Below are 72,089 nucleotides of genomic sequence, written 5' to 3' on the forward strand. Positions count from 1 at the left end.
CCTGTACTCAAATCCCCTTGCTATGAAGGCCAACATGCCATTTGCTTTCTTAACCGCCTGCTGCACCTGCATGCCAACCTTCAATGACTGATGTACCATGACACCCAGGTCTCTTTGCACCTCCCCTTTTCCTAATCTGTCACCATTCAGATAATAGTCTGTCTCTCTGTTTTTACCACCAAAGTGGATAACCTCACATTTATCCACATTATACTTCATCTGCCATGCATTTGCCCACTCACCTAACCTATCCAAGTCGCTCTGCAGCCTCACAGCATCCTCCTCGCAGCTCACACTGCCACCCAACTTAGTGTCATTCGAAGTGGGTTGAGGTGTTTCCAATGTGGAAAATAACAACAAGTAAAACATTGGACATTTTACGAAAATTATTTTCTTCATTTGGCCTCCCTGAAGAGATTGTTTCGGATAATGGACCACAATTTCATTCAGAAGAATTTGCACAATTCACGAGCAAAAATGGTGTGAAACATACCAAGGTTCCACCATACCATCCTGTTTCGAATGGTGCAGCAGAGCGCACTGTACAAATTGTAAAACGTGCCCTCATAAAACAAATGTTAGATCCAAATCCAAGGAAATGACAGTTGTCATTGGATCACAAATTGGCTAATTTAATGATTACATATCAAAATACTCCTCACACAACTACTGGTAGAACACCAGCAGAGTTGTTTCTCAAACGACAGCCACGAACCAGATTCTCGTTGTTAAAGCCAAATTTGGCACAGTCCGTAGAAGAGACACAATTAAGACAGAAAGAGAATCATGATAGAGGTAGAGTAAAAGAGAGAAGTGTGAAATTAAACCAGAAGGTGAGAGTGAAGAACCATCACCATAAATGGTTAAAGTGGTTACCAGGAAGAGTGGTGAAGATATGTGGTCCTCGCACATATTTGGTAAAGATGTTTGATAATGGACAGGTTAGGTTTGTTCATATTGATCATATTTTACCTACAGACATGGAAGGAGTTGAAGGTGGGAATGATTCAATTATTTCTGACTCATCAGATAGTTTTGATACACCAGTAGCAAATCCTAAATCCAATGTACTGGAAACAAATCCAGGAGAGAATCAGAATGAAAGTCTGAGTCCAAGTCAGGAAAACAAAGAGCCTGAAGTTAGAGTGAGTTCAAATGAAAATCAAGGCAATTCCGTGGAAGAAAACATTCCTCAGGATGAGCCTCGAATGAGTTTAGATTCGACACCATGTTTGGAAGGTTCTGTTCGAGAGCGAAGGTATCCTCTTCGAAACAGAAAACAAGTGGTAAAGTTAAATTTGTAAATATGGAAAAAAAATAAGTTTATATCCTGTGTTATGTATAAACATGAAAGTTATGTATGATGTTTGTGATAATAACTTCTTCATTAAGGAGGGAGAAGTGTATTGTCTGTAAACTTGTCATGTCTGTAAACTTGTAATGTTTGTAGCTCCACACTGTGGATGTGGATGTATTGTGTACTGCAACTGCAGAGTTAATAATAAACAGAACCAGGCAGATTTTCAGAGGTTTCTGAGAGAGCTGCCTGTCATGTAGGAAGCTGTGTGTGCTGTGTTCTGTGAAGATATCACACCTGTGAGTGAGTGGGGTCTCGTGCGGTAGCTGAGCAGTACTCGGGACAGGCGGGTTTGGAGTGAGCCTTCTGTCACTCATTTAAGGCTCTGTTGATTGTTTGTACTGCCCGCTCTGCCTGCCCATTGGAGGCTAGTTTAAACGGGGCCAAGGTGACATGTTTGATCCTATTGCGGGTCATGAATTCTTTAAATTCGACACTGGTGAAACATGGCCCGTTGTCACTGACCAGTATGTCAGGCAGGCCGTGGGTGGCAAACATGACCCTCAGGCTTTCAATGGTGGCGGTGCTTCCTAACATTATTTCACATTCAATCCATTTTGAAAAAGCATCCACCACCACCAGGAGCATTTTACCGAGAAACGGGCCCGCGTAGTCAACATGGATCCTCGACCATGGTCTGGAGGGTCAGGACCACAAACTTAGTGGTGCCTCTCTGGGCGCTTTGCTCAACTGAGCACACATGCTGCATTGCCATACACAGGACTTTAATTCAGAGTCGATACCGGGCCACCACACGTGGAATCTGGCTATCGCTTTCATCATTACTATACCCGGGTGTGTGCTGTGGAAATCGAGATGAATGTCTCTCTGCCCTTTTTGGGTAGCACTACGCGGTTACCCCACAACAGGCAGTCTGCCTGAATGGACAGCTGGTCCATTCGCCGCTGGAACGGCTTGATTAGCTCTTGCATTTCAACGGAGATGCTGGCCCAGCTCCCATGCAGCACACAGTTTTTTTACTAGGGACAGCAGAGGATCTTGACTGGTGCAAGTCCTAATCTGGCGGGCCATGACAGTTGATTTATCATTTTCAAACGCTTCCATGACCATCAACAAGTCTGCGGGCTGCGCCACCATCAACAAGTTTGCAGGCTGCGCCATTTCCACCCCCGTGGTGGGCAATGGTAGCCGACTGAGAGCATCCGCACAGTTCTCGGTGCCTGGCCTGTGGCGGATGGTATAGTTATACGCTGATAGCGTGAGTGCCCACCTTTGTATGCAGGCTGAGGCATTAGTATTTATCCCCTTGTTTTCAGCAAACAGGGATATGAGGGGCTTGTGATCGGTTTCCAGCTCAAATTTGAGGCCAAACAGGGACTGATGCATTTATCCCCTTGTTTTCAGCGAACAGGGATATGAGGGGCTTGTGATCGGTTTCCAGCTCAAATTTGAGGCCAAACAGGTACTGATGCATTTTTTTTACCCCGAACACACACGCTAATGCCTCTTTCTCAATCATGCTGTAGGCCCTCCCAGTCTTAGACAAGCTCCTGGAGGCATAGGCGACTTTGCAACTTCCCTGCAATGTTAGCTTGTTGTAATACACACCCGACTCCGTACGACAACGCATCACATGCTAGCACGAGTTTTTACATGGGTTATACAATACAAGCAGCTTGTTGGAGCATAAAATGTTTTTGGCTTTCTCAAAAGCAATTACTTGTTTTTTTTCCCCATACCCAGTTCTCATTTTACGCAATAACACATGTGGGGGCTCTAAGAGGGTGCTTAACCCCGGTAGGAAGTTACCAAAATAGTTGAGGAGTCCCAGGAATGACTGCAGCTCCGTGACATTCTGTGGCCTGGGCGCGTTCCTGATAGCCTCTGTCTTGGCGTCCGTGGGCCGAATGCTGTCCGCCACGATCTTTCTCCCCCAAAACTTCACTTCTGTTGCCATGAAGACACATTTCGACCTCTTCAGCCACAGCCCTACGTGATCCAGTCGCTGGAGGACCTCCTCCAGGTTTTGTAGGTGCTCGACGGTGTCCCAACCCGTGACCAATATGTCGTCCTGAAAACCATCGTGCGTGGTACCGACTTGAGTAGGCTCTCCATGTTTCTCTGGAAGATCCTGCGTCATGTAGGCCGAAGTCAGGTCGAGCTTGGTGAACGTCTTGCCTCCTGCCAGCGTCGCAAATAGGTCGTCTGCCTTAGGTAGCGGGTATTGGCCCTGTAACGAGAAATGATTAATAGTTACTTTATAATCGCTGCAAGTCCTGACCGTGTCATCACTTTTGAGTACTGGAACAATCCGGCTGGCCCACTCGCTGAATTCCACTGGGGAGATGTTGCCCTCGCATTGCAGCCTGTCCAGCTCGATTTCCACTCTCTCCCTCATCATGTGAGGTACCACTCGCGCCTTGTGGTGAATGGGTCATGCCTCTGGGACCAAGTGGATCCACACCTTCGCCCGAGAAAAGTTTTCAATGCCTCGCTCAAAAAGGGAAGGAAATTTGTTAAGAACCTGGGTACATGAGGCCTCATCGACATGTGATAGCACTCGGATGTCATACCAGTTCCAACGGATTTTGCCCAGCCAGCTCCTTCCAAGCAGTGTGGGGCCATCGCCCGGGACAATCCAGAGTGGCAGTTCGTGCACCGTGCCCTCGTAGGTGACCTTGACCATGGTGCTGCCCAGGACAGTGATGAGCTCTTTGGTATACGTTCTCAGTTTCGTGTGGATGGGGCTCAGGGCTGGTGTGAGTACTTTGTTGCACCACATTCTCTCAAACGCCTTTTTACTCATGATGGATTGGCTAGCACCAGTGTCCAGTTCCATGGCTACGGGTAAGCCATTCAATTTTACGTTTGGCATTTTTGGTGGACATTTCGTCAAAAATGTGAGCACCCCGTGTATTTCAGCATCTGCCTCCTCTCTCTGAGGCTCGAAATTGCTCGAAATACCATGGACCGATCTTCCTCTGTCACGTGGTAGTTAGCAGGTTTTGCAGAGCTTGCAGCTTGTCTGCAAGCTCGTTGGAGGTGCACCATTGTTCCACAGCTCTTGTACACATACCATTTGAAACAGCATGAATAGGCTGAATGGAAGCCTTCACAATGCCAACAAGGTGTGAATTGCCTTGCATTCATCCTTTGTTGCGGACTCTGAGTTATCTGGGTCACCTGAGGCCTGCTGGCAGTTGCAGACTCGTGGTTTCTGCCCTGTACACTTCTGCTCGCAAACGAAGTTCCAGTTAATTTATGAACATTGCTAGCACTTGTGTGCTGAGAGATTTGTTTGGTGTTATCACTGGTGGATATAAACGCCTGTGCTATCGCAATGGCCTTACTGAGGGTCGATGTCTCCACAGTCAAAAGTTTTCGTAGGATGGTCTCGTGGCCAATGCCCAGTACAAAAAAGTCTCTGAGCATTTGGTCCAGGTAGCCATCAAACTCACATTGTCCTGCAAGTCACCTTAGCTCGGCGACGTAGCTCACCACTTCCTGACCTTCAGATTGCTGGTACGTATAGAACCGATACCTCGCCATCAGCACGCTCTCCCTCGGGCTAAGATGCTCCCGAGCCAGTGTACACAGCTCCTCATACGACTTATCTGTGGGTTTCACCGGAGCCAGAAGATTCTTCATGAGGCTGTAGGTCGGTGCCCCGCAGACCGTGAGGAGGACCGCTCTCCTTTTTGCAGCACTTCCTTCTCTGTCCAGCTCGTTGGCTACAAAGTACTGGTCTAGCCATTCGACATAGGCTTCCCAGTCCTCGCCCTCCGAGAATTTCTTCAGGATGCCCAGTTTGTTGCATCTTTGCATTGTATTAGTGTACTTGTCGCCAGTTATTGTGTTCCTAACACAGGTGAGACTGCACTCAGGGAGCTTAAAGTAACAGTGACCTCAGTCTTTATTAAGATACTCCAGAGTGAGGAACAGGCCTTAGGGGCCGGCTTATATACAGTGCTCTCAATGGATGCTGGGATCCCTTGGGACTTCAGGGGATGCGCTCCCTGGTGGCGGAACGTGGGATTGCATGTTTTACAGATACACAACAGGTGGGATTCTCTGCCAGATTATTGGCCAGGTGCTGAAGATGAAAACTTACCCCATGGAGAAACTGGTCACATCATTCTCCGTCCAGCCTGCCCTCTATTTTTCATTGTTGTCTACCAATTTAATAATATTGTAAGTGATTTCCGCTTCTGGGTCATTTATGCAAATAAGAAAAAACATTATGATTGACTCCCCCCACCCCCGCCCCCCAATATCATGCTAGCAACACCCAGGGGATAAAAATGAACTTTGGAATTTTGGCTTCACCTGATATAATCAATGTGATATCTTGTGCTTCACAATAAATACATTATCCAACCCCCCCTTATGTGATCTCATGGAAGAGGTGAAAAAAAACAGATAAAAAAACAGGCCAATTAGGGAAAGAAAATTGGAAAATTCCTTTTGATCCCTTTTAGCCGATGTCCTGATCAATGTTATACAGTACGCTCCTCTTGTACGAGGTGATCTCTGCCCCAGCCAGAAACAGGTCCAGCTCTTGCTTGAACAAACTCAACAAATCAGTGTTCATCGCATAAGCTGGCAGCCTGTTTCACAGGTCCATTATTCTCTGGGAAAAGAGCCACCTTCTAACACCGAACCTACTGCTGCCTTTGCATAGCTTGAAATTGTGACCCTTGGTCCTCCCTAACCTATTTAGTTGAAACAAACTGTCTACAGAAGCAGAATCTCGTCTCTTCATCATCTTATCAATCTCACTGAAATTATCCCTAAGTCTATGCTTCTCAAGACCCAGCACTAAGCGTATTTTGGTAACTAAGATGCTTGAACCTTGGAATTAATCTTCTGGAACTCCTTTGCACCCTTTCCAAAGCCTCAATATCACCCAAGATGTGAGGAGAGCAAAACTGGATATAGTATTCTAACGGAAGTCTTGCACAACGACAAAATAGTATGCTTTGTTTTACAGTGAATTGTCCTGTAAATACACCCGGGCACTATATTCGCCCTAGCTACTGCTTCACGACATTGGGCATGAACCATTCGAGATCTATGCACTAGAACACCCTGATCTCTTTCTTTTTCCATCGACTTTAGTTCTTTACCCTGAAGGTTGTAAGTATATTCACCTTTCACCTTTCCTACATGCATAACACTACACTTTACTGAGTTAAACAGAATTTGTCAGTCACGATTCCAATCCCCAATTGCATCTAGATCAGCCTGTAATAGTCGAGCATCATCTACATTCCTGACTCTTGCACATATCTTAGTTTAATTTGCAAACTTGCAGCTCATTCTCCCAACATCTATATCCAGATCATTAATTAAACTAGTAAAGTGCAATGGTCCTAACACTGATCCCTCTGAGACACCACTGGTGACCGGTTTCCAATCAGATTCATATCCATCCACAACCACTTTCTGCTTAATTTAAGGATCTAGGCACTGTATTTTCAAAATAAATATTAAAAGCATTATTTGATAGATTACTGCGGAAAATAAATGCAGTATAAATATATGGTCCAAAGTAAACATTTCAGCTGTAATGAGCTATCTTTTACTGTCAGTACAGTGAGTACTCATGCTTATCCCTCTCTCTTCCCAGAAGAGATGGAAAAAAGTGCTGAAGACTGATACTGTTTAAAGAAAAAAACTGCAAATGGTGCATTAAGCCCCTTCCCTCCAGTGTACTTTTATAAAATGATGAAGATTAAAATTGGTTCTTAGATATGACTGCAACGGAAAATTTCTATCATCTTCGCTCTAAAAAAAAATGAACTTAAAAGATAACTCAGCCAATATCGCTTACAATCTGTTAAATATCATGTATTATCAGGATAGTTCTATCTGTAAACCAGAAGTAAAATAGGAGAGCACTATCTGCAGAGATCAAGACCGCAAAATTCGGCTCCGTAACTCCTGTTGTTTGGGCGCTATGAGAGCCATTCAGGTTCCAAAATGGAGTCTGCGGTGCATACATACACTTCTGGCACAGGCCGCGTCGGACACCATCTTGGGTAGGATGCAGCGTCGGCACAGGGAGCATCTGCCGGAAGAATGCAGAGTAGGCAGATCTTGATGTCAATCAGCTTGCAGCGCTGTTTTGATATCAGCACCGCCATTTTGGAGCGCAACGCTCCAGCTGACATCCTCTCAAGCTCACAAAGCTGAACACATTTTCAGCAGCAGGAAGGACTTTTTAAAGGGATCATCACCTACTTACAGGATAGTTGCTGATTGATTTCTACTGTGATTGTACAAGTGTTTGATGGGTTCTAGAATTCTTTAATGTTGCTGAAGGAGTGGTGTGCCAGGTGCTGAAGGACTTTGTTCTGACTTCAAGGATTCTGCACGAACCACTTGCTCCCAGACATGGGTGCTCTAATAGGCATTGTACTTGGCCTACAGTATGACAGGGAGAATAAGCAGAGGCGAGACAGACCAGGACAAGATGCTGGAAGAGGAAGGAGGAGGAGGGATGAAGATGGATTTTCAGCAGGATGCCATGGGGCTGAAATTGTCCCTTTTTATAGACGTTGGGTATCTTCTGCTTGTGCTGCAATAGAAGCTTCGAGATCAGCCAACAGACGCTGCATCCTGGTTGGGTCCACATGTGTGATAATGGAGTTGTCCACCATTTCCATGCTGTAAAGGATGGGCTCCAAGCTCCGCACAATGCCCTGTGCCAAGTTGGTGCTGGACTGCTCCATGTTCCAGGCCATTGACCGCAGGCTTTCTGACAGGTTTCCCAATGCACCAAGCATTTCATTGTGCAAACCCATCAGTCTTCTTCTGTAGGCTGCCCCATCAAAGTGCTCATCTGAGTCCTCCACAATAGAATTTGGGTGCAACCTTGAATTCTACGGAGTAGGCACCTGTGCTACCCTTATGCCCTGCCCTGGCTGCAGGCCACTCATGCCTGGTGTCTCTCCATGGGCAGATCCTGTGTCTAAGCTATCCTCTAAATTATACGGAGTGTCAGTATCTGAGCTGATGGCGGCGAGTGTGAAATCGAGTGATGGTGCTGTGTCTTCATCATCGCCGCCTTCTTCCTCTTCCACCTGTTGCTCTTCCACCGCTGCCTGCATCACCTCATATGTTCCAACATTATATTTCATCTACCAAATTTTTGCCCACTCACTTAGCCTGTCTATGTCCTTTTGCAGATTTTTTGTGTCCTCCTCACACATGCTTTTCCTCCCATCTATGTATCGTCAGTAAACTTGGCTACATTACAGTCAGTCCCTTCTTCCAAGTCGTTAATATAGATTGTAAATAGTTGTGGTCCCAGCACTGATCCCTGCGGCACCCCACTAGTTACTGGTTGCCAACTAGAAAATTAACCATTTATCCCGACTCTTTGTTCTCTGTTAGTTAGCCAATCCTCTATCCATGCTAATATATTACCCCTAACGCCATGAACTTTTATCTTGTGCAGTAACCTTTTATGTGGCATCTTGTCAAATGCCTTCTGGAAGTCCAAATCCACTGGTTCCCCTTTATCCACCCTGTTCGTTACATCCTCAAAGAATTCCAGCAAATTTGTCAAACATGACTTCCCCTTCATAAATCCATGCTGACTTTGCCTGACTGAATTTTCGTTTTCCAAATGTCCTGCTACTGCTTCTTTAATAATTGACTCCAACATTTTCCCAGCCACAGATGTTAGGCTAACTGGTCTATAGTTTCCTCCTTTTTGTCTGCCTCCTTTTTAAAATAAGGGCGTTACATTTGCAGTTTTCCAATCTTCTGGGACCTCCCCAGAATCCAGGGAATTTTGGTAAATTACAACCAATGCATCCACAATCCCTGCCGCTACTTCACTTAAGACCCTAGAATGCAAGCCATCAGGTCCAAAGGATTTATCTGCCTTTAGCCCCATTATCTTACTGAGTATCACCTCCTTAGTGATTGTGATTGTGTTAAGTTCCTCCCCCCTATAGCCCCTAGACTATCCACTGTCGGAATTTTGTTAGTGTCCTCTACCGTAAAGACTAATGCAAAATATTTGTTCAGAGTTTCTGCCATTTCCATGTTCCCTATCACTAATTCTCTGGTCTCGTACTCGAAGGGACCAACATTTACTCTAGCCACTCTTTCCCTTTTATATAGAAACTCTTGCTATCTATTTTTATATTTTGTACTAGTTTACTTTCATAGTCTATCTTCCCTTTCGTAATCATTTTTTTAGTTGTTCCTTGCTGGCTTTTAAAAGTGCTGTTTGATAGAAATTGTTGGTCGGTGAGTGATGGGGGTATGATGTAAAGAGCAGCGTGTGAGACTAGTGGTGCAGATTGTGGGATATGGCATTTGAAAATGAATTCACTGACCTTGACCACCTGTGAGAGGACATTGAACATCTTGCGGCACTGCATCCAGGTCCTCAGGGCTTGACTCCTGGCATTCGCCGCAACTGCTATTTGCTCCCACTGCCTTTGCAGAGTTGGTCTGGAGGGCCCCTTGATCCTCTGTGGAAAGAGGACCTCTCTCCTCCTGTTCACCTCCTCCTCCAAGGCCTCCAGTACAGCGTCAGAGAACCTTGGAGCACGCTATCTTCCCTGTTGTACCATAATTCCTGCTCAGATACTCTTCCACAACCAGTTCCAGCACCTGCTCCAACCAGAATGCATCTCCCCTTTAAGAAGTGTAGGCCAGCTTTAAGTGGTGCTCGCCTCGCACAAACCTGTGCCCCCTGCTGAGGTGTGCAGTCACTCAACAGCGCGTTTAACACTGGTTGCACACTGCAATCATTTAAGTTAGCAGGCAGCAAGAAGTTTGTTTGCTGTCTGAAACAGAAGGAACCTGTGTGGTTTAATTGTGCATCATGATCCCCAAGAGTTTCGGCACTTTAAAATGCTAAAACTAGGGAGCTTTCCATGCCATTGCTTATAGGGAGTCCACTATCTGCAATTTATAGCTGTTTACTGGACCTGTATATTTAAAACCACTGCTCAGGTTTTCCCTGCAGGGATGTATCCAACTAGTTCTTAAAGTCAACAAGAGGCTTACTATTGTTATTATAAATTTCTCCAGAATGGCAGCTGCTTAGCTACTCTCTGTGTTATCCAAACAACTTATCTTAATGATCGTAAAGTCAAAGGGATAGATCTTGACTTTGTGCGATAGTGTCAAATGGGCGATAGTAAATCAGCAGCCAATTCCTTATTTTTATTTCCATCAAAAATCAACGCGAGAGATGTAAAATAGGTTGTTGATTCGCTGTCATCCATTTGACACTACAACAACAACAACTTTCCTTTATATAGCGCCTTCAACATAGTAAAATGTCCTAAGGCTCTTCACATTTTGATACCAAGCCAGGTGACTTAAAACTTTGTCAAAGGAGGAGCGAGAGGTAGAGATGCAAAAAGGTTTGGGGAGGGAATTCCAGAGCTTAGAGCATGGACAGCTGAAGGTACGGCCACCAACGGTGGGGCAGTGAACATCGGGGATGCACAAGAGGCCGGAATAGGAGGAGCACAGAGATCCCGGAAGGTTGTAGGGCTGGAGGAGGTTACAGAGATAGGGAGGAGGCGAGGCCATGGAGGGATTTGAAAACAAGGATGAGAATGTTAAAATCAAGCTTGGGCTGGATTTTCGGCTCATTGACGCTTCTGTTTTCGCCCCCGGAGGGGCAGCAATGGCAGCGTTGAGCTCTTCTGGGTGGGCGGACAGCTTACAGCGCGCCGCCGGGGTTCTCTGAGCCAGTTTTGACGGGGCGCCGAGCATTACCACCTGGAAGAAGCGAGCCGGTGTGCAACACCTCTGGTTGCGACACAGGCTCCATTTTTGGCTCCCGCCCGACCCATAGCACTGCATAGAGCTCCGTACTGGGACCGTCTGTGATAGTGGGCGGTCCGAGCTGTCGCGACTGCAGGGAGGTAAATAACGGCGACCTCAGGTAAGTGCGATTGTTTTTTCTTTTATTTTTTTGCGATTTATGTTGTGGTGATGTATGTTATTTATTGGGAATGATTTTGGTGGGTTTATTTTAGTTTTTTTTTTCTCCCCAGGCCTCTCTTACAGCGCTCCGAGGCCGGCTGTTTAGCTCGTGATTTTCACATGCTCAGCTGGCCTAGCGCCCTAAGAGAAGTGTACAACGCCTCCCTTTGCACTCCGCCCCACACTCAGGGCCCAGCTGCCCAATTTTTCTGACTGAGGCACAAACTTTCTCCAGGCAGTATCAGGATTGCCCCGCCATCATTACCGCCCGAAATCTCAAAAGCCGAAAATCCAGCCCTAGGTGTTGCCGACCGGGAGCCAATTTAGTTCAGCAAGCACAGGGGAGATGGGTGAGTGGGACTTGGTGCGAGTTGGGACACGGGCGACAGAGTTTTGGATCAGCTCAAGTTTATGGAGGGTGCAAGTTGAGATGCTCGCCAGGAGAACTTTGGAATAATCAAGTCTAGAGGTAACAAAAGCATGAATGAGGGTTTCAGCAACAGATGAGTTGAGGCAGGGGCGGAGACTGATGATGTAGAGGAGGTGGAAGCAGAAAGTCATGATCTACCCCAAGTGGATGTGAAATTGGTCTTGAACGGTAACGCAGAATGGTCCTTTAGGGAAGGAAATCTGCCATGTTTACCTAGTCTGGCCTATATGTGGCTCCAGACCCACAGCAATTTGGTTGACTCTTAACTGCCCTCTGAGGTGCCTAGCAAGCCACTCAGGTGTATTCAAGAAGGCGGCTCACCATCGCCTTCTCAAAGGCAATTAGGGATGGCCAATAAATGCTGGCCTCGTTGGCGACGCCCAGGTCCTGTGAATGAAATAATAGCGAATTCGCAGCCTGTTCTACACACTGTCCGATTTTCACTTCCATTGCAGTTAATGAAAAGAAAATGGGGCGCTGTGTAAAGTGAGCTGCAGTAACACTCAAAACTAAATTTATTCCCAAAGTTTCAGAAGAGCAGTGGAATTTTCATGGCTAACTTTTATCTCTCAACCAATGCTATCTGGTCAGTGTTGTTTGTGATTCCTTGTTGTGTGTAATTTGGCTGCCATGTTTCCCTACATTACAACAGTAATCACACACTTCATTGGCTATGAAGTGTTTTGGGACAAGCTGAGGTTGTGAAAGGTGCTATATAAATTCAAGTTCTTTCTTTTCTAAATGTAGAGAAAACAGCTGGAAATATTTAGGGTTCTTGCTCTTTTTGTGAAGTTTTATTAAAATATTGTTCAATTTTGATTTATTGATGTTTTTAGCAAGTGCGATTTCTAGTGTATGATATCTGATAGATTGGATGGGTGCGATGAGGTCATATTTCTTCCTAAGGTCTGAATTAGGAATAAAGTTGGCTACACTTCATAATAGGGCCTTTCAGTTAATAATTTATCGGCATGCGGGAGTCAGAGCCGAAATTCACAGAAAGGTATTTGAAATAAATCCAATTGTTCCTTTCTCTTTTTGGTTTATTTTTTGATTGACTGATTTTTATTCATCTCTGTCTTTATTAAATTTCACAGATTTTGTTACATATATTGAAAGCGGTTTAAGAAGGTGGCTCACCACCACCTTCTCAAGGGCAATTAGGGTTGGGCAGTAAATGCTGGCTTTACCTGAGATGCCCACATCCCATGAAAGAATTTTTTAAAAATTCCCTGACTTTATTGGCTGACTTTGCAGGTTAACATTAGGCTGATCCCTAGTGTCAGAGGTTTGAGTTCTGAGGAAAGACTGAAGATATTTGGGCTATTCTGCCGCGAAAGCAGGTGACTGAGAGGAATTCTCAAGGAATGATATAAGGTAGTAAAGGGGGTAGAATAAGTAAAACTGAACGACCATTTTAAGTTAAACTGTGATACTAGAGCAAGGAGACATAGGCCAAGATTTTCATTTCCTCGGTGGGTCAGAAGTGGGCGATGTCGGTGGGGGTCGTGGCCCCGCTGCTGGCTCCATCCCACTCTCGAAAATGAACTTACCTCAATGGAGCTTGTTAAGCCCATCCAACGTGTATCCTGGCCCAATTAGAATGAATGGTGCGGTGACATCATTCATGACGTGTCTTGAGCTGGTTTCCTTAAAGAGACCATGGCGTTCTTACTTTTGACATTTGTGCTGCCAGTATTCTACAGCATTGAAGTGCTGAAAACACTGATAATCACTACACAGAGGTGCAGGGCTGCACCCAAGCTCTCCCATGACTCCCTCCATATGCTTATGGAGAGAGTCACAGCACGCAGGGAGGTACTCTCCCCTTCCCAATGGCGGAAGAGACCCCCCCAGGAGACCAACACAGCCTGGTTGCGCATTGCACAGGAGGTCACAAGCAGGGATGTCATCAGGAAGAACTGGGTTCATTGGCGCAAACCTTTTAATGATCTCATTAGATCACAAAACGCTAGTACAAAGACACAATCACCTTTACCCTTGCCCCCATGCCTCTCATCACATCCACATTACTCTACCTACCCTACTCCTGCACATCATTACTCACACCAACTTACCTTGCACTTCCAACCATCCCTCTCTACATTATCACATCCCCATCTCACGAGGTACCCCTCAGAATCACCCTCATCCCAGTGCAATCATACCAACTAACAAAATACAAGGGTAGGCACTTGGGTGTTTTATCCAATATTCATGCAAAGTTTCTGCTAATGTGCTGTCAAACATTGAAACCTTTATTTTCAACACTTTCCATTCTTGGACAGATTGGCATGAACTTTTGGAAGTGGCTTAGTGAGTTGCAGTGAATGATGAGACATAACAGTATCCCCCACAATGGTGATGAGTGGGAAAGGAATGGCTTGAGCATTGTAGGGATGCTTTATGGCATTGGTGTAGGGTGATGCCAACCTGCTGCATCATGTAGCAGCCAGGATGTACAGCTTCAAGTGAAGTAAATCTAGCCATGGTGAGACTGTTGTGTATCTGTAAAGCATGCACTCCCATGTTCCGCCACCAGGGAGCACATCCCCTGAAGTCCCAAGGGATCCCAGCATCCCGTGAGAGCACTGTATATAAGCCGGCCCCTAAGGCCTGTTCCTCACTCTGGAGTGTCTTAATAAAGACTGAGGTCACTGTTACTTTAACCTCCCTGTGTGCAGTCTCATCTGTGTTAGGAACACAATAACTGGCGAAAAGTATAAGAATCCAACGTAAAGATGCAGCAAACTGTGGGCATCCTGGAGAAGATCTCGGGGGGTGAGGACTGAGAAGCCTATGTCAAACGGCTAGACCTGTACTTTGTAGCCAACGAGCTGGATGGAGAAGGAAGCCCTGCAAAAAGGAGAGCGGTCCTCCTCACGGTCTGCGGGGCACCGACCTACAGCCTCCTGAACAATCTTCTGGCTCCGGTGAAACCCACAGATAAGTCGTATGAGGAGCTGTGTACACTGGCTCGGGAGCATCTTAACCCGAGGGAGAGCGTGCTGATGGCGAGGTATTGGTTCTATACGTACCAGCAATCTGAAGGTCAGGAAGTGGTGAGCTACGTCACCGAGCTAAGGTGACTTGCAGGACATTGTGAGTTTGATGGCTACTTGGAGCAGATGCTCAGAGACTTTTTTGTACTGGGCATTGGCCACGAGACCATCCTTCAAAAACTTTTGACTGTAGAGACACCGACCCTCAGTAAGGCCATTGCGATAGCACAGGCGTTCATGTCCACCAGCGATAACACCAAACACATCACTCAGCACACAAGTGCTAGCAATGTTCATAAATTAACTGGAACTGTGTTTGTGGGCAGAAATGTACAGGGCAGAAACCACGAGTCTGCAACTGCCAACAGGCCTCAGGTAACCCAGATGACTCAGAGTTCGCAACAAAGGCTGAATGCAAGGCAATTCACACCTTGTTGGCGTTGTGGATGGCTTCCATTCAGCCGATTCATGCCACTTCAAAGGGTATGTTTGCAAGAGCTGTGGAACAATGGGGCACCTCCAACGAGCTTGCAGACAAGCTGCAAGCTCTGCAAAACCTGCTAACCACCATGTGGCAGAGGATGATCGGTCCATGGTGGATCAAAGCAATTTCGAGCCTCAGAGAGAGGAGGCAGATGCTGAAGTACATGGGGTGCACACATTTTCGACGTAATGTCCACCTATAATGCTAAATGTAAAATTGAATGGCTTACCCGTAGCCATGGAACTGGACACTGGCGCTAGCCAATTCATCATGAGTAAAAAGATGTTTAAGAGACTGTGCTGCAACAAGGCACTCAGACCAGCCCTGAGCCCCATCCACACGAAACTGAGAACATACACCAAAGAGCTCATCACTGTCCTGGGCAGCGCCATAGTCAAGGTCACCTACGAGGGCACGGTGCACGAACTGCCACTCTGGATTGTCCCGGGCGATGGCCTCACACTGCTTGGAAGGAGCTGGCTGGGCAAAATCTGCTGGGACTGGGATGACATCTGAGCGCTATCACAGGTCGATGAGACCTCATGTACCCAGGTTCTGAACAAATTTCTTTCCCTTTTTGAGCCAGGCATTGGAAACTTTTTCTGGGGGAATGGTGTGGATCCACTTGGTCCCAGAGGCACGGCCCATCCACCACAAGGCGTGAGCAGTACCTCACATGATGAGGGAGAGAGTGGAAATCGAACTGGACAGGCTGCAATGCGAGGGCATCTTCTCCCCAGTGGAATTCAGCGAGTGGGCCAGCCCGATTGTTCCAGTACTCAAAAGTGATGGCACGGTCAGGATTTGCTGCAATTATAAATTATCTATTAATCCTTTCTCATTACAGGACCAATACCCGCTACCTAATGCAGGCGACCTATTTGCGACACTGGCAGGAGACAAGAAGTTCACCAAGCTCGACCTGACTTCGGCCTACATGACACAGGAGCTGGAGAGTCTTCGAAGGGCCTCACCTGCATCAACACGCACAAGAGACTGTTCATCTACAACAGATGCCCGTTTGGAATCGGTCGGCTGCAGCGATCTTCCAGAGAAATATGGAGAGCCTACTCAAGTTGGTACCACGCACTGTGGTTTTTCAGGACGCCATATTGGTCATGGGTCGGGACACTGCCGAGCACCCACAAAACCTGGAGGAGGTCCTCCAGCGACTGGATCGCGTAGGGCTGTGGCTGAAGAGGTCGAAATGTGTCTTCATTGCAACAGAAGTGGAGCTTTTGGGGAGAAAGGTCGTGGCGGACGGCATTCGGCCCACAGATGCCAAGACAGAGGCTATCAGGAATGTGCCCAGGCCACAGAACGTCACGGAGCTGCGGTCATTCCTGGGACTCATCTAGTATTTTGGTAACTTCTTACCGGGGTTAAGCACCTTCTTAGAGCCCCTGCATGTGTTATTGCGTAAAGGTGAGAATTGGGTATGGGAAAAAAAACAAGTAATTGCTTTTGAGAAAGCCAGAAACATTTTATACTCCAACAAGCTGCTTGTATTGTATAAGACTTGTGCTAACATGTGATGCATCGTCGTATGGAGTCGGGTGTGTATTACAACAAGCTAATGTTGCGGGGAAGTTGCAACCTGTCACGCATGCCTCCAGGAGCTTTTCTAAGGCCGAGAGGGCCTACAGCATGATTGAGAAAGAGGCATTAGCGTGTGTATTCGGTATAAAGAAAATGCATCAGTACCTGTTTGGCCTCAAATTTGAACTGGAAACCGATCACAAGCCCCTCATATCCCTGTTCGCTGAAAACAAGGGGATAAATACTAATGCCTCAGCCCGCATACTAAGGTTGGCACTCGCGCTATCTGCATATAACTATACCATTCCCAACAGGCCAGGCAATGAGAACTGTGCGGATGCTCTCAGTCAGCTACCATTGCCCACCACGGGGGTGGAAATGACGCAGCATGCAAACTTGTTGATGGTGGCACAGCCCGCAGACTTGTTGATGGTCATGGAAGCGTTTGAAAATGATAAATCACCTGTCACGGCCCGCCAGATTAGGACTTGGACCAGCCAAGATCCTCTGCTGTGCCTAGTAAAAAACTGTGCACTGCATGGGCGCTGAGCCAGCATCCCCATTGAAATACAAGAGCTAATCAAGCCATTCCAACGGCGAAAGGACGAGCTGTCCATTCAGGCAGACTGCCTGTTGTGGGGTAACCGCGTAGTGCTACCCAAAAAGGGCAGGGAGATGTTCATTTCGGATCTCCACAGCTCACACCCGGGTATAGTAATGATGAAAGCGATAGCCAGATCCCACGTGTGGTGGCCCGGTATTGACTCTGACTTAGAGTCCTGTGTACAGCAATGCAACGTGTGTGCTCAGTTGAGCAACGCGCCCAGAGAGGCACCACTAAGTTTGTGGTCCTGGCCCTCCAGACTATGGTCGAGGATTCATGTCGACTATGCGGGCCCGTTTCTCGGTAAAATGTTCCTGGTGGTGGTGGTGGTGGATGCTTTTTCCAAATGGATTGAATGTGCAATAATGTCGGGAAGCACTGCCACTGCCACCATTGAAAACCTGAGGGTCATGTTTGCCACCCACGGCCTGCCTGACATACTGGTCAGTGACAACAGGCCATGTTTCACCAGTGCCGAATTTAAAGAATTCATGACCCGCAATGAGATCAAACATGTCACCTTCAATGGGCAGGCAGAGCGGGCAGTACAAACAATCAAACAGAGCCTTAAACGAGTCACAGAAGGCTCACTCCAAACCCACCTGTCCCGAGTACTGCTCAGCTACTGCACGAGATCCCACTCGCTCACAGGGGTGCCCCTGGCTGAGCTACTCATGAAAAGGACACTTAAAACCAGACTCTCGCTGGTTCAGGTAGAGTGCAGGCGGCAGCAACAAAATGTAAACGATGGTTGCGCCACTGTGTCACGGGAAATTGATCTGAATGACCCTGTGTATGTGCTAAACTATGGACATGGTCCCAAGTGGATCGCGGGCACGGTTATAGTGAAAGAAGGGAGTAGAGTGTTTGTAGTCAAACTAGACAATGGACAAATTTGCAGAAAGCACCTGGACCAAACGAGGCTGCAGTTCATAGACTGCCCTGAACAACCCACAGTAGACACCACCTTTTTCGAGCCCACAACACACACCCAAAGGATTAACGACACCACCACGGACCAGGAAATCAAACCCATCACGCCCAACAGCCCAGCAAGGCCAGGCTCACCCAACAGTCCTGCAGGGCCAACAACATGCCAACCTAGCGAGGGCACAACCAACACACCAGAACAGATATTTGTACCGAGGCGGTCCACCAGGGAAAGAAAGGCTCCCGACCGCCTCATGTTGTAAATAGTTTTTACTTTGACTTTGGAGGGGGGAGTGATGTTGTGTATCTGTAAAGCATGCACTCCCATGTTCCACCACCAGGGAGCACATCCCCTGAGCATTGTATATAAGCCTGTTCCTCACTCTGGAGTGTCTTAATAAAGACTGAGGTCACTGTTACTTTAACCTCCCTGTGTGCAGTCTCATCTGTGTTAGGAACACAATAGAGACAATCCCTGGTCTCTCGGGCAGCAATGTGGTCGCGTGCTGATGCCCTGTGTCCTGTGTAGCATCAGGTGATTGCGGAGAAGGTTGGTGTTGTTGTTGGTGCTACTGGTGTTGGGGATGATCATGGTGGAATTCTGAGGACCAAGGTGAGACAATATAAAGTTAGGTAATGGAATAGATGGCAGGTGAACTAGAGATGACAGAAGCATTCTGTCAATGGTGAGAGAGTTCTTCCAATGAGGTGAGAGTGGATGGAGTGTGGAAAGTCAGAAGTCTGCAGAATCTGTGCTGGAAATGGACTGAGAAACAGCTTGTGGCTGAGGAAAGTGATGATCTGTCAACTAGAAGTTTTTAATGTATATTTGAGCTGTCAAATAATCAGCTGCAGCAATGGCCACTGAACTCACGCCTCAGTTTGACAGCCATGATCCCCGAACAGTGTGGTTCCCGTGGCCATGCAGATAAAGTCTAAGGGTAAATTTAAAATGCTAGTTAAGCATCTGTCAAGTAGATTCTAATGATTTTAATTGGGTCGCCCGCTGCTGTTGGTCGGATCCGCTCAGCGTTGACAGACCCGACATTGGGAAAGGCGTGTTGCAATTGGTTGACAGCGGGTTTCTGGCCCTCTGTCAAAAAAAAATGTTCACACCCGACCCGCCCGCTAACCCCCTGCAAAATTTCAGCCTAATGTCAGGATGTTTTTTTTTATGCAAGAAGCGATTACAAACTTGAAATGGAATTTAGGATAACAAAGGGTAGTAGCAACAAAAACATTGGAAACATTTTAAGTGGCAGTTGGATGGTGGGAGGGAGGACTGAAATGGATGAGCTAATGTAGCCTTCCTCATCCATATTTTGCGATCTTCCTTGATCATAGCCTGCACCAGAAAGATTGATAAATTCCTCACTGGAAGCTCCAGCTTCACCAAAAATGCTCCAGGTTTCCGTCGATGAACACGTGCTTCCTAAATCAATAATTCAGGGTTAGGCTTTTGGGTGCTCTGAACTCCAGGGTTTCTCTCAATATCAAATAAATCCCAAATCTATGGGCTCAATTTTCCCCAAAGCTTTTTTTTGGCGTACTTGAAGAGTTACGCCGGTTTTTTGGGGGCCCAAGTATGCCAAAAAAAAATGTTCTATGTTTCCCCATTGGATTTCTTCATTTTGGCGCAGCTTAACCTGCCCTTTAGTTTTGGGGGAGGAGCATTGATCTGTGCCAAAAAGATGGGGTTGTCACGGTAACCAAGGGCACAATGTGGGTTGAGGATGCAAAGTGAAACATACAGCCAGCTCCCAACACATTAAAACACATTGCAGCAACTTGAAAGCACATTTTAATACATTGCAGCATCCCTGCCCATCCCTAGCCCCGAGTGCCTTGCCAGTCCCGCTCCCCCGCCCGACCCTAGCCCCGAGTGGCTTGCCGGTCCCAATCCCCGCCCCTATCCCTGGCCGAAGGGCTTGCCGGTCTGCTTTCCTAACCCGCCCCGAGCCCCGAGTGCCTTGCCGGTCCCGGTCCCGCTCCCCCGCCCCTAGCCCTGGCCAAAGGGCTTGCCGGTCCACTCACCCGCCCGACCCTGGCCCCGGGGAGCCTCCTGGTCTGCTCATCTGCCCGACCCTGGCCCCAAGTGGCCTCCTGGTCTGCTCCCCTGCCCCTAGCCCAGGCCAAGTGGCCTCCCGGTCTGCTCCCCCTCCCCTAGCCCAGGCCAAATGGCCTCCTACCTCCTGGTCCCCGCACCTAGCTATATCGAAAGGCTTCCCCTCCTCTCACCCCCTTTCTCTTACCTCTCCTGCTGCTGCTGTCCGGGCATCTGCTGCACTTACCTGCACCGATTTCCTTACCTGCACCAATTTCCTTAACTCTCCAGAAGGTTTTTCTGCAGAGGCCACATACGTTGGCCTAAGAAAAACTGGAGTAACTCTCAGCTGGCCTAACTTGCCTAACTGGCCAGAATTGACGCGGGTGGCAGGTTACGCTCCCTTTGGCTGAAAAAAAAACGTATCTAAAAAAATCGTAACTAACTGAGTTACACTGGTGCAAATTGATTGGGGAAACTGTGGTTTTTTAACTTAGGCCAAAAAAAGCAGCCTGCTCCAAAAAAACAGTGCAAATCACTGGGGAAAATTGAGCCCATGTATGTTTCTCACCCATTTTGAGTAACTCTCTGATCAGTATTCCAGGCCTCTGCTGACAGATGACAGACTGCCCAGTTGGTATGAAATATTTCCCTAACAAACTGTTAGGATGTGATAAATTGCACATACTTCAAAATACATCATTATGTTGGCACAGCAACCTCGTAAACATAGTCCTATAACATTACTAAAATTACTCATGATTTTGTAATATTCTAATAAGTAATGCTTTTGATTTTATCTTCAAGGCAAGAACTTTGATAAAGAATAAGAGAACATTTCCAGTCCAAGATGTTATAAATACAACAACAATAACAACAACGTGTATTTATATAGCACATTTAACATAGTAAAACACCCCAAAGGGCTTCACAGGAATGTTATAAGATAAAATATTTGACACCAAGCCAAATAAGAAGAAATTACAGCAGATGGCCAAAAGCTTGGTCAAAAAGGTAGGTTTTAAGGAGTGTCTTAATGGAGGGTAGAGAGGTAGAGAGGTGGAGAGGTTTAGGGAGGGAGTTCCAGAGCTTAGAGCCCAGGCACCAATGGTTGAGCGATTATAATCAGGAATAAAAACATAAGAACATAAGAAATAGGAGCAGGAGTAGGCCATATGGCCTCTCGAGCCTGCTCCGCCATTTAATACGATCATGGCTGATCTGATCATGGACTCAGGTCCACTTCCCTGCCACTCCCCATAACCCCTTGTTCCCTTATCAGTTAAGAAACTGTCTATCTCTGTCTTAAATTTATTCCACCCAACTTCCACAGCTCTCTGAGGCAGCAAATTCCACTGATTTAAAACCCTCTGAGAGAAGAAATTCCTCCTCATCTCAGTTTTAAATGGGCGGCCCCTTATTCCAAGATTATACCCCCTAGTTCTAGTCTACCCTATCAGTGGAAACATCCCCTCTGCATCCATCTTGTCAAGCCCCCTCATAATCATATACATTTCGATAAGATCACCTCTCATTCTTCTGAATTCCAACCTACTCGACATTTTCTCATAAGTCAACCCCCTCATCTAGTGAACCTGCTCTGAACTGCCTCCAAAGCAAGTATATCCTTTTGTAAATATGGAAACCAAAACTGAACGCAGTATTCCAGGTGTGGCCTCACCAATACCTTGTATAACTGTAGCAAGACTTCCCTGCTTTTATACTCCATCCCCTTTGCAATAAAGGCCAAGATTCCATTGGCCTTCCTGATCACTTGCTGTATCACTATCCTTTTGTGTTTCATGCACAAGTACGCCTAGGTCCCGCTGTACTGCAGCACTTTGAAAATTTCTCCATTTAAATAATAACTTGCTCTTTGATTTTTTTCTGCCAAAGTGCATTGGCTCACACTTTCCAACATTATACTCCATCTGTCAAATTTTTGCCCACTTACTTAGCCTGTCTATGTCCTTTTGCAGGTTTTTGTGTCCTCCTCAAACATTGTTTTTCCTCCCATCTTTGTATCATCAGCAAACTTGGCTACGGAGGGATCTGTAAGCAAGGATGAAAATTTAGAAATTGAGGCGTTGCTGAACTGAGAGCTAAAGTAGGTCAGCGAGCACAGGGGTGATGGGTGATCGGCACTTAGTGCAAGCAAGGTGCAGCCGAGTTTTGGATGACCTCAAGTTTAGGTATGGTAGTATGTGGGAGGCCGGCCAGGAGTGCGTTGCAATATTCAAGTCTAGAGGTAACAAAGGCAAGGTTGAGGGTTTCAACAGCAGATGAGCTGAGTCAGGGGCGGAGATGGGCAATGTTATGGAGGTGGAAATAGGTGGTCTTGTTTATGCTGCGGATATGTGGTCGGAAGCTCATTTCAGGGTCAAAAAACCTTTTTGTTTGACTGATCTTAATTCGCCCCTTTTTTTCTAGCCTGGTTTATACTCAATACTGCTGCAAGATATAGGGAAGCGAATTACATCAAGTTGGGAAGGTTGGGCCTCTAACAGACTTACTTGTTTATAAACATTTTGAATTTACGAACAAGTGGAATCTCTCAAGTTTCCTCTCGCATTTCATGTGCTGCCCAGTATTCGTCAGGTTTAGTGAAAGTTTTTGAAGCACTCAGCACAGGACCATGTTTATCACAGTTTATGAGGGAATGAGAGCTATTGACTCCGTACAAGAAACAACCATTTTATCAATACATTGGCCGGGCTACATTGTTCACATGCCTGACACGAGACTCCCCCAAAGCAAGCGCTCTATTCGGAACTCCTACATGGCAAGCGAGCTTCAGGTGGGCAGAGGAAATGTTTCAAGGACACCCTCAAAGCCTCCTTGATAAAGTGCAACATCCCCATGACACCTGGGAATTCCTGGCCAAAGACCGCCCTAAGTGGAGGAAGAGCAGCTGGGAGGCGCTGAGCACCTCGAGTCTCGTTGCCGAGAGCATAGAGTAAACAAGCGCAGGCAGCGGAAGGAGCGTGCGGCAAACCAGACTCCCCACCCACCCTTTCTTTCAACGACTGTCTGTCCCACCTGTGACAGAGACTGTAATTCCCATACTGGACTGTTCAGTTACCTGAGAACTCACTTTTAAAGTGGAAGCAAATCTTCCTCGATTTCGAGGGACTGCCTATGACGACATAGTACTGAATGGAAACTTTACAATAGAAATGTAAACCAGGATAACATGTTTCATGGTGGTGAACTTGATAGTGTGAGAGGACGTTGCTCTCTTCTGGCCGCGCATCAAAACACATCATCATTTCCTTCGTCCCATCCACACAGCGGTTTCTGAGCACTTGCAGGGCAAAAAAATGATTGGTCTGTTCATTTAACCGCCTGAGTGTTTTGCACTCTTAAAAGGCTGAATCAATAGATGTTATGGGATCGATTTATGGAACCAGCGCGAGATAATTGGACGGCGTGATTGCTTGACTAGGAATGCAAGACGCTCAAGCAGTTAGACAAACCTGCCGATCATTTCATTGCCTTGTGAGAGCAACAGGCAGGTGGAACATCAGATTCATCCATCCACTGAGTCATTTTATGAGCCAGCTATCAGTAGGAACACACAGGAGAAATTCTTTGGACTTTCATACTCCACCTGCACAAGAACCAAATATTAGTAACCTTGTGTTCTCACCACAGAATAACCTGAACAATCCAGACACCAGAATCCAAGCAAATCACACATCATGCTGTAAGATACTGACAGAACTTAAAGAGAGCATGTCAGGCTCCATTTGACTGCAGAGAGCATCACAGTCTGACCCCATCCTCACGTCTGCAGGAGTAACCCAAGGGTGTTGAGACCAAGTACAGCTCTTCTACTGCCACCCAGGCTGCGATCAGCTAACTCTGCACAGACTGAGGATAAAACCTGTTATTATTGTGCTAGTCAGAGTAGGAATCGCAGGATAGCTCAGATGAATACGTGGCTTGAGGAGTGGTGCACAAGGGAGGGATTCAAATTCCTGGGACATTGGAACCGGTTCTGGGGGATGTGGGACCAGGACGAACCAGACGGTCTGCACCTGGGCAGGACCGGAACCAATGTCCTAGGGGGAGTGTTTGCTAGTGCTGTTGGGGAGGAGTTAAACTAATATGGCAGGGGGATTGGAACCTATGCAGGGAGACGGAGGGATGTAGAATGGGAACAGAAGCAAAAGATAGAAAAAAGAAAAGTAAAAGTGGAGGGCAGAGAAACCCAAGGCAAAAAGCAAAAAGGGCCAAATTACAGTAAAATTCTAAAGTGGCAAATTGTGTTGAAAAGACTCTGAAGGCTCTGTGCCTCAATGCAAGGAGTATTTGTAATAAGGTGGACGAATTAACTGCACAGATAGCAGGTAACGTATATGATGTAATTGGCATCACGGAGACATGGCTCCAGGGTGACCAAGTCTGGGAACTCAACATCCAGGGGTATTCAACATTTAGGAAGGATAGACAGAAAGGAAAAGGAGGCGGGGTGGTGTTGCTGGTTAAAGAGGAAATTAATGCAATAGTAAGGAAGGACATTAGCTTGGATGATGTGGAATTGGTATGAGTGGAGCTACGGAATACCAAAGGGCAGAAAACACTAGTGGGAGTTGTGTACAGACCACCAAACAGTAGTAGTGAGGTTGGGGACAGCATCAAACAAGAAATTAGGGATGCATGCAATAAAGGTACAGCAGTTATCATGGGCAACTTTAATCTACATATTGATTGGGCGAACCAAACTGGTAGCAATACGGTGGAGGAGGATTTCCTGGAGTGTATTAGGGATGGTTTTCGAGACCAATATGTCGAGGAATCAATGAGAGGGCTGGCCATCCGAGATTGGATGATGAGCAATGAGAAAGGACTAATTAGAAATCTTGTTGTGCGAGGCCCCTTGGGGAAGGGTGACCATAATATGATAGAATTCTTTATTAAGCTGGAGAGTGACACAGTTAATTCAGAGACTAGTGTCCTGAACCTAAGGAAAGGTAACTTCGATGGTATGAGACGTGAATTAGCTAGAATAGACTGGGGAGTGATACTTAAAGGGTTGACGGTGGATAGGCAATGGCAAACATTTAAAGATCACATGGATGAACTTCAACAATTGTACATCCATATCTGGAGTAAAAATAAAACGGGGAAGGTGGCTCAACTGTGGCTAACAAGGGAAATTAAGGATAGTGTTAAATCCAAGGAAGAGGCATATAAATTGGCCAGAAAAAGCAGCGTACCTGAGGACTGGGAGCATTTTCTAATAGAGCAGAGGAGGACAAAGGGTTTAATTAGGAGGGGAAAATAGAGTATGAGAGGAAGCTTGCTGGGAACATAAAAACTGACTTCAAAAGCTTCTATAGATATGTGAAAAGAAAAAGATTAGTGAAAACAAACGTAGGTCCCTTGCAGTCAGATTCAGCTGAATTTATAATGGGGAACAAAAAAATAGCGGACCAGTTCAACAAGTACTTTGGTTCTGTCTTCACGAAGGAAGACACAAATAACCTTCCGGAAATACTAGGGGACCAAGGGTCTAGTGAGAAGGAGGCACTGAAGGAAATCCTTTCTGGGTGGGAAATGGTGTTAGGGAAATTGATGGGATTGAAGGCTGATAAATCCCCGGGGCCTGATAGTCTGCATCCCAGAGTACTTAAGGAAGTATCCCTAGAAATAGTGGATGCATGGTGATCATTTTCCAACAGTCTATCGACTCTGGATCGGTTCCTATGGACAGGAGCATAGCTAATGTAACACCACTTTTTAAGAAAGGAGGGAGAGAGAAAATGGGTAATTATAGATCGGTTAGCCTGACATCAGTAGTGGAGAAAATGTTGGAATCAATTATTAAAGATGAAATAGCAGCACATTTGGAAAGCAGTGACGGGATCAGCCCAAGTCAGCATGGATTTATGAAGGGGAAATCATGCTTGACAAATCTTCTAGAATTTTTTGAAGATGTAACTAGTAGAGTGGACAAGGCAGAACTAGTGGATGTGGTGTATTTGGACTTTCAAAAGGCTTTTGACAAGGTTCCACACAAGAGATTAGTGTGAAAAATCAAAGCACATGGTATTGGGGGTAATGTACTGACGTGGATAGAGAACTGGTTGGCAGACAGGAAGCAGAGAGTCACGATAAACGGGTCCTTTTCAGAATGGCAGGCAGTGACTAGTCGGGTACCGAAGAGCTCAGTGCTGGGACCCCAGCTATTTACAATATACATTAGTGATTTGGATGAGGGAATTGAGTGTAATATCTCCAAGTTTGCAGATGACACTAAGCTGGGTGGCAGTGTGAGCTGTGAGGAGGATGCTAAAAGGCTGCAGGGTGACTTGGACAGGTTAGGTGAGTGGGCAAACGTGTGGCAGATACAGTATAATGTGGATAAATGTGAGAATATCCACTTTGGTAGCAAAAACACGAAGGCAGAATATTATCTGAATGGCTGCAGATAAGGAAAAGGGGAGGTGCAGCGAGACCTGGGTGCCTTAGTACATCAGTCATTGAAAGTTGGCATGCAGGTACAGCAGGCGGCGAAGAAGGCAAATGATATGTTGGCATTCATAGCTAGGGGATTTGAGTATAGGAGCAGGGAGGTCTTACTGCAGTTGTACAGGGCCTTAGTGAGGCCTCAGCTGGAATATTGTGTTCAGTTTTGGTCTCCTAATCTGAGGAAGGATGTTCTTGCTATTGAGAGAGTGCAGCGAAAGTTCACCAGACTGATTCCCGGGATGGCACGACAGACAAAAGAGGAGAGACTGGATCGACTGGGCCTGTATTCACTGGAGTTTAGAAGGATGAGAGGGGATCTCATAGAAACATAAAATTCTGACGGGACTGGACAGGTTAGATGAAGGAAGAATGTTCCCAATGTTGGGGAAGTCCAGAACCAGGGGATATAATCTAAGGATAAGGGGTAAGCCATTTAGGACTGAAATGAGGAGAAATTTCTTCACTCAGAGAGTTGTTAACCTGTGGAATTCCCTACCGCAGAGAGTTGTTGTTGTCAGTTCATTGGATATATTCAAGGGGGAGTTAGATATGGCCCTTACGGCTAAAGGGATTAAGGGGTATGGAGAGAAAGCGGGAAAGGGGCACTGAGATGAATGATCAGCCATGATCTTATTGAATGGTGGTGCAGGCTCGAAGGGCCGGATGGCCTACTCCTGCACCTATTTTCTATGTTTCTATGTTTCTATGTATACATCTGTGACATAAAATAATCTGATTTGATGATTATTTGTTGGATTCCTGCTTGCGAAGTCTTGCTAGGCTCAGTGGTAGCAATCTCACCTCTCAGTTAGAAGGTTCATTGGCTCCCGGTTAAGCAATGGCTAGATTTTAAAATTTTCATCCTTGCTTTCAAATCCCTCCATGGCCTCGCCCCTCCCTATCCCTGCAATCTGCTCCATATCTACACTGCTCTAAATCTGGCCTCTTGAGCATCCCCGATTTTAATCGCTGCCCCATTGGTAGTTGTGTCTGCAGCTGTCAATGCCCTAAGATCTGGAATAACCTGCCTAGACCTTTCCGTCTCTCTCCCTCTCTTTCCTCCTTTTAAGATGCTCCTTAAAACTACTTCACCCGCCCTAATATCTCCTTATGTGGCTCACTGTCAAATATTGTTTAATAACACTCCTGTGAAGTGTCTTGGGACTTTTTACTATGTTAAAGGTGCTATATAAATACTAGTTATTGTTGATGTGGGTTCAAGCCCCACTCCAGAGACTTCAGCACTTAATCAAAGCTGATGCTTTAGTGCAGTACTGAGGGAGTGCTACACCTTAAGAGATGCTGCCTTTTGGATAAGATATTAAACAGAGGCCCCATCGCCCCTCAAAGATTGACCTAAAAGATCCCTTGGCACTTATTTAAGAGAGGTGAACGGCCAACATTTATCCCTCAAACAACATCACTGAAAGAGATCATCTCGTCATTTATCTCATTGCTGTTTGTGGGACTTTGCTTTATACAAATTGGCTCCTGTGATTCCTGACATTACAACAGCAGCTGTACTTCAAAAGTACTTTGTTGGCTCTGAAATGCTTTGGGACATCCTGAGACTGTGAAAGGTGCAACTTTTTAGTCACAACTAAAAGCTATCAATCTTCAATTTAAAATTAACAATTGATCTAGCACTAACTGCCATTTGCGGAAAAGAGTTCCAAGTTTTAACCACGCTTTGTGTGTAGAAGTGTTTCCTAATTTCAAGCCTGAAAGGTCTGGCTCTAATTTTTAGACTATGCTCCCTAGTTCTAGAATCCCTGTCCCAATTCAATATTAATTTTCTTGGGATTTCCAGCATGTTATCCTCTTCTTCTACTGTAAATACTAATGCAAAGTAGTTATTCAACATGTCTGACATTTCCTTATTATCATTGACAATATCAACGTTTTCAGTTTTTAAGCGCCCAACATTGCTCCTTATTAAGTCTATAAGCACTCTAGTAATGACTCCACGAGGCAAGGTATTGTACTTGAACTGTGTGACCTTTGTCCATTTATTACAGTTCCTGAGTGAGGGTACAGCATGGTGAGCTCTCTTTTATACTTGGTTACCTGTCGTGTACAGGTGACCCCTCGGTCTCCACCAGTTGTACCCTCTGGTGGTACAAGCATAGTGTATACAGTGTGAAGGTACATCCAGTAGTCTTATGTAACTGTACATTGAGTGTACAGGGAGTATACTTAGGTTATACATACACAACATCACTCTCCCCTAAGTCTTGTGCCACTGGCCTTTGCATTGTGTGCTCTGAACCTAGACTTGAGTGCCCAAAGCCCTTGCAACTTGTCTATGCTTTGGCTAGGCTCTCTCCCTGTTGACCCCCAAGTCCTTATTGTCACAACATTGGGAAATGGTCAGCAGTGAACGGTTTGAGGTTGCAGTGGGGGTTGAGTGGGTTCTGGATGTGATCCATGTGTGTCCATGGCTACATACATCCATTACCCCGGCCCCCCCATACATAGGCATGTAGAAACATAGAAACATAGAAAATAGGTGCAGGAGTAGGCCATTTGGCCCTTTGAGCTTGCACCACCATTCAATGAGATCATGGCTGATCATTCCTTCAGAAACCTTTTCTTGCTTTCTCTCCATACCCCTTGATCCCTTTAGCCGTAAGGGCCATATCTAACTCTCTCTTGAATATATCCAATGAACTGGCATCAACAACTCTCTGTGGCGGGGAATTCCACAGGTTAACAACTCTCTGAGTGAAGAAGTTTCTACTCATCTCAGTCCTAAATGGCCTGCCCCTTATCCTAAGACTGTGTCCCCTGGTTCTGGACTTCCCCAACATCGGGAACATTCTTCCCGCATTTAACCTGTCCAGTCCCGTCAGAATCTTATATGTTTCTATGAGATCCCCTCTCATCCTTCTAAACTCCAGTGTATAAAGGCCCAGTTGATCCAGTCTCTCCTCATATGTCAGTCCAGCCATCCCTGGAATCAATCTGGTGAACCTTCGCTGCACTCCCTCAATAGCAAGAACGTCCTTCCTCAGATTAGGAGACCAAAACTGAACACAATATTCCAGGTGAGGCCTCACCAAGGCCCTGTACAACTGCAGTAAGACTTCCCTGCTCTGATACTCAAATCCCCTAGCTATGAAGGCCAACATACCATTTGCCTTCTTCACCACCTGCTGTACCTGCATGCAAACTTTCAATGCAGGATGAACCATTGCACCCAGCTCTCGCTGCACCTCCCCTTCTCATAATCTGCCACCATTCAGATAACATTCTGCCTTCGTGTTTATGCCCCCAAGGTAGATAACCTCACATTTATCCACATTATACTGCATCTGCCATTTTTTTGCCCACTCACCTAACCTGTCCAAGTCACCCTGCAGCCTCTTAGCGTCCTCCTCACAGCTCACACTGCCACCCAGTTTAGTGTCATCTGCAAACTTGGAGATATTATATTCAATTCCATCATCTAAATCACTAATGTATATTGGAAAGAGCTGGGGTCCCAGCACTGAGCCCTGCGGCACTCCACTAGTCACCGCCTGTCATTCCGAAAAGGACCCATTTATCCCAACTCTCTGCTTCCTGTCTGCCAATCAGTTCTCTATCCACGTCAGTACATTACCCCCAATACCATGCGCATTGATTTTGCACACCAATCTCTTGTGTGGGACCTTGTCAAAAGCCTTTTGAAAGTCCAAATACACCACATCCACTGGTTCGCCTATGTCCATTCTACTAGTTATATCCTCAAAAAATTCCAGAAGATTTGTCAAGCATGATTTCCCTTTCATAAATCCATGCTGACTTGGACCAATCCTGTCACTGCTTTCCAAATGCTATTTCATCCTTAATGATTGATTCCAACATTTTCCCCACTAGTGATATCAGGCTAACCGGTCTATAATTACCTGTTTTCTCTCTCCCTCCTTTTTTAAAAAGTGGTGTTACATTAGCTACCCTCCAGTCCATAGGAACTGATCCAGAGTCGATAGACTGTTGGAAAATGATCACCAATGCATCCACTATTTCTAGGGCCACTTCCTTAAGTACTCTGGGATGTAGACTATCAGGCCCCGAGGATTTATCGGCCTTCAATCCCATCAATTTCCCGAACACAATTTCCCGCCTAATAAGGATATCCTTCAGTGCCTCCTTCTCACCAGATCCTCGGTCCCCTAATACATCCGGAAGGTTATTTGCTTCGTGAAGACAGAACCAAAGTATTTGTTCTATTGGTCTGCCATTTCTTTGTTCCCCATTATAAATTCCCCGAATCCGACTGCAAGGGACCTACGTTTGTCTTCACTAATCTTTTTCTCTTCACATATCTATAGAAGCTATTGCAGTCAGTTTTTTTTGTTCCCGGCAAGCTTCCTCTCGTACTCTATTTTCCCCCTCTTAATTAAGCCCTTTGTCCTCCTCTGCTGAATTCTAAATTTCTCCCAGTCCTCAGGTTTGCTGCTTTTTCTGGCTAATTTTTATGCCTCTTCCTTGGATTTAACACTATCCTTAATTTCCCTTGTTAGCCACAGTTGAGCCACCTTCCCTGTTTTATTTTTACTCCAGACAGGGATGTACAATTGTTGAAGTTCATCCATATGATCTTTAAAGGTTTGCCATTGCCTATCCACCGTCAACCCTTTATGTATCATTTGCCAGTCTAATCTAGCCAATTCGCAACTCATACCGTCAAAGTTACCTTTCCTTAAGTTCAGGACCCTAGTTTCTGAATTAACTGTGTCACTCTCCATCTTAATAAAGAATTCTACCATGTTATGGTCACTCTTCCCCAAGTGGCCTCGCACAGCAAGATTGCTAATTATGTTGCTCAACACCTGCATGTGGATACATGTACTGAAAGAAATAACAAAAAAAAACATAGGATTAATTGCATCACTGTTTGGGTTCTGCAGTTGTGGAACAAGTACATTTTACAGGTAAGGTACATAAGTGGTATCACAGTTTTGCCCCTGGGTTTAGTCGGTGCAGGTGGGTGAGGACACTAGTTTCAGAGTGACCGGACTGTGTCCAGGTTGTCTGATGGCGGCACTGCACCCCCTGCCAGCTGGGTGGGCTCAGATCGCTCAACTGGTTGAGTCTCAGGGCCTTTGTTGTTGCCTAGTGGTGGGCAGAGCCACAGGTGTGTGTGGCCTCCCTGTCCTCCTTTGAGGGCTGCGGTGTCTCTTTGCTGCTCTTCAACGGTAGTGGGAGCCTAGTCATCCCAGGTCCCATTGGGAAAGCTGGAGGGTGCTAGCCTCTTGCTCCCGGTACTGGCCCTGGTGGCCAGAGAGGTAGAGCCGATCGGGGTAGGGTACTAGTAGTGGTACCTGATGCTCCCTGGGGCATCACATTGGTCCCAGAGGCGCAGACTACATGATCAGGTAGCTTGCTGGACCTGGGTGCTTCCGACGGGAGGTTGCCCTTGGTTTTGTCGGCATGCATGTAAATCCCGGCATCGCACATCATCATTTCGTTTACTTTCACAATACATTGGTTCCGACCGCAATCGCCCGACTTATCATGGTTAGTTACATTTACAAACTTGAAATTATCAGTTACATCTTTCACATATGTATCATGGGCATCACTATATAAAGAGTGGAACTGTCCCTTTAATTGTGATGGGCTGCCGGTCTCCTTTAAGAGGGCCTTGCAATCTTTATTCCAATCCGGTTCACTGCTCGGCATCACGTGTTGCTCCATCAACACTGCCCCTCGTGGTCTGGCCGCCGCCATCGTTACTTCAGGCGCTTCACCAGTGGTTCGGGTGCCAGCTTCTTTCTCTCCACGAGGTAGGCTGCGGTGATCCTTTTCTCCCCAGGTTCTGCCACGGAAGCAGGGAAGTTACTTTCTGCACCGATTTTCTTCCTCCGGAGTCCTGCCACTGGAGCCTGGAAGGTGAGGCCGGGTTGTTTGGGCTGGATCATCTCGCCGTTGGGTTGAGGGGTCTGTGTCGTCTCCATGCAGTCGAGTTGAGCGGCTGGTTTTTCAGGTGTTGTGCTGGATCCAACTTCGGGGCCGGGGAGGACGCGATCGCTGGAGGTTGGAAGTTTTCTCAGCTCCAACGGATCTTTTTCATCCATCTTCTTCCTAATAGCGTTGGACCATCCCCAACAACAATCCACAAAGGTAACTTGTGCATCGCACCGTCATGGGAAACCTGGACATCCACGCTGCCAACGACTGGGATGATGTCGTTTGTGTAGGTGAGCAGCTTCACATGAATCGGGATCATTTTAGGTTGTTCGACTGGATTGTCCCAAAGTTTCTCAAAGGCCGCCTGATTCATCAGTTACTGGCTTGCCCCTGTGTCCACCTCCATCGTGACTCGAGCACCATTGATTTCTACTTCCATTTTCAATGGGAAGCTCTCGGTGCTGCAGGTAAACACTCCGTACACCTCTTCATGGGGCTGAGCTGCCTCATGGACTCTCTCTTCATCGTTGCTGGAGTCCGGATGATCGGCCAACTCTTCATCGATTCGGTGAGTACAATTTCTCTTGCACATTCGCTGGAGGTGGCCCTTCATGTTATAGCCTTTGCATGTGTAGTCTTTATAGCGGCACTGGTGGGCCCTGTGATTTCCTCCACAGCGCCAGCATGGGGTTAGCCGGTTGGCCCCATGTGGCGGACTCAGGGTTGCGGGACTAGGGGTTCTGTTCTCACTCCCCTGAGAGAGACTGCGTGCAGCAGCCCTGCCTCTAAAAGGTGTCAGTCGGTTCACAATACTTGCCGGGTTGGAGTCCTGGGGGTGAGTCATCCGCTTGGAATCACAGGCCGAGACCATGAACGCCTGGCTCACATTAATTGCCTTCTGCAGGGCGACTGTGGTATCTGCAGAGAGCAGCTTGTGGAGAAGGCCCTCGTGGCTGATTCCAATAAAGATGTCCTGCAGCGCTTCGGTGAGGTGGTCACCAAAATCACACGGTGCAGCCAATCGTCTGAGGTCTGCAGCATATTTTGCAATTTCCTGGCCTTTAGGCCGCCGGTGGATATAGAACCGGTATCTGGCTGTGAGGATACTCTCTTTATGTTTGAGTTGTTCCTGTATCATCGTTATGAGCTCCTCATATGTTTTGGTCATTGTCTTCGCTGGGGCTAGCAAGTCCCTGTCGAGGCCATAGAAGGTGGGCCCACAACTGCTGAGTAGGATAGCTCTGCGTTTATCAGCCAGCGAGGTCGGGTCGTCTCCCGCCAGGTCGTTTGCAATAAAGAAGTGATTGAGCCTTTCCACAAAGGCCTCCCAATCATCCCCATCAGCGAATTGTTGAAACGTGCCAAGGTTAGCCATTTTCGCGTGGAAATTCGTAATCTCGTCACCAGTTATTAAGTCTATAAGTACTCTAGTAATGACTCCATAAGGCAAGATATTGTACTTGAACTGTGGTGACCTTAGTCCATTTATTACAACTCTTGAGTGATAGTACAGCATGGTGACCTCCCTTTTATACCTGGTTACCTGTCGTGTACAGCTGACCCCTAGGTCTCCACCAGTTGCACCCTCTGGTGGTACAAGCATAGTGTATACAGTGTGAAGGTACATCCAGTAGTCTTATGTAACTGTACATTGAGTGTACAGGAGTATACTTATGTTATACATACACAACACTCTTGCATGTCATTTTTTTCCTAATGTAGTTGTAAAAATTCTTGGTATTGATTCTTTTCACGCTACCTATTTGTAGCTCAGACTATCTGTTCTTTGTATCTTCCCCATTTGCCAAGATCTGAGCTTTTGTTTGCATTTTGCATGCTCTTTATTTCAGTTTTTTGCTGTCCCTTACCTCTTTAGCTGTCCATGGCTGTTTTTTTGGCAAGTAGAGCTCTTGCCCCTCAGGGGTTTAAACTGGTTCTGTATCACCTTAAATTCATGTCTAAACATCTCCCACTGACCTTCTGTTGTTTTACCCATTTTGAACAGATTTGTACAGTTTACTATGGACAACCTCAGCCTCATTACCTAAATCTAGAATCTTGCGTGAAATTGCCTCTCTTTATCATCCCGTTAGCACCTCCAGAGCTTGCTCACGGGCCGGAGGAGACTTTTCGTCCAGGGCAGGGGGTCGCAACAGGAAATTACCTGGGCGTTTGTGGAGGTGCTGCACGATGCCCTGTGGTTAGGACCCGGGGCTGCTGCACAACCAGTGATGATGTCCTCGCCATGTGCGTCGACCTCTTAGCGCCCTGTGCGGGTTGTGAAGCTGGCCGACTTGCACTCTCAAGGGGTCCTTAAAGGGGAGGGCGACAGCGCCCCAGGCTTCCATCCTTTTTTGCGTGCCGACTCTTGGGTCGGCTCTATGATGGCGGCCCTAGCGTGGTCCGGGCCGGCATCGTGCAGTCCACACTTCATCTTGGGTGCAGGGCTGCAGGCCCGGTTGCAAGCTGCCCTGGTGGCCTAGTGGAAGAATAAATCAGAGGCCTTGTAGAATGCGCAGGGGAGGGGCATTGAAGCACGTCCGTGCTACGTGAAGATTACGCTCTTCTTCACAAGAACATAAGAACATAAGAAATAGGAGCAGGAGTAGGCCATACGGCCCCTCAAGCCTGCTCTGCCATTCAATAAGATCATGGCTGATCTGATCATGGACTCAGCTCCACTTCCCTGCCCAGCTCCCCATAATCCCTTATCTCCTTATCATTTAAGAAACTATCTATTTCTGTCTTAAATGTATTCAATGTCCCAGCTTCTACAGCTCTCTGAGGCAGCGAATTGCACAGATTAACAACCCTCTGAGAGAAGAAATTTCTCCTCATCTCTGTTTTAAATGGGCGGCCCCTTATTCTAAGATCATGCCCTCTATTTCTAGTCTTCCCCATCAGTGGAAACATCCTCTCTGCATCCACCTTGTCAAGCCCCCTCATAATCTTATATGTTTCAATAAGATCACCTCTCATTCTTCTGAATTCCAATGAGTAGAGGCCCAACCTACTCAACCTTTCCTCATAGTCAACCCCCTCATCTTCGGAATCAACCTAGTGAACCTTCTCTGAACTGCTTCCAAAGCAAGTATATCCTTTCGTAAATATGGAAACCAAAACTGCACGCAGTATTCCAGGTGTGGCCTCACCAATACCTTATATAGATGTAGCAAGACTTCCATGCTTTTATACTCCATCCTCTTTGCAATAAAGTCCAAGATACCATTGGCTTTCCTGATCACTTGCTGTACCTGCATGCTATCCTTTTGTGTTTCATGCATAAGTACCCCCAGATCCCGCTGTACTGCAGCACTTTGCAATCTTTCTCCATTTAAATAATAACTTGCTCTTTGATTTTTTTTCTGCCAAAGTGCATCACCTCACACGTTTTAACATTATACTCCATCTGCCAAATTTTTGCCCACTAACTTAGCCTGTCTATGTCCTTTTGCAAATTTTTTGTGTCCTCCTCACACATTGCTTTTCCTCCCATCTTTGTATCGTCAGCAAACTTGGCTACGTTACACTCAGTCCCTTCTTCCAAGTCGTTTATATAGATTGTAAATAGTTGGGGTCCCAGCACTGATCCCTGCGGCACCTCACTAGTTACTGGTTGCCAACCAGAAGAATGAACCATTTATCCCGATTCTCTGTTTTCTGTTAGTTAGGCAATCCTCTATCCATGCTAATATATTACCCCCAACCCCGTGAACCTTTATCTTGTGCAGTAACCTTTTATGTGGCACCTTGTCAAATGCCTTCTGGAAATCCAAATACACCACTGGTTCCCCTTTATCCACCCTGTTCATTACGTCTTCAAAGAATTCCAGCAAATTTGTCAAACATGACTTCCCCTTCATAAATCCATGTTGACTTTGCCTGACCAAATTTTGCTTTGCCAATGTCCTGCTACTGCTTCTTTAATAATGGACTCCAACATTTTCCAAACCACAGATGTTAGGCTAACTGGTCTATAGTTTCCTGTTTTTTGTCTGCCTCCTTTTTTAAATAGGGGCGTTACATTTGCAGTTTTCCAATCTGCTGGGATCTCCCCAGAATCCAGGAAATTTTGGTAAATTACGACCAATGCATCCACAATCCCTGCCGTTACTTCTCTTAAGACCTTAGAATGCAAGCCATCAGGTCCAGGGGATTTATCTGCCTTTAGTCCCATTACCTTACTGAGTACCATCTCCTTAGTGATTGTGATTGTGTTAAGTTCCTCCCCCCCCCCATAACCCCTAGATTATTCACTGTCGGAATATTGTTGTGGCACCTTGTCAAATGCCTTCTGGAAGTCCAAATACACCACATCCACTGGTTCCCCTTTATCCAACCTGTTCATTACATCCTCAAAGAACTCCAAAGAACTTTGAAGGGCGGTAAGGGCGGCTGGATGCAGAAAGTCCCGCCGCCAGATGGTTACTGCCCCCAATCGGGGTGCAGGGCAATTTCGTCACTGTTTCACACTTCTCCCTTTCAAACTCTACGTTGAATTTGATTATATCATTAACATACTGTTAAAAATAGTTATTGTAGGTTACAAACATATTAATCGAAATCTGACATGCCACAAAAGGGTGTTTTAATATACTAATGTTTATTGAGTGCAGATCCATTAGTGCCATTCGGTCCAGTAGCTTCCTTTATAGAAACAAAGGGCTCGAACTTAATTATAAGTCAGGAATGGGTGGTATAATTAGAAATGTTGCAGAATTAGCTTCAAAATTAGTGCTCATCGCTCAAAGAAATGATTGAGTCCGAATTCAAGTCTTTGGGGGCAAAATTCAGTAGCGCCTGTTTGGGCGTTAACTTTTAACTTTTTGAATAGTTAGTGCCTTGCGACAAGGCTTGCAAAATTGTGGGAAATTGGGGGCTGAAATTGTCCCTTTCTATAAGGCCTCTGGCTGCCTGAAAGCGATGCAATGTGTCAGTGCGGAATGGCCACCTAGTCTCCGCGTAGGGGCCGCCATTTTAAAAATTGCCTTTCCTCAGGTTTGGAGCAGTGTAGGGAACCACTCTACCCATCGCATGGGGTGTTCACGTGCTGATCTTTTACCGACCAGCGGGGACCCCTTCCTATAGGATTCACAAAATTCTGGGATCCCCTACTCAATGGACATATGTCTGGAATTTGAAAGGGAACTGTGTTAGACTTTTGGAGGAGAAATGTGGACAGAAATATCTCACTATTAGGCACCTTTGGACTAAACTAGGGCCTTTTAGATTGAGTTTAGACATTTTAAATTGTATGCTAGGTCTGCATAGGGAAATGGGATCCTTATAGGGCTGCTAACCCACCTGGGAGGCAGGCCCCAGGGAGACATTAGCAGTCTAACAAAAGCCCACTTACCAGGGACCCAGATACATACATATTTTAATAGTTCTTAAAACAGCTATACAGAAAAACCCTGGCATCAGCAAAACACACAATGCACAGTATCAAGACCTGATTACATTCTAACAGCACCATTCGAAAACCCCATCAACACCTTTGGGAATCTTGTATCATGCTAATGCTCAATCAGCCCACCAAAATTCTCACAAAGGGATCGCATTAGAGTTCATCAGCCAGCCAAAATCGCACAAAAGCAGTCATCAAAAATCAATTGTGCACCCGAGTTTTGGCGCGAAAGTTTAAGCAGCCTCTCAGGTATAACTGGGGGGCCTTGCTGGTAGCTTGAGGCGTAACTTTTGGGCTGAGGAAACAATTTTGAAGAAACGTACTCAAGAACACTCTGGAAAAGCACTTGGACTCTGGGCTCTTTGACTCTGGCTTTCAAACATCTAACTTGCCACACGAGGTTACAGCAACACAACAAGAAGAACCTAACAAGAAGCCTCGGAGTCATTGAAAACCCAACAATCATCCAGCACTGACTCAAGGAAAAACGTCAAAACGTCAACCAGTGCTAATACCGAAGACACCGCAACCAGCCAAAGAATCCACAAGACTGAGGAGAGAGAAAGCAGTGTGCAACTGGTCTAAACTGTGGAGAAATCCTTTGGTGAGCATAGTCCCTGCAATTTCAGAGCCTAACTTAGTGTAGTGGTGGGAGGTGTTTTTTTTTCACATCATAACCTCTGTAACCATTGCGTATATGTTTTCCTCCTTTTTTCTGTACATTTTGTTATATGCTATTAAGTTAATTAGTGTAGTGTGCTATTTTCTAAATAAAATATTTGTTCTTGCACCAAACAGTTATCTGTCTACATCTATCACATCCCCTAAATAATTCCAAGCCCTAGAACCAGGGAGTGGGACGATTCGAACGGTCAAGGTCAGAAAAGGCTGACAAACCCACCACCCGCTACACCCTCCTGAAATTTCTCCTTGGAAAATTTCCCCTTTCCTTGAATTGCCCCATGGGAGCGGCGCCGCCACCAGTCAGTACCCCCGACAGCTTTTGCTGTTGGTACATGCTCTGTGGCTTGGTGGCGCGGCCGCCCTTAAAGGCGAGGGCGCACTGCCGGCGATGCCATGTTATTTTTTGTGTCAGCTGACTTATGGCCGATAATTATGGCCGTGGGTTCGGCCGGGCCGTCATCAGGCAGCCTGGCACCTACTCTTGGGTGCCAGGCCGCTGGCCCGGCTGAAACCCTCCCTGGTGGCCCAGTGTTGGCCACTAAAGCGGCTGCAGAGTTCGCAGCAGCCCTCCCCTTTAACTGATGACTGACAGCGACGGCTACTCTGCCCCATCTCCACTTCCGCCCTGCTCAAAAAAACCCTGAATATTGAGGGCTCGCCGCCCCATGCTTTGAGGTGGCCGGAACACTTCAAGAGTGGTAGATGCGACTCTTTTCGGGCGATGGGCAATTTCAGCCCTGGGTGTTTTCGCCCCAGGAGTGAAGCGGGCGATAAATGAGGTGCCTATGGCCTCAGTGGGGTGCTGCAGGGGCACTATTGCCAGAGAGTTACCCAATTTCAGCTGACTTGCATTCAGCAATCAGCATTCAATGTAACTCTAGCTCATTCCATCTCTTAAAGAAGAGGTAATTTCAAGCTGCAGCTGCTCATTTTCAGCATTGCTGTACTTGTGTCAGACATCTCAGCAACTGAGACACCTTTATGCGATGGCTGGAGCGAATCCTGCTGCAAGAGAGAGGGCCAGGCGCTTCAATAATGTGGTGTTGGAGACATTGGTGGGGGCAGTGGAGAGAAGGAGGGAATCGCTGTTCCATGCAGCTGGAAGGAGGTCATCTCCACAGGTATTCAGGGTCATGTGGCAAGAAGTGGCTGAGGAGGTGTGGGCCAGCGCTGTGGTAGACCGAATCCTCACACAATGCCGTAAGAAATTCAACGACCTCAGTCGGGTAGTCGAGGTGAGTACATGCTTCCACACCTTTTACATACTAGCCTCTGAACCTCTGTCTGTGCACACTGCGCAAACCATCAGTCCCCCACCGCCCAACCACCAAGCATCTGGAGCTACTCACACTCACATCCTCATCTCACACCTTGTCTACGTTCACAGCTATTCAACCACAGCAGGCATATCTTCCATGTCCATAGCTGGACTATTAAGGATTTTGGGCTATTTTGTGCCTTCTTCAGTGCCCCAGCGGGGCGTTAAATGCTGTTACTGGGCATTATGCCGGGAATCCAGGATTCAGCACTCGACCAGAAGATTCAGCTTTTGGTTTGTGCCGGCGCCAAAACTTAACACCCTGCCCTCCATTTTTAACATGATTATGACATCAATCGGTGTGCAAGGCTGTGCTAAAGTTCTGGATGGAACTTTCGGCCTTAACGTCTCATTTAACGACTGCCCCAGGAAACGGCTGAAAAAAACAGGAGGTCCCAAGGTGAAGCAGGCACTACTGGTGGCATATTTAAATGGAGGCTGGAGGATCTTATATCGTAGCTGTCAGTGACTGCGATGGTTGCATGCAGAATGTTGCGTGATGCTCCGAGTTGCAAACGACATTTAATGTGCACTGACAGTTTGCTTACAAGGTCAGTGAGAGATTTCTATGGGGGCATTACTAGTTCGCCATCGTATCATGCTGGTTGCTATTGGCAGGTGGCTTCAAGCTGGAAGAAGGGTTCTTAACCATGTTGGGCCACGGATTCGAAGAGGTCGCAACTGTTTGGGGAGGAGGCCTTACCGCCCCCCCCACGGGTTTACAGGGAACATCGCTCATTCCTCCACATTTCTGACAGTGCTTCAGAAAAGAGGTGCTGACAGAGAAATGCCAGCTCACACAGGCAGACCTACAACCTACCAGCATCAACAGGACTGCGCTTACCGTCAAGGTGAAGGTGACTGTGGTGATGGCCTTCTATGTCTCTGGCTCTTTCTAGGCAGCAGCAGGGGCCATATGCAGCATCTGTCAGCACGCTGCACATTGTTGCATTCGCCAGGGTAGAAGGGCACTGTACGCACACAGAATGGACTTCATAAAGTTTGCAATGAGCAGGGACAGCCAGAATACGAGGGCTTTAGGGTTTGGAAGATTTGCAGGCTTCCCCAAGGTTCAAGGAGCCATTGACTGCACACACGTCACCTTGCGAGCACCATTACACAATACAGAGGTGTTCAGAAACCGAAAGGGATACCACTCCCTAAACATACAGCTGGTTTGCGCCCACATGCAGCGTATCCTCACAGTCAATGCTCGCTATCCAGGAAGCACTCATGATGCTTTCATTTTGCGTAAGAGCAGTGTGTCACGAATGTTTCAGCGACAAAGGCGAGGCCAGAGCTGGCTGATCGGGGATGAAGATTACGGCCTGGCCACCTGGCTTATGACCCCCCTCCGGAATCCTGCCACAGAAGCCGAGCATCGCTATAATGAGAGCCATGCAGCCACACGCAACATTTTCAAACAGACAATTGGTGTGCACAAGCAGCGCTTCCGATGCCTGGATCGCTCTGGAGGCAGCCTTCAATACTCCCCTCAGCAGGTCTCCGAATTCATTGTGGTGTGCTGCATGCTGCACAACTTGACTATCATGAAGGGCCAGGCATTACCAGAGGGGATTGCAAGACCACCTCGGGAGGAGAAGGAGGAAGAGGCGCCTGGTGAGGAAGCCATTACGGTTGGACCACAACCACAGGGGAGGCAGCGTGGCGATGTGACCGCAACAAGAGTCTTACGTCGGCAGCTCATCATTCACCTGTTTGCTTGAATGGGAAAGGTGGGGTTGCAGCGATGACTTGCTACTGAATGTCACCATGTCGGCTAATCTACGCTTAATTCTGCAATGAGACACAAGACACCAATGGCAAAGGTTAAACAAACATTTTTTTATATGTAAACAATGATTTCCCCCAAAAAACCCAAAACTATACAATGGATAAAGTAAGAGTAAAGAAAGACAAAATTGCCTCCTGCAGTGAACAAAATGTAAAGAAAGATAAAACTGTTTCCTGCAGAGAACAAAATGTAAAGAGACTGTGAACTGCTTCCTGCAGCAAGGCAATTCAACATATCACACAACTTTGAACAATTTTGACTGTCATGTTTGTAACTACAATGTAACACCACTGTATTACTGTATACACTCAACTTAGATGAAAACCTTGACCACAGGGGGTGAACTTGTGGGAGACACTCCTTACCTGATCACACAGGTATATAAAGGGTCATCATTTCTGGAGTCCTGTAATAAAGAGTTAAGGGCACAGAGTGGCCTTGTCCCTGGAATGTGCCTCATGTGGTTTCATGCTGTAGAGTAAGGACTTTACATTGGCAACGAGAAACGGGAATTCACGACCCACTAGAATGGCCACTGGTAGCACAGAGGAACGGTACTGTGTTGGGGAAGACTGGGACGATTTTGTCGCGAGACTTCAGCAAAACTTCGTTCCTAAAGACTGGCTGGGGGATGCAGTGGCCGACAAGCGACGGGCTCATCTCCTGACCAGCTGCGGGCCAAAGACTTATGCGCTCATGAAGGACTTATTGGCACCCGAAAAGCCGTCGGACAAAACCTTTGAAGAACTTAGCAAATTAATCGGGGAGCACCTCAAATCGGCGAGCAGCATACACATGGCTCAACACAGATTCTACACCCACCAATGTCGTGGAGGACAGAGCATATCGGACTTTGTAGCGGACCTCCGGCATTTAGCCGGCCTCTGTAAGTTCACAGACGCCTGCAGGGGGAGATGCTAAGGGACTTCTTTATCGAGGGTATCGGTCATGCGGGAATTTTTCGCAAGTTAATTGAGACCAAGGACTGGATCTTGGAACTGGCAGCGTTGTTAGCTCAAACTTTCATGGTGGGGAGGGAAGAGACGAAAATGATTTACGCGCGCAATTCTGCCTCTAGCGCGGTGATGGATCAGGGATTTAACATCATCAATGCTACTCAGAGCCCTGCAGGCAGGCTGGGGCAGTCCTACATTTACCAGGAAGCAATAGACCCCAGAGCAGGACCTCAACAAAGACAATAGCAGGCTGAGCGGACGTTTGCGCCATCACAGTGGACAATGCGGCCCGGGATGGGGCCATTGACACCCACTAATAGGGTAATTAAGAGCAGTCAAAGGGACAGTCAATGTGGAATTCCTGGCCACAGTCCCTTTGTCCCCAACAATGGAAACTTTAACTCATGCTGGAGGTGTGGGGGAAAACACTCAGCCAGATCTTGCAGATTTCAACAGTTTGTGTGATGCGGGAAAAAAATCGAGAGCGAATTGAACTGGCTGTTGCGAGAGGGCATCATCTCGCCTGTTGAATTCAGTGACTGGGCGAGCCCCATCGTTCCCGTTCTAAAAGCGGATGGCTCTGTCAGGATCTGTGGCGACTACAAGGCCACCATCAATCGGGTGTTCCTACAAGACCAATACTCGCTCCCAAGAGCGGAGGACATCTTCGCCATGCAGGCAGGCAGCAAACTGTTCACCAAGTTGGACCTCACTTCAACCTATATGACCCAGGAACTGGCCGACGAATCCAAACTACTGACCACCATCACCACGCACAAGGGACTGTTTGCGTATAATAGGTGCCCGTTTGGCATTCGATCAGCGGCCGCGATTTTTCAACGCAACATGGAAAGCCTGCTTAAATCCATTCCGGGAATGGTTGAATTCCAGGACGACATCCTCATCACGGGTCGAGACACTGAGGAACACCTCCACAACCTGGAGGAGGAGCTACGCCGACTGGACCGGGCAGGCCTGCGACTCAAGAAGTCTAAATGCATGTTCTTAGCTCCTGAGGTTGAGTTTCCGGGCAGGAGGGTTGCTGCAGATGGGATTCGGCCCACCGAATCCAAAACAGAGGCGATTCGACGAGCACCCAGGCCCTGCAACACATCAGAGCTGCGTTCATTCCTGGGACTGTTGAACTATTTGCCGAACTTGAGCACACTGTTGGAGCCGCTACACGTGCTCCTGCATAAGGGTTGCGATTGGTTTGAGGGGGACTGTCAGGAACGGGCTTTTGATCGGGCGCGAAACCTACTTTGTTCAAACAAGTTGTTGACCCTGTATGACCCCTGTAAACGTTTAGTTCTGACATGGAATGCATCATCCTAAGGGGTTGGGTGCGTGTTGCAGCAGGGTAATGCTGAGGGTCAACTACAACCTGTGGCTTATGCCTCCAGATCGCTCTCTCAAGCAGAACGGAGCTATGGGATGGTCGAGAAGGAAGCGCTTGCATGTGTCTATGGTGTAAAAAAAATGCATCAGTACCTCTTCGGTAGGAAGTTTGAATTAGAGACGGACCACAAGCCACTCACATCCCTGCTGTCAGACAGACAATGCTGTCAATGCCATCGCATCAGCTCGCATACAGCGGTGAGTTCTCATGCTAGCTGCTTATGACTACTCCATCCGGCACTGGCCCAGCACTGAAAACTGCGCTAATGCGCTCAGCAGGCTCCCACTGGCCACCACCGAGGGGGCAGCTGAGCAAAGCGCTGAGATGGTCATGGCTGTCGATGCCTTTGACAGTGCAGGCTCTCCCAGCAAAGCCTGCCAGATCAAAATCTGGACAAACAGAGATCCCCTCCTATCCTTGATTAAGAAATGTGTCCTGACTGGGGATTGGGCGCCCGCACACGGAGCATGCCCTGAGGAGGTCAGACCGTTCCACAGATGGATGGATGAGCTCTCCATCCAAGCCAACTGCCTACTATGGGGCAGCCGGGTAGTCATGCCCCAGAAGGGCAGGGAGGCGTTCATCAGGGAACTCCACAGCAAGCACCCAGGCATTGTGATGATGAAGGCCATTGCCCGGTCACACATTTGGTGGCCTGAATTGATTCAGACCTGGAACACTGTGTTCGCAGGTGCACGACCTGTGCCCAGCTGGGTAATGCCCCCAGGGAGGCCCCGCTCAGCCCGTGGCCCTGGCCCACCAAGCCATGGTCACACATTCACGTTGACTACGCGGTCCCGGTCATGGAGAAGATGTTCCTCATTGTAGTAGATGCGTACTCGAAATGGATCGAGTGCCTCATCCTGAATTCATGCACGTCATCCACCACCGTAGAAAGCCTACATGCGATCTTTGCAACCCATGACTTGCCGGATATCCTGGTTAATGATAATGGCCCGTGTTTCATGAGCTATGAATTCCGGGAATTTATGTCGGGCAATGGCATCAACCACGTCAGGACTGCGCTGTTCAAGCCGGCCTCCAATGGCCAGGCGGAACGGGCAGTCCAAATCATTAAGCAAGTTATGCTCAGGATTCAAGGACCCTCCCTGCAATGCCGCCTATCGCGCCTCCTGCTGGCCTATAGACCCCGCCCGCACTCGCTCACGGGGGTCCCGCCCGCAGAGCTACTCATGAAACGGACACTCAAAACTCGGTTGTCCCTCATCCACCCAGTCCTGACCGACATAGTTGAGGGCAAGCGCAAGTCACAAAATGAGTACCATGACCGTAATTCAAGGGGGAGATGTATAGAAATAAATGATCCTGTATTCGTCCTTAATCACGCCATGAGGCCCAAATGGCTTGAGGTTACTGTAATTGGCAAAGAGGGGAATAGCGTTATCATGGTAAAGCTCGACAATGGCCAGATAAGCCGTAAGCATCTGGACCAAGTATAAAAAAGGTTCAGTATGGACACAGAGGAACCTCAAGAGGACCATGAGATGGAGCTCACACTACCGCCAGAAAACGTGCAACAAGAGCAATCAGGAGAATGCACAATCCCTGAGGTCAGCCTGGACAGGCCGGAATCACCACGGGTGACAGACACTCACGTCAGTGTCCAACAACCAGAGCCCCAACTGCAGCGCTCCACGAGGGAGCGTAGACCACCTGACAAACTAAACCTATGATCCCAGTAAGACTTTGGGGGGGTGGGGGAAGGTAATGTCATGTTTGTAACTACAATGTAACACCACTGTATTACTATATACACTCAACTTAGATGCACACCTTGACCACAGGGGGTGAACTTGTGGGAGACACTCCTTACCTGATCATACAGGTATATAAAGGGAGGTCCCACGCAGGATCATCACTTCTGGAGTCTTGTAATAAAGAGTTAAGGTCACAGAGTGGCCTTGTCCCTGGAATGTGCCTCGTGTGGCTTCATGCTGTAGAGTAAGGACTTTACATTGGCAATGCTACATAGAGCCATGAGCACCAACTTGTGCCAGGCCTTAATGGCTCATCCAGACTTTGCATCCCCCTTCCCTTCAACCCCCCTCCCATGCCTGCTGCTCCTCCTCAATTAGGCCTCAGTGTGTACAGCAAGGCTGCTAGAGGACTGCTGCGTTGGGGGGCCAGACAATGCAGACGGCGTCTGTGGATGCCCTGGACCAGCTCTTGGCTTGGAAGGCCCAGCTGCGGAGTGCTGCGCCTCATCATCGGCGGGAGCAGTCACTGGTGGCAAGGCTGTCAACCGTGTATGGTGCATGGTTGGCGAGTCAGTGGTGGGGGCCGGAATGTTGTCATCCTGAGGAAGGACAGCACCTTCCATTTCCTGGGAGCCGCTGAAACTCTGGCGGGGCTGGGCCTCAACATCTGGAGCACGATGTGTCTCCACAACTTGCTGGACTGCTTTGGCACCATCCCTTCCCCATTGCACAGTGGGGAACGCAGAAAGTATGGCAGCAGACATCGACTGCATCACCTGACCAAGCTGAAGCAGAGCTTGTGCCTGCGATGCGTCCGAGTCTACGGTGTGATCAAGGGCATGCGCCACAGACTCTGGAACACCACTGTCGCTGCCCGAGGCCACGAGGCTCTGTGTGTGGCCAATGATGACTTCGCTGGACTCCCGAGTCGCAACAACAATCTGCGATGCTGCCTCCGGAACAGTCACAGTGAGCTTGTCGATGCTCGCTGGGATCCGTCCCAATGCATCCATAAGGTCACGGTGCATTCTTGTGGTTTCCCTGGACATTTCCGCCAAGTCCAGTTCCATGTCTGCCTGTCGTAGAGCAGACTGACTTTGCCGACTCACCCTCCGGAGAGCTGGCCTGCGAGACTTCCCTCTCGCACTGTGTTTCTGTACGCGACTGGGGCCAGGGGCCTCTGATTCCTCAAACCCCGGGAAATCCGCCTCGTCCCCAAATCTAGTTAGTCCAGACTGGTCTACCGGTGGGCTCTGTGGCTTCGGCAAACGACTCTTTTATCCTCCCTCATTGTCTCCCCCATGACCAGATGTGGAGGGCTCCCTTGAAGGATGTTGCATTTGTGATTGTTTATCTGCAAGCAGAAAACAACAGACATGTGGTTAGCAGCAGGGGAGGGGGCAGGGTGACATGAGGAAGGTGGCATTGTACATGTTCATTTGAAGGCCCGCCGTCACTTCAGTATATGTCTCAATGCAGTCTCTTCGTTCGCTCTATTCATTTAAATACCCTCAGGCAAGTGATTAGTTGGTGAGTATTTCTCTATTTTGCTCTTTTTTCTAAACTTGGGCATCAGTTTAAATTAAGAGCTCTGATGACAGATTAATAACTGTATATAGATAATTAACATTTCAAAGCTTGATAACTTAATTAGTTAAATAAAATACGATACAGATGGCAGGGCAGGCGATGTGTTGCAGCTGCAGCATATGGGAGCTGGTGGACACCAGTGTGATCCACGGCGACAACATCTGCAGTAAGTGTTGGCGGCTCGAGAAACTGTGGCTCAGAGTTGATGAGCTGGAGTCCGAGCTTCAGACACTGCAATACATCAGGGAGGGGGAAAGTTACCTGGACGCTGTGTTCCAGGAGGCATTAAGCCCACATTAATCTGTACAGATAGTGACTATTGTAAAAGAGGATATAACCAGGACCTAGCGTTCTGGGAACAATCAAAATTTACCAGTCATAAGGGTAAATCCATAAAACATAAGTTATTGTGGGAAGAGATTCTCCGTTCAAGGAGGGAGAAACAAAATTGTCAGGTGATTCATGTAAACGGGTATAACACTGAGACAGTACACTCAAAGGGCAACAGTCTTGCAGACAAACAAGCAAAACATTCGGTCTACATGACACCCCCTCGAGAGGGGTCTGCCAAAATGAGTGTTATCATTAGGGCAGAAAGGGCAGCTAATCAGGATGAAGAACTGATTCGGCTATTAGACTCAACAAAAGAGAATCCACCAGGATATCCATCAAAATACTTTTACTCGGAAACCCCTACTGGTATTGTGCTAGTTAAGTTGCTCAAGGGAAACCGAGAAGTAGCCCCGAGCAACAAACGGGAACAGCTTGTAAAAGAAGCTCACGAGGGCATAGGTCAAGCAAATTGTGGTGCCAGATCAACATTCTGCAAATTGACTCCCTTGTATTGGTGGCCAGGCATGCTTAAGGCCTGTAAAACATATGTGGCTAATTGTGAACCATGAAATTGAATTAATAAATCATCACTTATTAAGCCTCAACCATTGGCACTTGTGAAAGCAAATGAACCAATGGAACAATTCTTTATTGATTTCATTGGCTCACTTCCCCCGTCTTTGGGATACAGACATATTCTCGTTTGTGTTGATGGATGCATTTCCTTCTGCTGGTTGGTCTCCACAAATACTGTTTCGGGGATGCTATTACTGACATAATTACTGTAGCTGGTGCACCCAAAATTCTACATACTGATCAAGATGGAGCCTTTGTTTCCAAGGTCTTCAAAGACTACTGCAAACAAAGGGGAATTGGGTTAGAGCACAGCACACCACGTTAACCGCAATCAGCGGGACTGGTGGAACGTAAAAACCAGGAAGTGAAAAAGTTATTGATCAAACTGTTGAGAATCAGGGGAAGTAAGTGGACTGCTGTCATTCCAGAAGTGCAGCTATCACTTAATAATGTGCCACTACTACATTTCTTTTTGCTCCCCCCAAATTGAATGGCCCCCTGTACCATGGTGCTGTGGTCAGTTTGCTCATCCTCCCTGCAGACTCTGCTCTCATCCACACAGGGAGTAAGAACCCGTACCAGTTAGACAATTGCAAGGGCTGAGGCTCCTCCATCACGACATCCTGGGTCCCCATACCTGCCTCACTCGTAGTCACACCCTCCTGTCTCTGACCACGGAGCAAATTTGAATGATTTAACCTAAGGGGCCAGGACGCTGTGTCCAAATCATACCATAGTGCTATGGCTTCAGCATATTGTGCTGTCTTATGGCCAAGGTGTATGGACAGTAAATCTTCTGGATAAAAAGTCTAGGAATCTCAAAAAATCCCTCCTACAATCCCCATCCCAGCTGAGGATTGTTGGTGTCCCTTTTTAAATTGTCATTGACGATCCCTCACAGTAAATTACTTGATGGTATTCTGTAAGTGGTCTCATAGGCACTTGTTTGATTCCCTCCTCCACATCATCATCCTCCATGATGGGGAGATGCTCTCAGTCCATTTCCGAGGATAGGAATTAAAAAAATGAGTGCAGAATCATTCAAGAACGATGCCCGTTTATCACATCGGATCTGGGTGGCTCTTTTTTCATCAGAGGCCATCCTCAGCACTGATCTCAAATCAAGAATCTCAGTATAGATGGTAATGGGGTATCTAACTCCCTTGAAGGGTTCTTGCTCTGATGAAGCATTGGACTACCATCGTCATGACCCTTTCTTCTTTAATGGACCTCCTTTCAACATTGGAAAAGTTATAAGAATAGAACTGAACTGAACGGGCACAATGCTCTTTTCATTGTATAAAACCGCAGCTGCCACTTTAGGTGATGACCTGAGGTGGATATTGAGGGGAACTTGTAAGTCCCTCTGTTCCAGGTCAATAGCCTTTTGTACCTCTCGGCATAATTGTTGTAGTTTTGAGTAATCGTCTGGTGAAAATATGAATTATCCTTTTGCCACTTCGTCCACTCTAACATACAGGGGTGCTGAGAGCTCGGCAAAGGTTGACGTAAAGGATCAAGCAAAATTCAGGACTCCGAAACTTGCTTGTAGGTTTTTCAGAGTTTTAGGATATTGAATGATGGCGAATTTCACTTTATAAGATTGAGTTAATCCTCTACAGTTTTCAGTTATTCATAGGCCTAGAAAATCTACCTCCTTCCTAACTAGTTGCCTCTTTTTTATGTTGATTAAGACCCCAGCACTGGTAAATCTGGATAAAACACTATCAATGGCTTTCAAGAGCTCTTGGAGATCGTTATGTGACAGATATATATCATCCACACAAGAATTGAAGTTAGGTAGGTTAGGAAGTTCAGCGATGTGGGCGGAAAAGAGAACGGGGCTATTTTTCAATCCCTGAGGCAATCTGGTCCAACAGTACTGATACCCATCGGGTCCAGTCATTGCTGTTTTTGGCCAATCAGTCAGTTCGATTGGATGTAACCAAAAGTCACTTGCTAGATCAATACAAGATTTAGATTTCTCCCTCTAGATTCCAGAGAAAAGGGCTGTGGAATTCTGCTGTTGTGCAGTATGTGGGGGCGTCACCCTATGTAAGGCTGTATAATCTCCTAAACTCCAAGGAGTATAGGCCCAACTTGCTCAACCTATCTTCAATAGTTTAACATCTGTAGTGGGGAAAATGCTTGAAGCTATCATCTAAGGAAGAAATAGCGAGACATCTAGATAGGAATAGTGCAATCAAGCAGATGCAACATGGATTCATGAAGGGGAAATCATGTTTAACTAATTTACTGGAATTCTTTGAGGATATAACGAGCATGGTAGATAGAGGTGTACCAATGGATGTGGTGTATTTAGATTTCCAAAAGGCATTCGATAAGGTGCCACGCAAAAGGTTACTGCAGAAGATAAAGGTACGCGAAATCAGAGGAAATGTATTAGCATGGATCGAGAATTGGCTGGCTAACAGAAAGCAGAGAGTCGGGATAAATGGGTCCTTTTCGGGTTGGAAATCGGTGGTTAGTGGTGTGCCACAGGGATCGGTGCTGGGGCCATAACTGTTTACAATATAGATAGATGACCTGGAAGAGGGGACAGAGTGTAGTGTAACAAAATTTGCAGATGACACAAAGATTAATGGGAAAGCAGGTTGTGTAGAGGACACAGAGAGGCTACAAAGAGATTTAGATTGGTTAAGCGAATGGGCTAAGGTTTGGCAGATGGAATACAATGTTAGAAAGTGTGAGGTCATCCACCTTGGAAAAAAAACAATAAAAGGGAATATTATTTGAATGGGGAGAAATTACAACATGCTGCGGTGCAGAGGGACCTGGGGGTCCTTGTGCATGAATCCCAAAAAGTTAGTTTGCAGGTGCAGCAGGTAATCAGGAAGGCAAATGGAATGTTGGCCTTCATTGCAAGAGGGATGGAGTACAAAAGCAGGGAGGGCCTGCTGCAACTGTACAGGGTATTGGTGAGGCTGCACCTGGAGTACTGCATGCAGTTTTGGTCATCTTACTTAAGGAAGAATATACCAGCTTTGGAGGGGGTAGAGAGACGATTGACTAGGCTGATTCCAGAGATGAGGGGGTTACCTTATGATGATAGATTGAGTAGACTGGGTACTTACTCGTTGGAGTTCAGAAGGATGAGGGGTGATCTCATAGAAACATTTAAAATAATGAAAGGGATAGACAAGATAGAGGCAGAGGTTGTTTCCACTGGTTGGGGAGACTAGAACTAGGGGGCACAGCCTCAAAATACGGGGGAGCCAATTTAAAACCGAGTTGAGAAGGAATTTCTTCTCCCAGAGGGTTGTGAATCTGTGGAATTCTCTGCCCAAGGAAGCAGCTGAAGCTAGCTCATTGAATGTATTCAAATCACAGATAGATAGATTTTTAACCAATAAGGGAATTAAGGGTTACGGGGAGAGGGCGGGTAAGTGGAGCTGAGTCCACGACCAGATCAGCCATGATCTTGTTGAATGGCGGAGCAGGCTTGAGGGGCTAGATGGCCGACTCCTGTTCCTAATTATTATGTTCTTATGTTCAAAAGACAACCCCTTCATCTCCGGAATCAACCTAGTGAACCTTCTCTGAGCAGGCTTCAATGCAAGTGGCCAGAAGTCAGCAATGAAGTTTGGCAAAACCAGGTTCAGAGCTCCATGGTTTAATGACGAGGAATTAGAGGAGCTAGTAACAGAGGTGGAGCACAGGTACAAAGACCTCACCCGGGATGGTCGTGGCAAGCTTCCATCATCCCAATACCGATGTATTTGGAGGGAGATCGCTGAGATCGTGTCCGCAATGGACAACGTTGAGCAGGATGAGAACCAATGCCGGAAACGTTGGAATGGTTTGGTGGCGGCAGCAAGGGTGAGTAAAAATGTATTCACCTCCTTCTGTCCAACGCCAAAAGGGTTGTGCGCCAGATGTGTGTGTGTGTGTGTGTGTGTGGGGGGGGGGGGGGGGGGGAGGGGAATCTGCAAAGGGGCTAAAGGCTGCAATGTTTCTTAGTGCAGAAGAAAAATGCATCCAAGGCAGCAAGCCTGAGTGCGAAGGGAGGGGTCCAGCAGAGGTGGTGGAATTGAGCAGGCTGGAGGAGGGTGCGTTGGCATTGGTGAGTGCCCGCTGCCATGCAACCACAACAGTTGATGCAGATCTGGTGCTACAGCATGGTAAGGTTATACTAATCTGCGGTCTGAGCCACGATCATACATGAAAGGTCATGTAAGGAACTTGTGGTTTACTGCACACTTTGTCGCCCATTATTGGTGTGCCCATGTAGAGATGCAACTCCTTGCTGGCAGAATGTGAGATGGCACGGCTCACATCTCAGCTTGACCAGCACCCCCCCCCCCCCAACCCCAACACCACCGCCCCCCCCACCGCCCCCCGATTCGAACAGCACAGATCAAGGCACACCATTGATCTCTGACTTTGAGAGAAGCAGTCAGACCCCAATGTCTGCCACACCGACATCGCCCCAGCCCAGGACAGTGTATCCCTCCTCCATCCCCTGTCCCCCCCGCCCCCGCCCCCGCCAGATCATCCATTTTCACTGCAACCACCTCCGACAGAGGGGCAGGGGAGCGGGATGCCGTGGTGTAGGCGGGGTGAGGAAGAGGAGCTTGGGCATCACTTCAAGGGGGGAGAAGAGAGGTGGTGGTGTCGGGTAGAGCAGTGGGTGTTGGTGATGTAAATGTTTGCAAATGTAATAATGTTATGTAACTTTTGTTATTGTGCACTTGTAAATACACTCACATTGTTGACCCCTCTCTTGGTGAGTGTCTGATTTTAACGTCATGTGTGGTGCCTTGTGAGAAACACACATCTGTCCCTCAGGTTGTCTGCTTTATCAGGAATATCTTCCCATCCACATATGACTGCACTGTATAATGGGTATGGTCATCAGGCCGTCGCAACACGCTTTATGTGCTGTGAGGGTTATTTGATGTGTCAGATTAATTACATCTCTCAGAATAGACTTATGTCCGTCACCACAACAAGGCACACTGGGTACAGGTCTTTTGTGAATCAGAACAGATTTTATGAAGTAGTTTCCTTGCAGTGCAAAGAAAAACACATTAACGAGGCAATAGCGACAGTCTAGTCATTGAAACCCCAGTGGTAGGTCACTGAGTCACTGCAGCACTTGTCTCTTGCAGTGTTCTATTGACCGTAGTCCTTCCTCAGTTTGGTCTGTAATCGTGCTGCCCCTAAAGTCGAATAGCTGTAACTTTAAACCCTTTTCCTCCCATACAAATATTGTCAGAGTCTGCAGCTATCTGAAGCTTACAATAACGCTAACCCTCTCATCCTCTATGTGATTATGTCGTGCTTCCCTGAGAACTTCCTGAAGGACTACGTCACAGAATTAATTCATCAGCTTGGATGGACAAAATGTGACTTTTCACTTATTCATAATTATATTGCCTTCACCATTGGGCTTCTCAATGATAGTCTTTCAGCAAGGTCAAAGAAAAAAGTTTCCATCAGCCTAGACACATTTCAGTCACTTTTATCACATCCAAATTAAACATGACCATCAGCAATAAAGTAAAGCAACATCCATCTAACTTTTTTCCAGCAGTCCCACTCATGATGGTCGAGCATCTGCACCACAGCCACGATGTGTAGCGCTGCAACACTCAGAGCCCTTCTCCCTGCTGCCCGACTCACGGCCAGGTCAGACCTGCTTTTTGCGAGCGGTCCTTCTGGCGGGCGGCATGACGTCACACCGGCGGATCCCTCTGTGACCAATCTCCCGCCGGGCAGAACCTGGACGGCGGATGGACGGTTCCGGAGGAATCGCCCAGAAAACATACATTTCCAGCGGATCCTCGATGCCTGTGGGTGCAACCTGCACCAAATTTGGCCCATAGTCTTAAGAAAATTTCGTTAAGCTTCAGAAATCGCTTATAGTCACAGGTCTTCCAACTATCCACCAAAAGCTCCCCTCACAGACAAGGGCATTAGACTCAACAGCCTTATGACAACTATTCACATGTCTCTTTTAAAACTCCAGTCTAATAAAGTTCCTTGGTCATGGTATGGAACGTCTTTCCTCAATGACCTCGGCCTCAATACCATAAGAGAGAAAGCCCTTGCTAGACTCACATCTCGTGCCATGCTTCACAACAAGAGTTCCCTTCCCACCGAAAGAACCCTACTCAGAGAAATTGTTTGGCTCATTGATTCTATCAAATGGAGACTGGATATCCTCCTTACGATCCCATTAATAAAAGACAGATTTATTACAAACAGTGGAAAAACTTTAGTTTAGGCCTTATTAAGACCTCAGGATCATTCAGAGCCTTGGTAACGGTTCAACATCCTTATGACTGGATGGCCCATCCATAGTTGGAGCCTAATTCCACTTTCAATTCTACCTCCATGATATATGATTTCCTTCATGCAGAGGAATGGATTAATCGGGGGTTCCTCATCTGTAATAAATGGGAAAAATGTAAGCAATGTGGAAAAGGTTCCAATATAGCAAACTGCCCTCTCCCCTCTACAGCAGTTAGACCGGATTACTGGAGACATTTCTCTTTGGGGAATGGATCCTTTGCGGTCATTACAGCTTCCGACTGTGGACTGGACACAGGCACTTGGATGGTAACACCCTCAAGAGAGATGTTACCTGTTGTGGACACACTCTCCAATACGTTAAATCCCCTGGGCCTAGGAATTCCTATGCCCCGAGTACTGTTAATGCACCTATCAAACTTAGCAAACTTAGTACAGCTCTTAGTCAGTTACAGGGCATGGAACTGATCCTTACCTTTAACAATTACTCAGTCGAGGATGCTATTAAAAGAACACAACGCTTGCTGTCACAAATTGAATGGGATAATATTTGGCAAGCCCCAGATTGGCTTAATGCTATAGGTCAAGGTATAGAACATAAGAACATAAGAATTAGGAACAGGAGTAGGCCATCTAGCCCCTCGAGCCTGCTCCGCCATTCAACAAGATCATGGCTGATCTGGCCGTGGACTCAGCTCCACTTACCCGCCCGCTCCCCATAACCCTTAATTCCCTTATTGGTTAAAAATCTATCTATCTGTGATTTGAATACATTCAATGAGCTAGCCTCAACTGCTTCCTTGGGCAGAGAATTCCACAGATTCACAACCCTCTGGGAGAAGAAATTCCTTCTCAACTCGGTTTTAAATTGGCTCCCCCGTATTTTGAGGCTATGCCCCCTAGTTCTAGTCTCCCCGACCAGTGGAAACAACCTCTCTGCCTCTATCTTGTCTATCCCTTTCATTATTTTAAATGTTTCTATAAGATCACCCCTCATCCTTCTGAACTCCAACGAGTAAAGACCCAGTCCACTCAATCTATCATCATAAGGTAACCCCCTCATCTCTGGAATCAGCCTAGTCAATCGTCTCTCTACCCCCTCCAAAGCTAGTATATTCTTCCTTAAGTAAGGTGACCAAAACTGCACGCAGTACTCCAGGTGCGGCCTCACCAATACCCTGTACAGTTGCAGCAGGACCTCCCTGCTTTTGTACTCCATCCCTCCTGCAATGAAGGCCAACATTCCATTCGCCTTCCTGATTACCTGCTGCACCTGCAAACTAACTTTTTGGGATTCATGCACAAGGACCCCCAGGTCCCTCTGCACCGCAGCATGTTGTAATTTCTCCCCATTCAAATAATATTCCCTTTTACTGTTTTTTTTTTCCAAGGTGGATGACCTCACATTTTCTGACATTGTATTCCATCTGCAAAACCTTAGCCCATTCGCTGAACCTATCTAAATCTCTTTGCAGCCTCTCTGAGTCCTCTACACAACCCGCTTTCCCACTAATCTTTGTGTCATCTGCAAATTTTGTTACACTACACTCTGTCCCCTCTTCCATGTCATCTATGTATATTGTAAACAGTTATGGTCCCAGCACCGATCCCTGTGGCACACCACTAACCACCGATTTCCAACCCGAAAAGGACCCATTTATCCCGACTCTCTGCTTTCTGTTAGCCAGCCAATTCTCGATCTATGCTAATTCATTTCCTCTGACTCCGCATACCTTTATCTTCTGCAGTAACCTTTTGTGTGGCACCTTATCGAATGCCTTTTGGAATCTAAATACACCACATCCATCGGTACAACTCTATCCACCATGCTCGTTATATCCTCAAAGAATTCCAGTAAATTAGTTAAACATGATTTCCCCTTCATGAATCCATGTTGCGTGTGCTTGATTGCACTATTCCTATCTAGATGTCTCGCTATTTCTTCCTTAATGATAGCTTCAAGCATTTTCCCCACTACAGATGTGAAACTAACCAGCCTATAGTTACCTGTCTTTTGTCTGCCCCCTTTTTTAAACAGAGGCGTTACATTAGCTGCTTTCCAATCCACTGGTACCTCCCCAGAGTCCAGAGAATTTTGGTAGATTATAACGAATGCATCTGCTATAACTTCCGCCATCTCTTTTAATACCCTGGGATGCATTTCATCTGGACCAGGGGACTTGTCTACCTTGAATCCCATTAGCCTATCCAGCACTACTCCCCTAGTGATAGTGATTATCTCAAGGTTCTCCCTTCCCACATTCAAGTGACCAGCAATTTCGGTGAAGACCGAAGCAAAATAATTGTTTAAGGTCTCAGCCATTTCCACATTTCCCATTATTAAATCCCCCTTCTCATCTTCTAAGGGACCAACATTTACTTTAGTCACTCTTTTCCGTTTTATATATCGGTAAAAGCTTTTACTATCTGTTTTTATGTTTTGCGCAAGTTTACTTTCATAATCTATCTTTCCTTTCTTTATTGTTTTCTTAGTCATTCTTTGCTGTCATTTAAAATTTTCCCAATCTTCTTGTTTACCACTAACCTTGGCCACCTTATACGCATTCGTTTTTAATTTGATACTCTCCCTTATTTCCTTGGTTATCCACGGCTGGTTATCCCTTCTCTTACTGCCCTTCTTTTTCACTGGAATAAATTTTTGTCGAGCACTATGAAAGAGTTCCTTAAAAGTCCTCCACTGTTCCTCAATTATGTCACCGTTTAGTCTGTGTTTCCAGTCTATTTTAGCCAACTCTGCCCTCATCCCACTGTAGTCCCCTTTGTTTAAGCATAGTATGCTCGTTTGAGACACTACTTCCTCACCCTCAATCTGTATTACAAATTCAACCATACTGTGATCACTCATTCTGAGAGGATCTTTTACTAGGAGATCGTTTATTATTCCTGTCTCATTACACAGGACCAGATCTAAGATAGCTTGTTCCCTTGTAGGTTCTTTAACATACTGTTCTAAGAAACAATCCCGTATGCATTCTATGAATTCCTCCTCAAGGCTACCCCGTGCAATTTGATTTGACCAATCGATATGTAGGTTAAAATCCCCCATGATTACTGCCATTCCTTTTTCACATGCCTCCATTATTCCCTTGATTATTGCCCACCCCACCATGAAGTTATTATTTGGGGGCCTGTAAACTACGCCCACCAGTGACTTTTTCCCCTTACTATCTCTAATCTCCACCCACAATGATTCAACATTTTGTTCATTGGAGCCAATGTCGTCTCTCACAACTGCCCTGATATCATCCTTTATTAACAGAGCTACCCCACCTCCTTTCCCTTCTTGTCTATCTTTCTGAATTGTCAGATACCCCTGTATGTTTAATTCCCAGTCTTGGCCCCCCTGCAAACACGTTTCTGTAATGGCCACCAAATCATACCCATTTGTAATGATTTGTGCCGTCAACTCATTTACTTTATTATAGAGGCAATGCCAGAGTTAGCTTCAGATACTAAATCTACTATTGATTGGATCACTGATGCTGTATCAGGAGTATTTGGAAGTATTTTTGGTGTCTTCTCATACATCATTCCAGTACTCATTGTGATTGGGATCGTGATCCTCATCTAGGTTCTAAAATATTAACCTCTCCCTCCACAGATGCTGCCTAACCTGCTAAGATTTCCAGCATTTTATGTATTTGTTTCAGCTTCCACAATCTGTAGTATTTTTTCTTTTGTATTATAACTTTCATACTGCTTCAAAAGATTGGACTACTTTGACATCCACTGCAAGGGGTGCAAAACTTTGATTAAAGAATCATAGCTTACAAGAACTGCCGCTGCACCCCTTTAACACATATAAGGGTCCTCAAAAAGAATGGTGGCAGCATTGGAATTAGCACATGGCCTTGTGCTCTGCATCATGCTTTACTCTCTGGAGTTTAGAAAAATGAGAGGTGATCTCATTGAAACATACAAGTTTCTGAAGGGGATTGAGAGGGTAGATGCTGAGAGGTTGTTTCCCTTGGCTGGAGAGTCTTGAACTAGGGGGCATAGTCTCAGGATAAGGGATAGGCTATATAAGACTGAGATGAGGAGGAATTTCTTCACTCAGAGGGTTTTGAATCTTTGGAATTCTCTGCCCCAAAGGGCTGTGGATGCTCAGTTATTGTGTTTATTCAAGGCTGAGATGGATTGAACTTTAGAGGAATCAAGGGATATGGAGATTGGGCGGTAAAGCGGAGATGTGCTCGATAATCAACCATAACCTTATGAATGGCGGAGCAGGTTCGAGGGGTCATATGGCCTACTCCTGCTCCTAATATTTATGTCCTAATAGCTGTCTGGTCAAGTGTTAATTTCCTGCAATCACAGGTTCATCAAAATGCTTGGAATACAACAATGGGTTCCCCTGGGCAAGTCCTTGAGGACGACAATCGGGAATGGGAATTGGCCCATGATCGGAAGTGGAGAGAGGCCTGGGATTGGGAGTGGGTAAAGGCCCTTGACCAAAAATGTGGAAAGGCCTGCGATTGGGAGTGGGGACAGAGCCTTCGCTTATAATGATCCCCGACCTGGGAAAAAATATTGAGGTCCTATGTTAACAAATATGTTAATTAAGCATCCCACCTCTCTACGGCGGGATACTCAGATTATCTGATATTCACCGACATAAAAAAGTGAAGGGTTGGAGTCGTGTTCCGCTTATTTCATTTTTTTATCACCTCCTGACCCTCTTTCATCTGTTGGGGGGTGGGAGGGGGGAACGGTTGCTGGGGGTTAGTATCAAAGCTAATATGTCTAAATTTTTCAAACAACCCTCCTATGAGATGTCTTATTGATTGCCTTCTTAAAATTCTTACATGCAACATCTACTGCATTCCCTTTATGCGTGCAAACTGCCATTTCTTCAACTAAGTCTTGCCTTTAATAAAGCTGCGCTGACTGTCTTTGATTATTTCACACATTTATAAGTGCTCAATAATTTGTATTCTGTGCTTTTCCCCTGCTATTCCATCCCAAGTCAGATGGGATAGCAGCAGAACTGGTGGGAAAATGGGGTGATGAGGATTACCGCAGCCTTGACCTGCATTTTCCTCCAACTTGACCTGCTGGGATTGGCGGCAGCTATCCCAACCCCACCAGCCACATCCACGTCAGGGATAGGGGCGTGGCCTGGCAAGCTGCCCTATTTCCTTACCTCTGCCACTGCTCCACTGTCCCCAGAGACCAGCTCCTTGGGGTAGTGGCAGTATGCACCAGGCAATGTCCAATTAGACTGCATATGCTTGCCTTCGTTAGGCTACGGCTCACTCTTATTAATGTGTCCCTCTGACCTTCTTTAAGATATCCTCTGCTTCTTGAGGTGCTGCAATGCTGGCCCTTGTTGGCAGCAGTGAGCTCCTGCTTGCTGATGACAATTTCGCTAGGAGCCTGGCCTTCATTCATAATGACCTCTGACCCAGGAAAATGGGTTGAGATCATAGCAGGAGTCAGGGTGGCTGTTAGAAATCCCACTTGACTTTCCTGGACTGGGGAAAGGAGAATCTAGGACTATGAGTTTGCCCAAGACTGACATTAGACTAACGGTCCACAGTTGCTTTGTTTGTCCTTCTTGAAAGGAGGTGTTATTGTTGGCAGCACCTCTAGTCTCTCAGCACAATTTGTGCCCAGAACCTCTGCTGTCTCCTCTCTGACAACCTGGGGTATGTGTCATCAGAACCCAGTGACTTATCCATTTTAAGTTCTGCTAATTTTTTCACCAGCCATATCCATTTAATACCTCTGCCCCAATCTCATCCTCCACAACTAAATTCACCCTTTCATTCTTGACTGGTCCTATCCTATCTTTAATTATTCTTTTTTAAACTGTCAGATGCTTATAAAACACTCATAACTTCATTTTATATTATCTGCTAGCCTCTTTTCATATTCCTTTTTAATCCTTCTTCACCTCCCTACTACACTTTCTATATTCCTTAGTTTTCTTTAATCATATGCCTCCTTTTTAAGTTTTTCAATTTTAATTTATCCACGGAGCTTTATCGTTTGAGGCCTCATAGGAATTTATCTTATACTTGAAGGTTTCCCACTGTCGAACCATCATCCTATTTGCTAATTTTGCCTTTTTCCATTAACATCTTTATCTTTGACTATTTATTATCTTTCTTCTATTTCCAAGCCATTCAATTCAATTACAGGCCTGTTGTGGAAATGTTTTCAGTTCACATTCCCACTGGCAGCTCCACTTATATGGACAAATACAATTTTGAATTCTGTGAATGTCTGACCCCTTAATGTAATTATTAGAAATATTGTTTTTAATTCCATTTGTTCTGGGATATCTTCAAAGAAACTTTTGAATTATATTTTGGCTGTATTACAACAGGAAGCCAGTCAGTCTGAGGCCGTCGGGGGTACAAAACTACTCAGATAGTCTATAGCCATGTGAGAAGTAACAATTATATCTTAGGGTTAATTTTTTGTTGAGAGTTAGTGCAGGAGTATAGTGAAGACTGTAAATATACTGTTTGTACTGAGTACTGTTCTTGTACTTATCTTTTTTTAATTAACTTGTTCACTAGTTTACATCTGGAGTCATTGGGCTGGATTTTCTGCTAGTTTGCGCCTCATTTTGGCGACACGGCGGGGCAGCAAATAGTGTTTCTGGGCATCAGACGGGGCGTCCAGGATTTAGCGCCCGGGTGGAACTTTCGGCATTGATTTTGCGGCGGCGTCAAAACTTACTATCCCGACCTCGATTTGGACCAACATGATGACGTCAATCGTCGTGCAAAGCTGCGCCAGCGCCCCAGGTGGAGCTTTCAGGCCTTACTCCTGAACTGACCGGAAAAACCTGGCATTCCCATGATGCAGCAGGCGCAATAGCAGCATCTTTGAATGGAAGTCGGAGCATCTTATATCAGCGTTGTCAGATACTGCTATGGTTGTGCGCCAAACACTGCCTGAGTCTACAGTTTAAATGAGGACTTTCATGTGAGTTAACTCTTCGATAGCCAGGTTGCAAGGGCACAGTATGCATAGTGAATGGAATTTAAAGTTCCCAACAGGCAGGGACACCCAGACTGAGTGGGCTATAGGCTCAGACCACTTTGCTTGAATGGGGAAGGGGAGGTTTGAGCGAAGCCTCGCGACTCAATGCCACCATGCTGGCTATTCCACCACTTACTCTGCAAATAAGGCACAAGATAGCAATGTTTGTCAATGAAATATTTTATGAGAAATGTAACAGTATCAACCAACCCCCCCATCCCCCCACAACAAATCCCACAATAATTCAACAGTATCAGACTTATGGACATAAAACGGCATCCTCCAATGAACAACATGAAGATAAAAGAATAACTGCATCCTGTATTGAACAACAAGAAAAGAAAAATGCATCCTCCAGTACGCAATATGCAACATTCACTAAGAATGCATTCTGCAGTGCACAATATGAAACATCAATTAACTCTGCATTCTGCAGTGCAATACATTGTTGCGAGGCCCTAATGTTTATGAGTGATGCTTTCAGCCACCCCACCCCTTGCCCGCTGCTCCTCCTCAATGTGGCATCATGGTGTGCAGCAAGGCTGCTAGAGGGCTGCTGTGTTGGGGGCTCAAACAATCGAGACAGTGTCTGAGGATGCACTGGACCAGCTCCTGGCCTGGAAGGCCCGGCTTCCGACTGGTGCACCTCTTCCTCGGCGTTACCAGTCACAGGTAATTTGGGTGGCAAATGTTGTTGGTGCTTGGTTGGTGAGTGAGTGGTGGGAGCTGGAATGCTGTCATCCTGAGGAATGGCAGCACCTCCCATTTCCCACTTCATCACCGACGGGACTGGGCCTTAGCAACTGAAGCACAATGTAAAGCATCACCTTGCTGGCCTGCTTCAACACAGTCACTTCCCCATGGAACAGTGAGGAACGCAGAGAGTATGGAGGCTGACATGGAGTGCATCACTTGCCCAAGCTTGTATCGGTGATGTGCCCAAGTCTGCTATATGATCAAGGGCACGCGCCACACACTCTGGGACTCGACTGTCACTGCTCGAGACTACCAGCCTCTGTGTGTGGGCAATGATGGTCTTGCTGGACTCACGGCTCACAGCGACAATCTGCGACCCTACCTCCGTAACAGTCACAGTGAGCTTCTCGATGTTCGCGGGGATCCATCCCAATGCATCAATGATCTCACGGTGCATCGCTATGCTTTCCCTGGACATTTCCACCAGGTCTAGTTCTAGGTCTGCCTGTCTGTTAGCAGCTCGACTTTGCTGACTCACCCTCCGGCGAGCTGGCTGCGGGATTCCAGGTGCCTCCGAGTCTTCAAACCCCGGGAAGTCAGCCTCGCCCCCAGATGCACTCAGTCCCGATGGGACATCTGGGGAACTGGGATGCTCCACCGGAGCTGTATCATCCATTTCCATGTCCTCTGCACCATGGCCTGATGTGGAGGGCTCCCTCAAGGGATGCTGCGCCTCTGGCTGGTCACCTGGAAGTAGAAAGCAACAGACAAATGGTTAGTAGCAGGGGAGGGGGCAGGGTGACATGAGGAAGGTGGCATAGCACATGTTCATTTAAAGGCCCACCGCCATTTCATTTTATGTCTCAACGCAGTCTCTTCATTCGCTCTCTTCATTTAAATACCCTCAGGCAAGTGATTGGTTGGTGAGTATTTCTCTGTTTATCTAAACTTGGGCATTGGTTTAAATTAAGAGCTCTGATGACAGATTAATAACTATATATAGATAATTAAAATTTCAAAGCTTGATAACCTAATTAGTTAAATAAAATACTTTACAGATGGCAGGGCAGGCATTTTGAGAGGCACCCCATAGAGTGTTGAGAGGGATAAAAGGCATGAGAAGAATCAGATAGTGTGTGACATTTATCTTTGAATTCATAGAGGCTTGCTTAGATGAAAATGTAACTCACCTTGATGACACTCGTGAAGTCACGTGACAGCTACAGGAAAAATGCAGGGAACAGCGCCAGCAACATGGCCTTCTTCGACCTTACAAAGGCCTTTGACACTGTCAACCGCGAGGGTTTATGGAGCGTCTTCCTCCGTTTCGGATGCCCCCAAAAGTTCATCACCATCCTCCGCCTGCGCCACGATGACATGCAGGCCGTGATCCTTACCAACAGATCCATCACAGACCCAATTCAAGTCCGGACCAGGGTCAAATAGGGCTGCGTCATCGCTCCAACCCTCTTCTCAATCTTTCTTGCCACCATGCTCCACCTCACAGTCAACAAGCTCCCCGCTGGAGTGGAACTAAACTACAGAACCAGTGGGAACCTATCAACCTGCGCCACCTCCAGGCCAGATCCAAGACCACCCCAACCTCTGTCGTCGAGCTACAGTATGCGGAAGATGCCTGCGGCTGCGCACATAAAGAGGCCGCACTCCAGGACATAGTCAACGTATTTACTGAGGCGTAGGAAAGCACGGGCCTTACGCTAAACATCTGTAAGACAAAGGTCCTCTACCAGCCTGTCCTCACCGCACAGCACTTCCCCCCAGTCATCAAGATCCACGGCACGACCCTGGACACCATGGACCACTTCCCATATCTCGGGAGCCTCCTATCAACAAGAGCAGGCATCGACAAGATCCAACACCACCTCCAGTGCACCAGTGCAGCCTTCGGCCGCCTGAGGAAAAGAGTGTTTGAAGACCAGACCCTCCAAACTGCCACCAAGCTCATGGTCCACAGCAGAAACAAACGCCAACTAACAGAATGAACAGAGTCATTAGGATGTGAATTGTTGTGTTCCTAACACAGATGAGACTGCACACAGGGAGATTAAAGTAACAGTGATGCTGGGATCCTTTGGGACTTCAGGGGATGCGCTCCCTGGTGGCGGAACATGGGAGTGCATGCTTTACAGATACACAACATCACTCCCCCCCAAAGTCAAAGTGAAAACTATTTACAAGGTGAGGCGGTTGGGAGCCTTTCTTTCCCTGGTGGACCGCCTCGGTACAAATGTCTGTTCTGGTGTGTTGGTTGTGCCCTCGCTGGGCTGGCGTGTTGTTGGTCCTGCAGGGCTGCTGGGTGAGCCTGGCCTTGCTGGGCTGTTGGGCGTGATGGGTTAGATTTCCTGGTCCGGCGTAGTGTCATTGATCCTTTGGGTGTGTGTCTGCTGTGGGTTGTTCAGGGCAGTCTGTGAACCGCAGCCTCGTTTGGTCCAGGTGCTTTCTGCAAATTTGTCCATTGTCTAGTTTGACTACAAACACCCTATTCCCCTCTTTAGCTATCACCGTGCCCACGATCCACTTGGGACCATGTCCATAGTTTAGTACATACACAGGGTCATTCAGATCAATTTCCTGTGACACAGTGGCGCAACCATCATTTACATTTTGTTGCTGCCGCCTGCTCTCTACCTGATCATGCAGGTTGGGGTGAACCTGCGAGAGTCTTGTTTTAAGTGTCCTTTTCATGAGTAGCTCAGCCGGGGGCACCCCTGTGAGCGAGTGGGGTCTCATGTGGTAGCTGAACAGTACTCGGGACAGGCGGGTTTGGAGTGAGCCTTCTGTGACTTATTTGAGGCTCTGTTTGATTGTTTGTACTGCCCGCTCTGCCTGCCCATTGGAGGCTGGTTTAAACGGGGCCGAGGTGACATGTTTGATCCCAATGCGGGTCATGAATTCTTTAAACTCGGCACTGGTGAAACATGGCCCGTTGTCACTGACCAGTATGTCAGGCAGGCCGTGGGTGTCAAACATGGCCCTCAGGCTTTCAATGGTGGCGATGGCGGTGCTTCCCGACATTATTTCACATTTAATCCATTTTGAAAAAGCATCCACCACCACCAGGAACATTTTACAGAGAAACGGGCCCGCATAGTTGACATGGATCCTCGACCATGGTCTGGAGGACCAGGACCACAAACTCAGTGGTGCCTCTCTGGGCGCGTTGCTCAACTGAGCACACACGCTGCATTGCCGTACACAGGACTCTAAGTCAGAGCCGATACCGGGCCACTACACGTGGGATCTGGCTATCGCTTTCATCATTACTATACCCGGGTGTGTGCTATGGAGATTGGAGATGAACGTCTCCCTGCCCTTTTTGGGTAGCACTATGTGGTTACCCCACAACAGGCAGTCTGCTTGAATGGACAGTTCGTCCTTTCGCTGCTGGAACGGCTTGATTAGCTCTTGCATTTCAACGGGGATGCTGGCCCAGCTCCCATGCAGTACACAGTTTTTTACTAGGGACAGCAGAGGATCTTGGCTGGTCCAAGTCCTAATCTGGCATGCTGTGACAGGTGATTTAACATTTTCAAACGCTTCCATGACCATCAACAAGTCTGCGGGCTGCGCCACCATCAGCAAGTTTGCAGGCTGCGCCATTTCCATCCCCGTGGTGGGCAATGGTAGCCGACTGAGAGCATCCACACAGTTCTCGGTGCCTGGCCTGTGGCGGATGGTATAGTTATATGCTTATAGCGCGAGTGCCCACCTTTGTATGCAGGCTGAAGCATTAGTATTTATCCCCTTGTTTTCAGCGAACAGGGATATGAGGGGTTTGTGATCGTTTTCCAGCTCAAATTTGAGGCCAAACAGGTACTGATGCATTTTCTTTACCCCGAACACACACGTTAATGCCTCTTTCTCAATCATGCTGTAGGCCCTCTCAGCCTTAGACAAGCTCCTGGAAGCATAGGCGACAGGTTGCAACTTCCCCGCAACGTTAGCTTGTTGTAATACACACCCGACTCCATACAACGACGCATCATATGCTAGCACGTGTCTTTTACACGGGTTATACAATACAAGCAGCTTGTTGGAGCATAAAATGTTTCTGGCTTTCTCAAAAGCAAATACTTGTTTTTTTTCCCCATACCCAGTTCTCACCTTTACGCAATAACACATGTAGGGGCTCTAAGAGGGTGCTTAACCCCAGTAGGAAGTTACCAAAATAGTTGAGGAGTCCCAGGAACGACCGCAACTCCGTGATGTTCTGTGGCCTGGGCACGTATCTGACAGCTTCTGTCTTGGCATCTGTTGGCCGAATGCCGTCCGCCGCGATCTTTCTCCCCAAAAACTTCACTTCTGTTGCCATGAAGACGCATTTCGACCTCTTCAGCCGCAGCCGTACGCGATCCAGTCACTGCAGGACCTCCTCCAGGTTTTGTAGGTGCTCGACGGTGTCCCGACCCATGACCAATCTGTCGTCCTGAAAAATCACCGTGCGTGGTACCGACTTGAGTAGGCTCTCCATGTTCCTCTGGAAGATCGCTGCAGCCGACTGAATTCCAAACGGGCATCTGTTGTAAATTAACAGTCCCTTGTGCGTGTTGATGTAGGTGAGGCCCTTCGAAGACTCCTACAGCTCCTGCGTCATGTAGGCCGAAGTCAGGTCAAGCTTGGTGAACATCTTGCCTCCTGCCAGCGTCGCAAATAGGTTGTCTGCCTTAGGTAGCGGGTATTGGTTCTGTAGCGAGAAACGATTAATAGTTACTTTATAATCACCGCAAATCCTGACCGTGCCATCACTTTTGAGTGCTGGAACAATCGGGCTGGCCCACTCGCTGAATTCCACTGGGGAGAAGATGCCATCGCGTTGCAGCCTGTCCAGCTCGATTTCCACTCTCTCCCTCATCATGTGAGGTACCGCTCGCGCCTTGTGGTGAATGGGTCGTGCCTCTGGGACCAAGTTGATCCGCACCTTCACCCCGGAAAAGTTTCCAATGCCTGGCTCAAAAAGGCACAGTTTCTGCCCTGTACATTTCTGCTCGCAAACACAGTTCCAGTTCATTTATGAACATTATGTGCTGAGAGATTTGTTTGATGTTATCACTGGCCTTACTGAGGGTCAGTGTCTCTACAGTCAAAAGTTTTCGTAGGATGCTCTCGTGGCCAATGCCCATTACAAAAACGTCTCTGAGCATTTGCTCCAGGTAGCCATCAAACTCACATTGTCACCTTAGCTCGGCGACGTAGCTCGCCACTTCCTGACCTTCAGATCGTTGGTACATATAGAACTGATACCTCGCCATCAGTACACTCTCCCTCGGGTTAAGATGTTTCAGAAACAGTGTACGCAGCTCCTCATACGACTTATCTGTGGGTTTCACCGGAGCCAGAAGATTCTTCATGAGGCTGTAGGTCGGTGCACCGCAGACCGTGAGGAGGACCGCTCTCCTTTTTGCAGCGCTTCCTTCTCCGTCCAGCTCGTTGGCTACAAAGTACTGGTCTAGCCGTTCGACATAGGCTTCCCAGTCCTCACCCTCCGAGAACTTCTCCAGGATGCCTACAGTTTGCTGCATCTTTGCATTGGATTCGTGTACTCGTCGCCAGTTGTTGTGTTCCTAACACAGATGAGACTGCACACAGATAGGTTAAAGTAACAGTGACCTCAGTCTTTATTAAGACACTCCAGAGTGAGTAACAGGCATTAGGGGCCATCTTATTTACAGTGCTCCCAAGGGATGCTGGGATCCCTTGGGACTTCAGGGGATGTGCTCCCTGGTGGCGGAACATGGGAGTGCATGCTTTACAGATACACAACATGATTAACTGCAGCAACAACAGCAGAATCCAAACCCTGCAGTCACTTGTGAACTCGCGGGTGTCTCAGCACGGTGAATGACCGAGTGTATCCCTTCACAGTGGGGAGAAACTGTACATGTGTTCTCTATGTGGTTGAGGTTTCAACTAATCGTCCAACCTGGAGAGACAAAAGGACACCCGTACCACGGACTGTGGGAAGAGATTCAATTACCCGTCTGATCTGGAAGTTCATCGGCACAGTCACACTGGGGAGAGACCGTTCACCTGCACCGTGTGTGGGAAGGCATTCACTCACTCATCCAACCTGCTGATACACCAGCGAGTTCACACTGGGGATAGGCCATTTACCTGCTCTGAGTGTGGGAAGGGATACATTCGGTCATTCACCCTGCTGAGACACCAGGGACTTCACAAGTGACAGCAGGGTTTGGATTCTGCTGTTGTTGCTGCTGTTATTCACATCCTAATGACTGTGTTCATTCTGTTAGTTGTCCTTTGTTTCTGCTGATATTAATAACCCTTCAACTAGGCTGGAGTTTAATATTTTGATATTTCAAGTAACAGTGTCGATATTTGATGTCTCCAAGTTTAGAGACTAATTGATGTCCTGTTTCTGACTGCTCCATTTTTGATCGGGGCCCAGGAGAGGCGAGGGCCCAGGGGCAGCACGGGCCAGCCCACACTGCGATCTATGGACAGTGTGCGCACTAGGTCTGTGCAGCAGATCTTGGTCTCCAATTATCTTCGTTAACCCTTGCCACTGGTTCAAGACTTAGCTCTGTCAAGCCCGTGTAGTGGCTGATGTGCAACGGCCATCCCACGTTAAAAGAATCCATGCACAGGCATCTTCCACCCTTCAGTATGTAGTTCGAGACCTAGATTGTCAGGTCCCTCATTGAAACACCTTTGAACCCATCTATTTTTGGTGTGGAAGCAGGTCATCCTCGATACGAGGGACTGCCTAATACTATACTACAGGGCTGTAGTAATACCCGCCCTCCTGTATGGCTCAGAGACATGGACCATGTACAGTAGACACCTCAAGTTGCTGGAGGAAGATCACCAAAGATGTCTCCGCAAGATCCTACAAATCTCCTGGGAGGACAGGAGTATCAACATCAGCGTCTTCATTCAGGCTAACATCCCCAGCATTGAAGCACTGACCACACTTGATCAGCTCCGCTGGACAGACCACATAGTCCGCATGCCAGACACGAGACTCCCAAAGCAACTGCTCTATTCAGAGCTCCTTCACGGCAAATGAGCCAAAGGTGGGCAGCGGAAACGCTACAAGGACACCCTCAAAGCCTCCCTGATAAAGTGCAACATCCCCACTGACACCTGGGAGTCCCTGGCCCAAGACCGCCCTAAGTGGAGGAAGTGCATCCGAGAGGGCGTTGAGCACTTCAAGTCTCAACGCCGAGAGCATGCAGAAATCAAGCGGCAGACAGCGGAAAGTGCATGCAGCAAACCAGTCCCATCCACCCCTTCCCTCAATGACTATCTGTCCCACCTGTGACAGAGTCTGTGGCTCTCATATTGGACTGTTCAGCCACCAAAAAACTCACTTCAGGAGTGGAAGCAAGTATTCCTCGATTCCGAGGGACTGCCTATGATGATGAAACTTTTTTGGGCACTGTTTGGCAGTCCTGGGCACAGTGGCTGCAGCAGAGACCTCTTGTGCTATGTCCCTCAAAATTTGCTTGAACACTAGAGGCAGTGGTCTGGAGCCCCCTCGAAGATGTAATGCGGCTCACTTCCTCTCCACCGCGCCCAACAATGCTTCATTGACCTCATGGGTGAAGCGCTTGGCACGCTGCCTTCCCTCCTGCTCCTCCATCTCAGCAGAAGTGGCTGAAGTGGGGTGGTTTAAGTCCGCATACACGCACGAAGCTGCCGCACCCTGCTGTAGTGTCCGTGACCGGAAAAGAAACCAGGAGGGGGTGGGGGGGGGGGGCGGGGGGGCAGGGGGGAATTGAAAGTGCATGCGCAAAATGGCTGCCTCCTTCAATATCGAAAGTTTCGGCTCTGGCGCATAGAGTCTGCCATGCAAAGCCCAGCAACACCAGTGATCCTCCAGAGCATTTTGTTGGCGAAAATTTTTTGCGAGTTTGCAAACTTTTTCCTGGCGCAAACTTTTTTGCTCCACCGTGAATTGTACCAGGAAATCCTAAAACCCCCAAATCCAGCCCTGTAATTATTGTTCCTAGCAAAGCTGAAATCACATGGCATATTGGAGTAAACTGGAGAACAGTGATCATGATTCTGTTTAACCCTGGGTCTCACTACGTTTAACTGGATGTTGGGCAGGTAAAGAAATAATCTGGTTCTTAGGGATGCTAGGTCCACTTATGGGAGTGGTCAGTGATGCTGAACCCAAGGAAAGTTTGAGCAGGATTCAAACCCCACTATAGGCAGTCCCAGAGAGTGGAAACTATACTACAGGGCTGTAGTAATACCCGCCCTCCTGTATGGCTTGAAATTCTGGCTGATATCCAGCAGAATACTTGTATCCGGTGGGTGTGGATTCCCCACCCTCTCCCCATGGTATGGGTTGTGGGAGCCCATAAGTCCCTTCTGCCGCACAGGACTAACCACTAACTCTATTGGCTAGAATAAAGATGGCTACAGCCATGGACAAAGCCTTCATGTGTACGAACATAGGCTGTCAGTCTGTGAATCAGTCTGTGAATCCTTCCACTACTTGCCACTATTCTCCAAGGGAAGAGCGTGAAGATAGAAAAACAATTGTATTGAAGAATTGTTCCAGCACTAGAAATTGTTATTTCAACACCCAATAATAATTATTACAAACTGTATAAATAAACAATCATTTTAAAATATTTTTTATGATCTGGAATGCATTCCCCGGAAGGGTGGCGGAAGCAAATTCAATAGACGTAGACAGGCTGGTGGAATGGGTGGACACGTGGCAGTTGAAATTTAACACAGAAAAGCGCGAAGGGATACATTTTGGTAGAAAGAACGAGAAGAGGCAATATAAACTAAAGGGTACAATTTTAAAGGGGGTGCATGAACAGAGAGACCGGGGGGCATCTGTGCACAAATTATTGAAGGTGGCAGGGCAGGTTGAGAAAGCGGGTAAAAAAGCATACGGGATCCTGGGTTTCATAAATTGAGGTTTTGGCCACAATATTACTCACCTTGCCGGCTCTATGGCAGGCGATGTTGGTGGCGGGTCATGGCCTTGTTGCTAGTTCCATCCCGCTGTGTAAAATGACTTTCCATTGATTGGGCTTGTTAAGCCCAGCCAGTGTGTATCCCGGGCCAATTAGAGGAAGCAGTTCTGGTGATGTCATTTCATGACGCGTCATCAGTCGATTTACTTAAAGGGACCATGGCCACATTTGTCTTGACAGTTATGTTCTTAGTGTTATACAGCATTGAGCTGCTGTAAACACTGACAAGCACTGCACAAAAGCACAGGTTGCACCCAGGCTCTTCCATGACTCTCTCCATAAGCATATGGAGGGAGTCATGGAAGCCCTCTTCCCTTCCAATGGGTGGAAGAGACCTCCCCAGGAAATAAGCACAACATGTTTGCACATTGGAGAGGAGGACACAAGCAGGGATGTGGTCAGGAGGACCTGGCTGCTATGCCACAAACCTATCAATGATCTCAGTAGATCACAAAACATTATTGCAAAGCCACACGCAACCTCATCCTGATGTGACTCTCATCATATCCCCATCACTCTGCCTTCCCTACCCTACTCCTGCGCATCCTTACTCACACCAACTTACCTTGGACCTCCACTCAACTGTCTCTATCTACATTATCACTTCCCCATCTCACTAGCCACCCCTCATACTCACCCTCATCCTAG

This window comes from Pristiophorus japonicus, chromosome 5 (assembly GCF_044704955.1).
Source record: "Pristiophorus japonicus isolate sPriJap1 chromosome 5, sPriJap1.hap1, whole genome shotgun sequence".
NCBI lineage: Eukaryota > Metazoa > Chordata > Chondrichthyes > Pristiophoridae > Pristiophorus > Pristiophorus japonicus.